The sequence below is a fragment of the Rutidosis leptorrhynchoides genome, chromosome 7 (assembly GCF_046630445.1).
Source record: "Rutidosis leptorrhynchoides isolate AG116_Rl617_1_P2 chromosome 7, CSIRO_AGI_Rlap_v1, whole genome shotgun sequence".
NCBI classification, from domain to species: Eukaryota; Viridiplantae; Streptophyta; class Magnoliopsida; order Asterales; family Asteraceae; genus Rutidosis; species Rutidosis leptorrhynchoides.
Genome location: NC_092339.1, coordinates 78,520,823 through 78,592,911, shown reverse-complemented (window position 1 = coordinate 78,592,911; position 72,089 = coordinate 78,520,823). Strand labels below are relative to the sequence as shown.

At 35.9% G+C, this 72,089-nt stretch overlaps 2 protein-coding genes across 2 annotated transcripts; one reads left to right on the top strand and one right to left on the bottom strand.

Annotated features, from left to right (window-relative positions):
* Positions 1–21,726: 21,726 nt before the first annotated feature.
* Positions 21,727–25,500, top strand: LOC139857866 (glucose-1-phosphate adenylyltransferase large subunit 1-like). Its single transcript, XM_071846711.1, has 12 exons — positions 21,727–22,145; positions 22,258–22,380; positions 22,713–22,886; positions 23,199–23,291; positions 23,375–23,514; positions 23,612–23,705; positions 23,873–24,058; positions 24,144–24,224; positions 24,325–24,411; positions 24,490–24,594; positions 24,934–25,040; positions 25,118–25,500. The coding sequence occupies exons 1-12, from the start codon at positions 21,945–21,947 to the stop codon at positions 25,278–25,280; spliced, it is 1,554 nt and encodes a 517-aa protein (XP_071702812.1). The 5' UTR covers positions 21,727–21,944; the 3' UTR covers positions 25,281–25,500.
* Positions 25,501–25,783: 283 nt separating this feature from the next.
* Positions 25,784–30,511, bottom strand: LOC139859368 (uncharacterized). Its single transcript, XM_071848158.1, has 7 exons — positions 30,161–30,511; positions 27,153–29,229; positions 27,001–27,075; positions 26,848–26,913; positions 26,670–26,759; positions 26,204–26,380; positions 25,784–26,121 (listed from the first exon to the last, which is right to left on the bottom strand). Exons 1-7 carry the CDS (start codon positions 30,475–30,477, stop codon positions 26,086–26,088), a joined length of 2,838 nt encoding a protein of 945 aa, XP_071704259.1. The 5' UTR covers positions 30,478–30,511; the 3' UTR covers positions 25,784–26,085.
* Positions 30,512–72,089: the final 41,578 nt, after the last annotated feature.

The following is a 72,089-nucleotide window of genomic DNA, read 5'->3' as shown; positions in this document are numbered from 1 at the left end:
TAGATGTATGTACTATTGGTATATACACTCCAATGATCAGCTCTTAGCAGCCCATGTGAGTCACCTAACACATGTGGGAACCATCATTTGGCAACTAGCATGAAATATCTCATAAAATTACAAAAATATTAGTAATCATTCATGACTTATTTATATGTAAACAAAATTACACATCCTTTATATCTAATCCATATACCAACGACCAAAAACACCTACAAACACTTTCATTCTTCAATTTTCTTCATCTAATTGATCTCTCTCAAGTTCTATCTTCAAGTTCTAAGTGTTCTTCATAAATTCTATAAGTTCTAGTTTCATAAAATCAAGAATACTTCCAAGTTTGCTAGCTTACTTCCAATCTTGTAAAGTGATCATCCAACCTCAAGAAATCTTTCTTATTTACAGTAAGACATCTTTCTAATACAAGGTAATACTCATATTCAAACTTTGATTCAATTTCTATAACTATAACAATCTTATTTCGAGTGGAAATCTTACTTGAACTTGTTTTCGTGTCATGATTCCGCTTCAAGAACTTTCAAGCCATTCAAGGATCCTTTGAAGCTAGATCTATTTTTCTCATTTCTAGTAGGTTTATCCACAAAACCTGAGGTAGTAATGATGTTCATAACATCATTCGATTCACATATATAGAAGGTTTAAACTTGAAATCACTAGAACATAGTTTAGTTAATTCTAAACTTGTTCGCAAACAAAAGTTAATCCTTCTAACTTGACTTTTAAAATCAACTAAACACATGTTCTATATCTATATGATATGCTAACTTAATGATTTAAAATCGGAAAACACGAAAAACACCGTAAAACCGGATATACGCCGTCATAGTAACACCGCGGGCTGTTTTGGGTTTGATAATTAAAAACTATGATAAACTTTGATTTAAAAGTTGTTCTTCTGGGAAAATGATTTTTTTTATGAACATGAAACTATATCCAATAATCATGTTTAAACTCAAAGTGGAAATATGTTTTTCAAAATAGTCATCAAGACGTCGTTCTTTCGACTGAAATGACTACCTATTACAAAAATGACTTGTAACTTATATTTTAGACTATAAACCTATACTTTTTCTGTTTAGATTCATAAAATAGAGTTCAATATGAAATCATAGCAATTTGATTCACTCAAAACGGATTTAAAACGAAGAAGTTATGGGTAAAACAAGATTGGATATTTTTTTGATTGTTGTAGCTACGGGAAATATTGTAACAAATTTATATTAATCATATCCTAGCTAACTTATATTGACATATCATATCGACCCATCTATATATATTATTTGGAATAACCATAGACACTCTATATGCAGTAATGTTGGAGTTAGATATACAGGGTTGAGGTTGATTCCAAAAATATATATACTTTGAGTTGTGACCTAGCCTGAGACGTGTATACACTGGGTCGTGGATTGGGTCAAGATAATATATATCAATTTATTTCTGTACATCTAACTATGGACAACTAGTTGTAGGTTACTAACGAGGACAGCTGACTTAATAAACTTAAAACATTAAAACGTATTAAAAATGTTGTAAATATATTTTGAACATACTTTGATATATACGTACATATTTGTTATAGGTTCGTGAATCGACCAGTGGCCAAGTCTTACTTCCCGACGAAGTAAAAATCTGTGAAAGTGAGTTATAGTCTCACTTTTAAAATCTAATATTTTGGGATGAGAATACATGCAATTTTATAAATGTTTTACGAAATAGACACGAGTAAATGAAACTACATTATATGGGTGAATGATCGAAGCCGAATATGCCCCTTTTTAGCTTGGTAGCCTAAGAATTTGGGAACAGACCCCCAAATTGACGCGAATCCTAAAGATAGATCTATCGGGCCCAACAAGCCCAATTCTGGAATTTGGAATGCTTTAGTACTTCGATTTTATCATGTCCGATGGGTGTCCCGGAATTATGGGAATATTCTATATGCATCTTGTTAATGTCGGTTACCAGGTGTTCACCATATGAATGATTTTTATCTCTATGTATGAGATGTATATTGAAATATGAAATCTTGTGGTCTATTACTATGATTGATAATATATAGGTTAAACCTATAACTCACCAACATTTTTGTTGACGTTTTAAGCATGTTTATTCTCAGGTGATTATTAAGAGCTTTCGCTGTTGCATACTAAAATAAGGACAAGATTTGGAGTCCATGCTTGTATGATATTATGTAAAAACTGTATTCAAGAAACTTATTTTTTATGTAATATATTCTTATTGTAAACCATTATGTAATGGTCGTGTATAAACGGTATATTTTAGATTATCATTATTTGATAATCTACGTAATGCTTTTTAAACCTTTATCGATAAAATAAAGGTTATGGTTATTTTAAAAATGAATGCAGTCTTTGAAAAACGTCTCATATAGAGGTCAAAACCTCGCAACGAAATCAATTAATATGGAACGTTTATAATCAATATGAACGGGACATTTCAGTTGTAGTCTAGATTCACTAATGCGTCCTAACGACTCTGTCAGACACACTAATGCACATCCTAGATCCCTACAACTAAAGCTCTGATACCATCTGTAACAACCCGTCAAAATCGCCATTGACGGCACCATTAACTTAGGTCTCGTTACGCGGTCATAGTCCCTAAATGAAACGCGTTTGACCAAAATTATGTCGCATTCATTTGAAACGTATATGACTTGCAAAGTTTTGAGTAAACCAAACGATTCGACAACATGTATAAGTTTACAAAAGTTATAAAGTATAAATGAAATAACTTGCGACATAATATAAGTTGAAAATCACGATTGCTATAAATAGCGTAGGTATGTATGCTTTAAGTTTGAATCCAAAGGTGCTATCACTAGCATATGCATGTATGCTTGACCCCAAACAAGTAATCAAAGTGTGCGGAAACATGTATCAAGTATCCAAGTAAGAACATGAGAAACATATAAAAAACTGTCAACGAAAAACGTTGGTGAAATCATAGGTGTATTTGTAAACGTATGTTTTTGAACCACAAGATTTAGTATAAGGTGAGTATCCAAATTGTTTACATTCCAAAAGTTGTTGTTTGTATCACGAGCACCCAATTACCAAGACTTAAATGAATAGTACCTGTGCATCATAGTATTAGAACCTACACTATACCCCAAAAATACGTTTCATTCATCTGAATCAGGGTTCGTCAATCCTGCATGGCCACACAACATAAGTTCTCGCTTACACCCTACAAGTGTAACTAATGATAATTGGACTTGAGGATTTTTGTTCTAACTCGTACGTGGAATGTTTGTTTTCGTACTTGTATTCAACGTATAAAAGTATAAACCGTATATATTTCTCATCCCATAATTTAAAAGTATAAAAGTTGTTGAAAGATGGGACTATGATCACACCGTAGTTGCACGCCAAAGTGTTTGAAATTAAACGTTGTGCAAATGAAAGTTGCTTAGACTTGATCTAAACAAATAAGTTGTATTAATACGTGGTAAGACACAAGGTCGGTCGAAATGTGTTCAATTAGTCATATGGCTCATTACGACTCGATTATATAGCATGTGAGTCAAATTGTCAAGTTTCATGCAAGATATAAGTATAAAAGCATGTTAGAAAGGTTGCATAAGTATTTGGTTAAGTTTGAATAAAAGTTAAACTTGGTCAAAGTCAAAGTCAACGGGGTCGGGTCAGGTATCCGACTATTGCACATATAAACGTAGTCATATATAAGCATGTTGGCAAAATTTCATGTTAAACGGAGTTGCGAGTAAGCGGGAACGAAACTTGAAAAATAAAAAAAAAAATGGGACAGAAATATTCTCGCTATAGCGAGATTTTGTGCACACCAGGGCTCGCTATAGCGAGGCCCCTGGTTTCAGGTGCTGTTGCTGAATTTTCAAGTGCAAGAACCAAGCTTCTTTCAAACACAACTAATGAACCATAAACATTCAAAACACGTATCTTATATCGTTGGAAATGTAATTTAACGAGGAATATAACTAAACACATTTCATTAACCAAAAACATCATTTACAATAACCGATTTCTCGTCAAGTGATCATTAAAAGTTCGTTTTCAAAGTTTCAAGTTCATAAAATGCATAAGATGATTCGGGAACTTAATACACACATATAATACGCCGTTTCGTAGGTAATTACGCATACAATACTACTAAACACTTACAAATAATATTGCAAAGCATTTAATGCATCAAAATTCACAATCAAGGCTACCAAACCCTAACCGAAAATCATAAAATCACTAATCATGTTAATGTAAGGTTTTCATGTCATCCAACATACCAAAATGAAGCTAATGATGCTAGTATCACTTTTAACACATAAGGTTTAACATCTAACAACATTTAATCAATCAAAATCAAAGATTAAATTAACCCATTTTTCATATTCAAGCTTGTTACTCAAAACAAACAAATCGAGCAAACCAAACACATGTTCATGTTAGACTTGAGCCATAGACACTAATTAACACCATTTCAAGTCAAAAACACTAAGAATATGAAATCTAGAGTTTTTAAAAAGTTACCCAAAAGAGATGAGATTAGTATCAAAACGTAGAGGATGAAGAGAGGATTCCAAAAGTACAAATCGTTTTGTTGTAAGCTTCCTTGAAATGATTTAGATGATGATTTAGTGTTGATGGAGAAAAATGGGTTCTTGTTGCTAGTAAGAAAAGAAAGAAAAAGAAAAAGAAAAGATAATGGTGAATGGGAGAGAAAATGGAAGTAAGTGGGAGGTGTGTTGACTAGTTGACCTAGTCAACTAGTTTGCTCACTTGGCAATTTTGGTCCCTCGAGTTTAAAGCGGGTGCAGAAATTAACCAAACGAATTATTTAAATACGCTAGAGTAACGAGAGATGTTATAATTAAATAACGAAAATATTGGAAGCACTTATTAACGGGGGATACGAATTTAGATAACGAAAGATATTATCTAAAAAAAAGACGGGCGTTAAAATAATTTAACGGAAAAAGGCGGGATGTTACATGATGAATTCTTCAAACATTGCTTGAAGAAACCCTAATTCAAGATTCTCACTCAAATTGATGCTAAGAAGCAATTGTGTTCATGAAAACTTCAAAAACCTTTGAACTTTTGATTAACATTGCATCAATTTAAGACTTTGAATTCTAGGGTTCATCATACAACTAGATTAGGTTTTCATAAGTTGATTGTTCACATAATTCAAACTCATTGTTACTAATGAAGAAGTAATAATGTAGAAATTGATAACATCAAAACACTTGTGTTGATGAAAATCAAGTTTTAATAAGTGATGAAACTAGAATTTGCGAAACACGAATCCATGTGAACATTATGAAAACCACTAATAATCTAAAGTGCAAACGTATTGTCACCAAAAGATGGTGAGAATGTGAAGAATGTTAACATCAAAATTCTAAGTATTGATGATAACTAAGTTTGCAAATCATTGTAGTGTATGAATAATGTGAAAGCATATGTTCATATAGTTGCAAACACTTTGTTACCAAAAGAGGGTAAAAATGTGAAGAAAAGTTAACACAAGAACACTAGTGCACTTATGTTAGCTAAGTTTGCAAAACATTGATAACACAATTGTGTCATTTGTACGTTCACTTTGATTAAATTAAAGTGTTGTTGTACAGAAAATGACAAGAACTAAAGACGCGGAATCAAGAGATCAAGGGGTCTATGATCTTCCTAAAAATGCGAAAGCAAAAATTGCTTACAACAAGAAATGGGTTAGAAATAGAACGATCATTGAAAGAAGAGTGGTCAATTGCAAAGCATTTCCTGATGCTGTTGATAAATTCTCACATCTTGCATTAACAATGTTTCTTTTCCTCGATGGATTGGTGTATCCAAAACTTGTGAAAGAATTCTATGCCAACTACAACTTTGAAGATGGTATAGTAAAATTTCATTTAGGAAACCGCTGGCATAAACTCACCTTGAAAGAATTTGGCACAATCTTCAATGTTCCTACTACAGGACACTGCTTCTACAGCAGGAAACACAAGATGGAAAATTTACCTGAATACATTCAGCCAACAGAATTTCTGAAACACTTCTGCAATCCAAACGCCGAGCATTATGAAATTCTTGCTCATGGTTTGATGGCAAGGGATCTATTACCTAAGTACAACATCTGGAATAAAATAATATATTACAACATCTACTGTAGAGGATGAAATCATGCAAATGTTCATGCCACACAAATTTTTCTCATGTAGGCTGTCAAATTCGATCAGGACATCAATGTAGCTTTTCATATGGCCTCAAGAATGAACAAAGTACTCACTGAAACAACCAGATGACTTCCCTACGGTCTTCATCTTAGCTTGCTATTCACTCAACTAAAAATCTCTCACCATCTCACTCACGGCCCGTCTCATGAACCACTCAACAGACTCACTCTTGTTAGGAGTGGTCAATCATCAGGAACTTTTCGCAAGAGACGTGCGAGTTTCGAAAGTGACTCAGAGGATATCGACAAGTACGATCTCGGTGAAGCGTCAGGAGTAAAAGAAATCTCCTCTGAAAGCGAGGAAGAAAGCATGGAAATTTTTCTAAAGCTATGAAGAGTTCGTGAACCTAAACCAAAATGCAAAAGTAAACAAAATGTTTGAAAAGGAAGTGAAGCTAAGGAAAAAGGACTCCAAAATTCTGAAGGCCATCAAAGGCATGGCAAAGGCATTCTCTTACAAAAGAGTTTAGAATGTTTAATTAAGATGTGTGGTTTATAAGACTTGTGAAGTCTTTGTCTTATTTGACTTTTGGAATTGTGTAAAATGTGACTACTATGCTCTTAGGAAATGCTCAATTATCTGTTTAAAATAAGTGATAGGTCTATGTTTTTGTGGTAAATTCAAAAATGGTCAATCAATCCAAACACAGACTGAACACGGTTGAGCCTACGGTCGACCGCATGCTGAACTGTGAACAATCTAAAGCTCTTTGTCTTACTAATTAAAACATTGATTTGACAACACCTCAGAGCTCAATAAAGTCTCAAAATGGAAATAAAAGTATTGACAATCAATAAAAAGGCATCAAAAATTAGGTACTCATCACCATTCTTATCCACTACTTTCTATAATAATCATTCATCAAAGCAAGAAACCCATCACCATCCAGCCCCAAGAAATGTGGTCCATTGTTGAGGGAAGAGAAGTGCTTAGTCATCACTTGACTACTTACTCTCTTGACAATCTATCCAAAATTAAGTGGGATGCCTTCCTCCATCTATGAGGACCACTTTACCCTCTTCACATCAAAGAATTTTATAACAACTTCCAATTTTCACAAATTAATGAAAAGTTATCATTTTCACTTTATGAAAAATGCTATTCTTTATCACTTGAGAAGTTTGGAAACATCATGGATGTTCTGAGTGCAGGACGAACATTCTTCCTAAACCCAAATTCATTCAATGAATTTCTCGAATGGGTAAAAAGGTATAGTGTTCTTGAAACACTATGTAATGGAACACTCAAAACAGAATCCATCAGTGAGAATGGATTTCTGTGTGGTCATCTCTCTCCGATATATGATCTTTGGCAACAGATCATTACCTCGAACGTCTATGGAAAAGGTGAACAACTTGGGCGACTCGATGCAAATGAGATCACCCTCCTGTGGTGTCTTCTGAACTCATTTAAAGTAAATGTTGCATTTCTTATGGCATCAAGAATGCAACATGCAGCTCAAAACCCTCATATGTCCCTTCTGTATGGTCTTCATTTGACCAAACTCTTCACACATGTTGGAATGACTTCTCCTTTTCACCATGTCACTCAAGCCTCTTCATACCCAAAATGTAGAGCCTCAACAAAACAAGTCCGTGAACCTTCACTTGACAACCCCTCTAACTTTTCTTCTCTCTCACCTCAAGGACAATACCATATAATTCACGGCAACATTCTAAAGATTGGTCAATGGTTAACCAATCTTGAGGATATCATCAGGGAAAATCACTCCTCAAATAACTCTTGATCATGTAAACTTAGTCCCAAATATTACTTGCATGATTCTACTTTGAGTTCTTGTTTCTAATTTATGTGTGTACTTCTTGTACTTCTTGTATGAAATGAATAAAATGGTGTGTTTTTATGTGTTGTGGTTGTTATTGTTTTCCACCATGTACGATTCAAGAGGGAGCATTTATCTTAGGGCGAGCTTAGTTCTAGGGGGAGCTAACATTTTTGCTTCGACAAAAGGGGAAGAAAGTTGGATAAGTGATGTTAACACTTGCATGTATTTATAGATAAATGTCCACCATCACTTATGTGTTTGTCATCATCAAAAAAGGGGAGAATGTTGGAGGAGAATGTGGGTTAACATGGGATTATACTTGATGACTATACTAATCATAACCCATAATGATAAGTGTTTTGGTGATGACATAAGCACATAGCTAAAGGTGATGGTAGACACCTTGAAATAAATCATCAAGTTCACTAATCCACACTTGATCTAGTAAAAGACCAAAAACCAAAGAAGAGAAACAGGGAACATGTCTAAACCACGGTCGACCGTAGGTCAGACCGTGGAATCCTACACCTAGATTTGTGAAATCAGGGATGCACGGTCGACTCCACGGTCAGTTGTGGGTCGACCGTAGAAACCTCTTTTCGGTTTTTGATCAAAAAATGTTTGACCACTTCTGGGCATCTATAATTTATGAAACCTATTCAAACATGCTTAGGATAGTTGCCTTCTTCATTTCCAAAAGTGTTTTGGTCACGAGAACACTAATCTTGGTTAATCAAACCTAATGACACCTTACTGACGATTAAGCCTAGATTAAGGATAGCACATAAGTGTTATAGAAAAACATGTACATCTAAAATATATCTAGACATACTTCAGATGGTCACCAAGTCCCAACCAAGAATTGCTCTTTCCTTGTACATGTGTGGATATTAATGTATGCTTATACATTAATCTTGCAAATGCCAATTTGCAAGTAAAACTTACTTAGTCTTAGTTTAATGCTTTGTTATCACTATATGCTTAATTCTAAAATTATGATCTCTTGCTAGTTCTTACATGAATATTACTTGACTACTTGTTATTAGTACATGTATATTATTTGACTAAGTGCTAAGTGCTAAATTATAAGTAGTAAGTTAATATGCATATGTAACAAACTTGTCTTGCTATTTGTTATTAGATGTAACTAGTGTTTGGACTACTTCAATATATGCACGTGTCACTTGGATAGATTGTAAAATGTTATAATTTAGTAAACTTAAAAGACAATGAAATATTAACACACATAGGTTTGCTTAAGTCTAAAATTAAGTTTATGAATAAGTTTAAGCTTGATTAACTTGATGTCTTGCGACTTGCTTAATTGTTACTACATGTTTAATTTGTCAAGACATCATTAACACACTTAATTATCTACAAACAAGTTCAAATTTGAATACTTGCATGCTTTGTGATTAAAGTGGGTTTGTGTCATCAATGACATGTTGACCAACCAATAGAGATTTATCAATTGTGTTAATTTCAAATAAAGGATTATGACAAAACTGAGATTGCCTCAAATGATTATCATGTCCTGTATCCAAGAATGTTAGACTTTCCATTTTGGACATGATAAATCACTATCAAAGCAATTCATCCAAGGTAAATGGATATTTAATGCATATAGTACTTGTATAGGATATTGGTTATCTTTTGCAGGTGTTAAATGAAGTAAAGTGTCCAAAGAGTGATGTCCAAAATTGATTCAAACGGCTATACAACGGATATATATTTTGGACTGAAGCAATCGCGGTCGACCCACGGTCGACCATGGGCCAAGCTGCAGAAAAGGCTGAATTTTTATCTCTCCATATAAATAGCAAGACTTGGAGAACTTTGAAGACTTGGACCTCTTGCATGCTACAACTCAAATTCATCAGAGAATCACAAGAACATAATACTTCTACATATGTTTATGATTTAGCAAGAGAAGTTTTATAATCTCATAGATTATAAAAGGGGTCATTGTAAACTTACTTTCAAATTATTATCTTTGTGAGTTTACATAGTGTTGTACTAATCCTTAGAATTGTCTTAGGATTGTCATTACTGAAAAAGGGAGAGTCTTTGTACTTTGTAATTAGAGGCATATGCTAGCTTAGCTATCATCATCCTTAAAGGAAACTATTGGAGGTTAATACTTGTCCAAGTTGAAGACAAGTTGATCTAAGTTGGAGGAAATCCTTCAAAGGGATAGAGGGATTAGGTTTTTTGTCTAAGGATAAGTACAAGACTTGTAAATCGGATTCTCCACCGGATTTAGAGAAAGGTGCTTAGTGAAGCAACAAGTCCCGATTAGTGAATTAGGGAGTGGATTAAGGTGGATTAGTTAACATTAACCCGAACCACTAAAAATCTTTGTGTTTATGTTCTTTACTTTCCGCATAATTACAAACATAAACACACCACACATTAGTTTGAGTTGACTAACGTGATCAATTATTGTTCATATCGTATTGATCATCGAAAGAGTTTCAAAAATCGTATTAAATAACTATTCATCCCCCCTCTAGTTGCTTATAAAGGCAAAGAAAGAAAGGTAAAGAGATTGTCGGGTAGTGTGTGAGCGGTTTGTTATTTTTGATGTTGTTTAACATTTGTTAGTTAGACGTGGATTATTAAAGTGGTTCTTGTTTCTGACTGTGTTTTGGGATCCATTGTGGGTCCAATTGCTCAAGGCTCGGGCTTAGTTAGTTTGTGCTTTTTGTTTAGTGTTGGGGATCGTTTAATGTTTCCGAGCATTGCAGCGTTTTTGTTTCGATTGTATCATTGTTCGTCTTTTTCATCTAATTGATGAAAGATGTTCTTTTAATGTTATCGTTATTTTAGCCAAAAATAAATAAATAAATAAATAAAATAATACTCCGTAATGATAAGTTAACAACGTAGATAAACTAAAGTAGTGAGTAATGTTTTTCTAAAGCACAAATTCCATTAAAATATAACATTTTTTACTTCAATTTTCTATTTTAGGTAATCTATGTTTATTTTGACGTTTAAACAATTGTTTTATCAAATGTTAATCAAAATGACAAGTATCGTTACTTTTAAGTTATAAATTCGTCAAAAAATTAACGACACTCCATTTTTAAGTAAATAATATGCAAGTCTGATCATTGGCCCTTTATGAAGATATGAAAGACCTTGATGATTATCACGAACTGGATGTCTACTTAATTTTCATTATGTTTGTAATATGATTGTAGAAGATTAACGGCACATGTATGTACCAATTAACATGCTTGCATATGTTCGTTATTCTCGAATAAATGTCGATGATCATGCTTACATATGATTTACTTAAAAAAAATATTCTTAATTTTTTGACAGAGTTCAATTTTTATTTTTAAATATGAAAAGGTGTTGTATCCGAAGTTAGAAGCTTCTATCACATTCCCAATGCTTGCGTTGGACCCTGCGTACCACCTATGTGCTTGTTTCGTTGCCCCTCAAATAGTCAGTGAATAACCCTTTTAAATGACCTTTTTATTATTACTGTTCGTCTATTTTCCTATCTTGTTCATGTACTTTACAATTTAGCAAATGCATGAAATTTTATGGAAAGGTTGTTTTCCATATGTGTTAGATGTGAAGGATATCAAAACAAAGGAGGAGGTGCGCCGCGGCCTTGGAAGGCGCGATGCAGCCTGGCACATGAAATAGAGCATCAGATTGGGAAATCGTCTGTCCTGAGTTTAGCCTTTGAGGCGCGGCGCGGCCTCAAATGGCGCGGCGTGGCTAGTGCCTGACGAGCAGTTTCCATATTTATGTTTTTTCTTGTTCTCCAAGGTGTTTTGGCCTATATAAGCATCATATTGTAACCCTCAGTTGTATCTATGAATTATATCAATAAAATCTCTTTAGTTGGTCCGTGGATTAAAGTAATCGACATTCGATTACATATAACCACGTTAAATCTCGCGTCTTTAATTCTTTAATTATTGTTCTTTCGTTTGTCGATTGTGGAAGGGTAATTCTCTAGAATTACTCTATTGTTTGGGTCCTATAATCCTTACAATTGGTATCAGAGCTCAAGGTTCGAGTTGGGAACGATGGCGGAAGATGGTAAATTATAGATCGAGCGGTTTGATGGTAAAGACTTCGCCTTTTGGAAGATGCAAATAGAAGACTACTTGTATCAAAAGAAACTTCACCAACCTTTGTTGGAGACCAAACCCGAAGGCATGAACGATGCCGGTTGGATGCTCTTGGATTATCAAGCTTTGGGTGCGGTTCGTCTTGCACTCGCCAAGAACGTTGTTGGTAATATTATGAATGAAAAGACAACGTTTAATTGTTTGAAGGCACTCTCCAATATGTATGAGAAACCTACGGCGGCGAATAAGGTTTTTTTCATGTGACAATTGTTCAACATGAAGATGAAGGAAGGTATGAGTGCAACGGATCATATCAACGAATTCAACAATCTTGTTTCAAGATTAGAGTCGGTTGAAATCAAATTTGATGATGAACTAAAAGAACTAATCTTGCTTTCATCATTACCGGAATGTTGGTCGGGTACGGTTATCGCGGTTAGTAACTCGACCGGTACTACTAAGTTTGCGTATGATGGAATTAGGGATTTAATTCTCGGAAAGACACTCGTAGGAGAAGTTCAGGGGAATTGTTATCCGGTTCTTTGTTAAGTACCGACAACCGTGGTAGGAAAGTTGATTGCGGTGTGAAGAAGAGTAAAGGGAAGTTCCAGAAGAGGTATCCACCGAAAGACCGAAGTGACGTTATTTATTGGGGTTGCAATCAAAAGGGGCATTATCAAAGATATTGTAAGAATGCTCCGGTTAAAGATGTTAACTTGACCGCGGAAGATACGGAGGATGCACTACTATGTAGTATTGAAAGTTCGGTGGAGTCTTGGGTCTTGGATTCGGGAGCTTCATTTCACGCTACACCCACTAAGAGCGTGATGAGGAATTTTCGGATGTATCAAGGTAAAATTAGATTGGCAAACAATAAAATTCTCGAGATTAAAGGTATAGGAGATGTTGTATTGAAGACTACTCTTGGTTCTAATTAGACTTTGAAGAACCTGAGGTTTATTCCTAAGTTAAAGAGGAAGTTAATCTCGGTTGGTCAATTAGATGAAGAAGGTAATGAGGTTACTTTCAAGAATCGCCAATGGGAGGTGATTAAGGGCAGTAGTGTCATAGCACGTGGACATAAAAGGGAAACTCTTTATATGGTTGAGGTGTTTGAAGAAGACACGGTGATTGCTAAGGTTGACGTTGGGGCTAGTTCTACTCTATGGCACCGAAGACTCGGGCATATGGGTGAGAAGGGTATGAAGGTTCTTAGTTCGAGTGGGAGGATTTCAGATTTGAAAAAGATAGAGCTAGGGTTTTGCGAACCATGTACTTATGGGAAGCAAAAGAAGGTAACTTTTGTTAAATCGGGGAATTCACCAAAGTTAAAGAAATTGGAGCTAGTTTATACGGACGTTTTTCGACCAACAAATATAGAATCACATGGAGGTTCTCGTTATTATGTCACCTTCATTGACGACGCCACTCGAAAGGTATGGGTTTATTTTCTTAAAGCTAAATCCGAAGTTTTTGGTACTTTTGTGAAGTGAAAAGCTATGGTTGAGAATGAGACAAATTTAAAGGTCAAGTGCTTAAGGTCAGACAATGGAGGAGAATATGGTAGTCTTGAGTTTAAAGACCATTGTGCAAAGTTCGGTATTAGAATGTTGAAAACGGTACCGAAAATACAGCAACACAATGGGGTCGCCGAACGTATGAATCGTACGTTGAACGAAAGGGCTATAAGTATGAGACTACATGCCGGTTTGCCTAAGATGTTTTGGGCGGATGCGGTTAATACAGCGGCTTATTTGATTAATAGGGGACCCTCAACACCATTGGGTTTCCGAATTCCCGAAGAAGAATGGCTAGGTAAAAAGGTTAGTTATGATCATCTTAGAATCTTTGGGTGTAATGTTTATGTGAAAACCAAAGATATTGACAAAGATAAACTTGAAGCTAAGTCAAAGAAGTGTACGTTCATTGGTTATGGTTCGGATGAGATGGGCTATCGTTGTTGGGATAATGAAGCTAGAAAGGTTATTCGATCGCGTGATGTTACCTTTGATGAAGATTCGGTCTATGGCAAACCGGAAACGGGGAGTCAAAAACCGGATCATGTTATTCTTGATGATCTTGCGGGTTCTAGTGGGAGTTTGGGGAACAATGAATTGTCGATTAATGGTGATGGGTCGGATCTTGACAATGATGGGGATGGTTCGGATAGCGGTGATAATTCCGAACATAGTGCGAGTTCTAGTGATAAGGAGGCTAATGAAACCGGTTTAACCATACCGGTTGCTCCTATATTTAGACGCTCAACTAGAGTGCCCAAACCTAATCCTAGGTATTCTCCATCAACAAACTACTTGCTCTATACCGAGAGTGGTGAACCCAAAAGTTACTTTGAAGCAAGAAAGTCCAAAGAATCCATACAATGAGAGCTTGCTATGAAAGAAGAGATGGGGTCACTTGAGAAGAACAAGACTTGGTCACTAGTGAAATTACCTCATGATAAAAAGGCATTGCAAAACAAATGGTTGTATAGAATAAAGAATGAGGTGGATGGCAAGAAGAGGTACAAAGCGCGGTTAGTGGTTAAAGGGTTTCAACAAAGGAAATGGGTGGATTACCAAGAGATATTTTCACCGGTGGTGAAGATGACTACTATTCGTTTGGTGCTTGCGTTGGTCGCATTTGAGGACTTACATCTACAACAACTAGATGTGAAGACCGCATTTTTACACGGGGATCTTAATGAAGAGATCTACATGAGGCAACCCGAGGGCTTTAAGGTAAAGGGTAAAGAGAAGTGGGTTTGTATGTTAAAGAAAAGTTTGTATGGATTGAAGTAAGCACCCCGACAATGGTACTTGAGATTTAATGAGTTTATGAAGAAGGTTGGTTTTGTAAAATGTGAAGCAGACCATTGTTATTACTTGAATAAATTCAAGTCTTCTTACATAATCTTATTGCTATACGTTGATTACATGTTGCTTGCAGGTTCGGACATGTCCGAGATCAATAAGTTGAAAGGTATGCTTTCAAAAGAGTTCGAGATGAAGGATCTTGGTAGTGCTAAGCAAATACTTGGAATGAGTATTGTGCATGATCGTGCTAAAGGTGTTCTATACTGTGACGCCCAGTACAAAACCATCATGTACGATTCGTCAACAACAGGATCTTTACACGGTCAAGTACTACATGCTATTTGAAAACCAGTTTTGTATTCATAAAAGACATAGCGTTTACAAAAGATAACGCGACACAAAAGTCGTTACAAAGCCATTATTTGAAAATAACATAAACTACGAATGCAAAAGAAAAGTTCCATGATTGAGACATCTCTAAGATTATGCAGCGGAATACTAGCACAGCAGGTCCTTAACAGCAAGTTTAAACACCAAGACAACAAGTCTAAACAGCGGAAGCAACAAACCTCTAAGAACCTGAGAAAACATGCTTAAAAACATCAACAATAATGTTGGTGAGCTATAGTTTAAGTTGTAACAGTAATGTAAGGTAGGCCACGAGATTTCAGTGCTTCAAACAGCGTTTCAAAATAGTATGAAAAGTATATGTTTAACCGTGGGAACTTGGTAACTAACTTAACGTTTATAACCCCCTAAAAGTACACTTGGCGAGTGCGTATGTTTACGAAGTATTAAACACCCGTTAAATGCTAGCGCGACTAGCCCGAGTGGGGATGTCAAACTCTATGGATCCATATCTAAGATTCGCGTTCACCGGTTCAAAAACCAATGACTAAACGTTACCGAGCTAAGGGGAAAGTTTATGCCGTTGTATAACCCACACATATATAAAGTTTAAGTACTCGTGCCTAGTATGTAAAACGTAAAAAGCGCATGTTTTCTCAGTCCCAAAATAATTAAAGTAAAAAGGGATGCTATAACTCACAGTGATAAGAGCGGTAAAGTCGATAATGAAAGTATGCAAGTAGTAAGTCGGTCCGAAAGGTCGTCAACCTAAGTCAAAGGTTATTAGGTCAGTGTGTTATCCTCATAAGTTCTAATAGCGCATACAATAAGTTTAAGTGTCATCATCATCATCGTTCATCATCATAAAAGCTAAGTAAGTTTGACAAGAATAGAGATCGAAACAATAGGCTGACTTCGGTCAGATGCTACGACCTCTACGTAAATCGAAAAGACGCTTAATCAGTGGCTATGGCTCCGTATATGAGTCCCCTAGTTTCTGACCAATTTCTAGAACCAAACTCGTCTTTTTTTGACCGTGGCAACGGTTTAAGTGCGAGTAGGTCAGAAATTTCAGCACAACGTTAATAGGGTGTAATGACTTTCGGAAGGCCATAAATCCTAAACCGTAACTCGGATTAAGACGAGGTCTAAACAGAAAATCATCTACTCGAACCGAACTAACTGAAAATTAACTTTCCAGTAGCGCAGATGGTCTGATCAGATCCCGAAAACAGTAAGCAAGGTGCTCCGGTGGGGTTCTTAGTGCTTGATGCTCATCACGGTTCTCGTCCTTGATGCTTATAGCTTCAAGTGTACAACTCGTTGATGGGTTAGCATCACCTTGACCAAGATTCTACCATCAACACACAATATGTTAAGACCAAGTAAGAACACATCTCATTTAAGAGTCTTAGATGGATGATGAACCAAGGTTACATCAAATCCTTAGTCTTAACACAATTACAAGTTACATTAACAACTAAAGCTACAAACTTTACTTCAATCAAGCAAGTATGAACATAATCTAAGTCAAATGAAGTGATGGAACCCTAAGCTAGAGAGCTTGGATCCCTTTCACAAAAGTTTTAAGGTCACAAAGCTAGAAAGCTTGAACCTTTAGTGTTCTTGAAGAACTTGAAGCATAAAGCTTAGATCTTTAAGTTATATGAAGACCATAAACACAAGTTTTGATCTTTATAACAAAATAATGAGATCATAAGTTAGAAAACTTAGATCCAACAAAATATATGAAGATTCAAGCTAAAAAGCTTGCATCTTGGTTGTTCTTGAAGATCTTGAAGCATAAAGCTTGGATCTTTAAGTTACATGAAGATTACAAACACAAGTTTGAATCTTTATAACAAAATAAAAAGATTTAAAGTTAAAAGATATAGATCTACAAAGTGGGTGAAGATTCAAAGCTAGAAAGCTTGAATCTTCCATGTTCTTGAAGGATTCAAATCCATGTTTGAATCTACAAGATGTAATCAAGATCAAAAGCTAAAAAGCTAGACCCATGATGATGATGATGAATTCGTGATGATGAGAAGGAGAAGAAGAAGAGAAATTCAAAATACTTACACTTTTTAGAGAGAGAAGGACTAGAGAGAGAATTAGAGAGTGAGTGTGTGTGAATTACAAATTAAAGCAAGTGTAAAATGGATGGAATAAGGCTAGTATTTATAGGTGAATGGGGTGTGGGAGGGGTGTCATGGCCGTTGGAATTTGGGGGGACAAGGGGGGACAAAAGTTTGTTTTTTGGTTAATGGTTGTCTAAAGTTGGTGCTTATGTTGGGATCTCATGCAACATTAAGGATAATACTAGACATAAATGCTAGCATGTTCCCTCTAATAAATGGGCATTTGTCTTACATATTAATGGGTCACTAGTTAATAATAATTGGGCTAATTAAATAGTCCACTAACTAGTGTAGGGTGGGCTAAGGCCCAACAAGGTAGAAAGTCCAACAAGACTAACTAGTAAGCATAAGTAAATTACTACGCGTAATTAAGCATCCAATAACCCAAGTAATTATTATTATAAAATAATAATTAAGGTTTCGTAGTCATAATATTCCGATTACGACAAAAGTTAAACGTGTACGCAGTACGCAGTTTGTTCGTAACGTCAAGTGACACTAACGGTCATAAAGGTTTCCGGTGATCAAGTTAAGTATCCTACGTACTTAAAGGCACGTTTTAACACATAAATGAAAGTAAGCCATGTGTATAAAGATTCCAGAGTATAAAGTAGCACAGTACGCACAAATACGCAGTTTCGCTAAAACACAAGGCACAAAAGCAAATCGAAAAAGTCGGGTCGTTACATTACCCACCTGTTAATGGAAATTTCGTCCCGAAATTTAAGCTGAGGCAGGTGTTGAAGTCGGGAAAAGGTGAGGATACTTCTGCATCATTTGATCCACTCGTTCCCAGGTAAACTCGGGTCCACGTTTAGCATTCCATCGGACTCGAACAATTGGAATCTTATTGTGCTTTAAAGTCTTAACCTCACGGTCCATGACTTCGACAGGTTCTTCCACAAAGTGGAGTTTGTCATGAATCGTAAGTTCATCGAGAGGGATGACAAGTTCTGGTTCGGCAAGACATTTCTTCAGATTCGACACATGAAAAGTAGGGTGAACTGCGCTCAACTAAGTCGAAAGATCCAAACGGTAAGCAACGGGTCCAACACGTTCCAAGATTTCAAAAGGACCAATATATCGCGGGTTTAACTTTCCGCGCTTTCCAAAACGGATCACACCTTTTCAAGGTGCGACCTTCAACATTACACGGTCACCCACGTTGATTTCGAAGTCTTTACGTTTAAGGTCGGCATAACTCTTTTGGAGATCGTGGGCTGCCTTAAGTCTCGCTTGAATTTGGACAATCTTCTCGGTTGTTTCATGGACTACCTCGGGTCCGGTGATTTTCTTTTCGCTTACTTCGGCCCAACAAATAGGAGAACGGCATTTGCGGCCATACAACGCTTCAAAAGGTGCGGCATTAATACTCGAATGATAACTGTTGTTGTAAGAGAATTCAGCTAGCGGCAAATGTCTCTCCCAAGCTTTTCCGAAGTCAATAACACAGGCACGCAACATGTCCTCCAAAGTCTGAATCGTTCGTTCGCTCTGACCGTCGGTCTGTGGGTGATACACGGTGCTCATGTCGAGACGAGTTCCCAAGGCTTCTTGCAAAGAACGCTAAAACCTTGAAGCAAAACGGGTATCGCGATCTGAGATAATCAATAAAGGTACAACATGACGAGATACAACCTCTTTGATGTATCGTTGAGCGAGTCTCTCCATCGTATCCGTTTCCTTCATGGCTAAGAAGTGTGCTGATTTGGTAAGTCGGTCAACGATAACCCAGATGGTATCATAACCGCCTACCGTCTTCGGTAGCTTTGTGATGAAGTCCATCGTTATCCTTTCCCACTTCCATTGCGGGATTTCCAGTTTTTGAAGTAATCCAGATGGCCTTTGATGTTCGGCCTTAACTTTCGAGCAAGTCAAACACTTACCAACGTAAGTTGCAACATCCTTCTTAAAGTTAGGCCACCAATACTGTTCCTTGAGATCGTGGTACATTTTACCGGCTCCTGGATGAATCGAATATCTCAACTTGTGGGCTTCATCTAGTATAAGGCTCCGTAGATCTCCATAACTAGGTACCCAAATCCTTCCGGCAAAGCATCGGAGTCCAGTCTCCTTAACCTCGAATCGTGAAACGAAAATGTTCAAGTATTCTTGAGAAATATTCTCTTCCTTGAGAGCCTCTTCTTGAGCTACTCGGATCTGACTATTGAGATTTGAATGAATGATGATGTTCAAGGCGAGGACACGAAGAGGTACCGTCCTCTCCTTCCGGCTCAGGGCATCGGCTACAACATTTGCCTTTCCAAGATGGTAACGAAGTTCGCAATCATAGTCGTTCAGCGTCTCGATCCATCGTCGCTGCCTCATGTTCAGTTGTTTCTGATCGAATATGTGCTGGAGGCTTTTGTGGTCGGTGAAGATGGTACTTTTAGTTCCATAAAGATAGTGTCTCCACAATTTGAGAGCAAAGACAACGGCTCCAAGCTCGAGGTCGTGAGTAGTGTAGTTTTGCTCGTGAATCTTTAGTTGACGAGAAGCATAGGCAATAACCTTCGATCTTTGCATCAATACGCAACCAAAACCATTTTTCGAGGCATCACAATATACGACGAAATCATCACTGCCTTCAGGAAGAGATAAGATAGGTGCGGTGGTCGATTTCTGCTTCAAGTTTTGAAATGCTGATTCGTGTTCTTTTTCCCAAACGAACTTCTTCCCTTTGTGGGTCAGCGCGGTCAAAGGACGCGCAATCAGAGAGAAACCTTCAGTAAATCTTCGGTAGTAACCGGCAAGACCTAGAAATTGGCGGATGTGAGTCGTAGTAGTGGGGGTTTCCCACTTGCTGATAGCTTCGATCTTTGCGGGATCAACTTTGATACCTTGATCACTCAAAATATGACCCAGAAATTGGACTTCCTTCAACCAAAAGTCACACTTGGAGAATTTGGCATAAAGTTGCTCTTGTCTCAAGAGTTCCAACACTAGTCGAAGATGTTGTTCATGTTCTTCTTCACTTCGGGAGTAGATGAGGATATCATCTATGAAAACGATGACGAACTTATCCAGGTATGGCTTGCATACACGATTCATGAGATCCATAAACACGGCAGGTGCGTTGGTTAAACCGAATGGCATCACGAGAAACTCATAGTGACCATAACGGGTTCTAAACGCAGTTTTCATCACATCGCTCTCCTTCACCCTCAACTGGTGATAACCTGATCGCAAATCGATCTTGGAATAAACGATGGATCCTTGCAGCTGATCGAAAAGATCGTCAATTCTGGGAAGGGGATACCGATTCTTAATCGTCAACTTGTTCAGCTCACGATAATCGATACACATGCGGAAAGATCCGTCCTTCTTACCAATAAAAGTGGTAAAGATAAACTAAAATACATCAAATTAACTATTAATTAGGAAGTCAACTCTGGAGATAAAATCAGATCTTCAAAACAAATCTTCTTAAATAATAAGCATATCTCCAGAATATTCTATGACTTTTGCTTAAAAAATCTTCATACGTTTACTCCAGTAATTCCAGAGTCTGCAACTCCAGACTCTAAATCTCCAGACTCTAAAATCTGCAAAATACTTTTGACTCATCAGATTATTATTTCTATTTTTCCCAACAGATTACCCGACCCGTATACTCGAAAAAAGACCCAATGCTATATACCCTGCCCGTAAACCCGTTTACTCGACCCTATGCTTGATTACCCGCCTGTATACCCGATCACCCCGCACGTATACCCTAAAATGACTTAAATACCCGTGGAAAAACCCGTGTATCCAATAGTTTGTAAGTAAATGGAGACCCAAATACCCATGAAGAAACATGTTTACCACCTTGTTAGTAACTAAATGAGACCCTGACATATCGGTATCCGGGTTTGAGAAGAGATTTTTTAATCGGGTTCGAGTTTAGGATTACCTAAACTCGGCCTAAACCCGGCGTGTCTCTACTCATTACCTCTATTTAATTTCTATTACACGTGTTCGGGTGATAAATCTGCAACCTTTCACAAGGGTCCAGGAGGGTTTCTCGCTCTCACTCTTCTTACTCTTTCAAACACAAGTTGGCCACTTCAACATTTTGTTTTTATTCATTTGCTCTTTTAATTATAACAACAATCCCTTTTTTAATTACGTCAAAAATTCTCTGGAAACCAAATATTTCACTAGATTTTATTCATACTTCCTTAAAAACCTTACAACAGACCATAGGTTTTGTGTGTGCTGATTTCCTTTTTTTTAGTCAAAAATTAAAAGATAAATATAATAAATATAAATAATTTCTAATTAAATAATTGTTTAATCATTGTCAAAATCACGTTCACATTTTTTAATCTCTGGTTTTCAGTTTTTCATGTAGAAGAGTTGGAAGTACGATAATATACATAAAGCATTAGATTAATGTGTACGCATTGCTTATGATTTGGGTTAAATGCCATTGAGATCTTCAATAAAAGGAAGCTTTTTGGCTTTTTGAATCTTGGGGTTCAGACTTATTGATCTTTTAAAGAAGATACTGATAAAAAGATGGATTCTTTCTGTGTTACTTTAAACCCTAATGTGCATGTTCAAAAGGGTTCTGATTGTGCTCAAAATGGGTTTTGGGGAAAGAAGATTAGTCATCACTCATCTAATTTGTGTAAAAATTCAAGAATTGAAAGCAAAAGAATCAAGAAACTTGGTGTCACTCATTCTGTTCTTAAATCACCAGTTGATGAACAGATATTGGTAAGTAGTACTGTAAAGCATATGAATTTCATATGATTAAAACATTTATGTTGATTTTATCTTAGTTTCTTGAGTTGGTTATAATAAAGTTTTGATTTTTATTTGATTTCAGACCTTTGAAACTCCATTCTTTGATGAGAAAAAAGTAGACCCAAAAACAGTAGCTTCCATTATCTTGGGTGGAGGTGCAGGAACAAGACTCTTTCCTCTTACTAGCAAAAGAGCTAAACCAGCTGTAAGTGAAATCTTGCTAAATTTATATGGTGTTTACTGTTTAGACATGCAATTAATTTAAATTTAAATACAGTATATTAAATTAATAGATATTCTAAAATTCTGATTTGAAAAGGTGATTTGATTTTTATACTGTTATAGTAAGCATATCTGCTTAATAGTTTAATCAATTGATTACTAACTACTTTATTATCAGACTGCAATTAAAATGTACAAAACATATATCCAAACATGTCTTTAGATTGTGATCCAGTTATTGAATCTAATACATGTTATAATTAAACAAGTATATGAGTGATTGAAATAGTGGATTGATATGTGGATATAATGCAGGTTCCAATTGGTGGATGTTACAGGCTAATTGATGTTCCAATGAGTAATTGTATTAACAGTGGCATAAGGAAGATCTTCATTTTAACACAATTTAATTCGTTTTCGCTCAATCGTCATTTGGCTCGAACTTATAACTTTGGAAATGGCATGAGTTTTGGGGATGGATTTGTGGAGGTATGACATATCTTTTCCCTTTATCTAATGAGTTATTTTGTGCTTGAATACTCCTAAATACTAATGATCCTGTGTCATCAAGTATTCAATAGTTGTTTTAACTTTCAATAATGATTAATGAGATCTCAGTTTTCCAATTTTGGGATTATTTTTAAAAAAGTTCTATCATAAATGTCGCTGCCATTTGCTTTTTGGTTTTAAATTTCTTAAGCATGATATTGGTGGTAAATGCTAAAATTTTCAAACTTTTGGCTTAAAGTATGAAAATTGTTCCGTTTTGTGACTAAATGTTTAAAATTATATATGGATCAGGTTCTTGCAGCTACTCAAACACCCGGTGAAGCGGGGAAAAAGTGGTTTCAAGGAACAGCAGATGCTGTTCGACAATTTATATGGTTATTTGAGGTAATCATATATCATATATTGTTGATGTTATTATTTTGTATCATAATCTAATTAGTTACATGGTCCCGTGTGACTTACTATAGGATGCTAAGAACAAGAATGTCGAATATATTTTAATACTATCGGGTGACCATCTATATCGGATGGACTATATGGACTTTGTTCAAAAACATGTCGACACAAATGCTGATATAACGGTTTCTTGTATTCCCATGGATGATAGGTACGGTTTTGGCTAGATTTTGTCCTTTTTTCTTTATAGTATGAAATCTGCTCGGTTTTTATTGTCGTCGGGCTAACTTTTCTTGATCTTTCTGAAGCCGGGCATCTGACTATGGACTGATGAAGATTGACCAAACAGGACGAATAGTCCATTTCGCTGAAAAACCCAAGGGCAACTTGCTAAAGTCAATGGTGAATACTCATGACACTGATCTTAGTCAACTATATTACTACTGAGTTTAATAGTCAACTATATTACTTCTCCTGCTAAAATTAGAATACTTTTTTCATAAAGTTTGTAACTTTAAAGGTAAATCTTATCTTGTCTAATAAATTTCTTTTTAATATTGCATTTTTAGCAAGTTGACACCACTCTTCTTGGATTATCGAACCACGAGGCGTTGAAAAATCCTTACATTGCATCGATGGGCGTGTATGTATTCCGAACAGAGGTTTTGCTAGATTTATTAAAGTCGAAGTTCCCTACATGTAACGATTTCGGCTCCGAAATCATACCTGGTGCAGTTGCAGAACACAATGTCCAAGTGAGACTTTTACCTTTCATTTTGACTTTTTGGTCAAAATACTACAAGATTATTGGGATCACTGTTTTTCTTTTTCTTTTCTTAGGCGTATCTATTCAAAGATTATTGGGAGGACATCGGTACCATAAACTCTTTCTTTGATGCCAACTTAGCCCTTACTGAACAGGTTAGTCAAATCTAATCCGACTGACCCATCTTTACTAGAGGTGTCATTTACGACCCATTTACTATTCAGTCACCAATGACCAAACTACTCGTTTTGACAGCCTCCAAAGTTTGACTTCAATGATCCGAAGACTCCGTTTTTCACATCACCAAGATTTTTGCCTCCTACTAAAGTTGAAAAATGCAGGGTATGTTGTTAGTAACCTTTTATTTGTTCTAGCTTTAAATGATTATTGCCCTTTTTATACCGAATCTTGCTTTTACAGATTGTCGATGCTATAATATCCCACGGCTGCTTCTTGCGAGATTGTAGCGTTGAACACTCTATTGTTGGTGTGCGATCTCGTCTAGACCAAGGTGTCGAGCTCAAGGTAACATTAACATGATCTAAAGTTCATCAAGATTGGAACTTTTTCTTTATGGTGTTGTTAACATGATCTAAAGTTCGTCAAGATCGAAACTTTTTTTGTTATGGTGTTGTTAACATGATCTAAAGTTGATAAAGATTGAAACTTTTTCGTTATGGTGTTGCTAACATGATCTAAAGTTGACCAAGATTGAAACTTTTTCGTTATGGTGTTGTTAACATGATCTAAAGCTCATCAAGATTGAAACTTTTTCGTTATGGTGTTGTTAACATGATCTAAAGTTGATCAAGATTGAAACTTTTTCATTATGGTGTTGTTAAATTACATATTTACCCTTCTCAGGATACCATGATGATGGGTGCCGACTACTACCAAACGGATTCGGAAGTTGCAGCACTAATAGCAACCGGAAAAGTTCCCATCGGTGTTGGTTCAAACACCAAAATCACGTAAGATTTATTTCGCTCTTCCACTTTTAAAAATTGTTAAATGACACTTGAAATCATTAATTTGTTGTTGGTTTTAGGAACTGCATAATCGATAAGAACGCCAAGATTGGAAAAGATGTGGTGATTACAAATAAAGATAACGTTGAAGAAGCAGACAGATCAGATGAAGGATTCTATATAAGATCCGGGATCACAGTCATCCTCAAGAACGCGACTATCAAAGATGGAACTATTGTGTAATAGTACATGGTAACTAAGTAGGTGTTTAATGGTTAGATCTTTCGATTACCATAAGCGTTTTGCATAGTTAACTAGTTGGCCAATAAAGAGAGAAGCATATTTTATGCTTCTTTCATGTGTAACATGCTGGTAGTTTCTTCTATTGAATGTAGCAGAGTGATATCTTTACCCTAGTCAATAAATCACTAGATGGTTTCTTATTTTGTTACTAATTTTTAACAGCTTCTTTTAATGGGTTGCGTTTGTTTGACTCTTAATTGAATACTTCATTAGCTTAATGTTGAAATGTTCAGTAATATGTGTGTTGAACCATTCAGAATTGAATTACTTTCTTAATCATTCAGCACATCAAATTTCTTTTGGTATCCTTCTTAAATCATATCCATAACGCTTGTTAAGCAATTATATTGTTTTATTTATTTATTTAAATGTTAATACGTTAATTTTTACACAATTAATAACAGAGTTCATTCATAGTATTTACCAAATAGGTTATTGTCGTTGGGAAGCAAATTTAGTTAGATTGAATTATTCAGATATTGAACCAATTCAACCAATGCTTAATCATTCTTGTTTTATCAAACACACTATCAGAACGTTACATCTAAAGACCTTTTGGCACATATTGTTCAGTGTCAAAGTCTGGGTATAATGACTTTTCACGTCGACAATCAACTTCAAATCGCGCGACACATGAGAAATCATATACCCGACTGCACGGAACTCTTTCGTTTTCATGTGATAAATTATATCATTAATTAAGTAAACCACCTTTCGAGTATAAATATTCTGCCACGTCAGCCACCTATTTTTCCTCGGAATTAAATCTATTCCATGCCGCCTGTTGACAAATACAGGTTATCAGAATCAAAGATTGATTTAAAATGGTTAGAATGAGTTTGAACTGGGGATTAAATGCATACCTTTAGAAGATCAAAAACCTTTTCACATATGTACTTGTGTTGAATGCTTGCGCCGCGTTGTTGAAGTTTATCAGGATGAACACAAAGAGTAGCTTTTCTGTAAGCTTTCTTTACAGCGTTACTGCTAATAATCTCAGTCATTGTGATCGGTTTCCAACCACTTTCAGGTCCAAGAATCTGCAAGTTCAAAAATTTAGTAAAAACCCAGGTCCGAGATGTCCAAGGTAGCAATCTGGACCCATCACCCATTTATATCTTGGGTTACTTTATCTCTATATGTGGTCATACCATATCTCAAATGGTCTAACCCAAATGACTTTACTATGGAAGTAAACATGTCAAACGGGTCATTGGTCATTCAAAATCTAGTTATGACTTGTTACTGATTGCCCATTTTCCCTCTCCGATCTAAAATTGAAATAACTAACAAGCGTAAGTTTTGGGTTAACAATAATCTTGTACATACATATTGTAGTGTCGAAAGCAATGCACGCAGGTTCTTTTCTTTCCCATTTGACCACCTTTTGATATCAGCATCAAGATTTTCTGCCAATCGCTGTGACGAAATTGTGTACGAACAAGAGTCAGAATAAAGTAAAGTATCAAAACTGGTAAACAATATCTATTTAGCCAATGATCATTACATTTCTCTCAGCTTGTTCCTTTTGAGCAAGTAAATCTCGCTTCTCTTTTTCTGCAAGCGCTTTAGCCTAAAACGAAACCAACAAACTAATGAGTAAACAATTTGGTACATAATAACAAACCAGTCATTCGCTTGAGAGAAAACCAACACATACCGCACGTTCCATGATCCTGTTGTGCTTTTCTAGTTTTGCTTTGGTTCTTAAAGCTGATTCAGATATGTTCAAATCCTGCAACAACAACAATATAACAATAATGATAATAACAATTGATATTTAAATAACAAGACTAAAGATTTGATACTTACAGAAACATTCTTCTGAGATATTGCTTTCTCTAAAGCTCGTTGTCGAGCTTCTTTAGTGGCTCTTTCTACTGCAGCTCGTTCTGCTCTAAGCTTCGAGTTTGCAGACGTTTTCTCAGAAGATGATGACGATTTATTCCCCGCGACCTTTTCTATGACATCGGCCATCATTCTTTGTCTAACTTCTTCAGTTGCTTTTTCAACAGCAGCGCGGTCACGTTCCGCTCTCTCACGCGCTTCAGCAAACGCCCGTTCACGCGCTTCATGAATCGCTCTCTCAACTGCTAATCGATTATTTTTAGCAGTCCTTTCAGCAATCCTTCTAGAATCCTCCTTTACATATACTTTGCTTGGACCAGTTTCCTCAATTTCATCAACTGCAGTTTTCTCCGTGTCATTTACGTCAGGTATTTTATTATCCGGAACTTGGATATTTGTTTCTTCCGGAATATTCTTCTGTTCGTTAGATTCTTCTTCAACTTCTAGCTGCACATCATGTACAGTACCCGAAGATGATTCAGATTGTGTATCATTTTCTTCCAATTTCACTTCATTATCATCCTCGACATCATTAGAAAACGCTTCTTCTTCATCTGATGCATCTGCTTCCTTCATTAATTCGGTTTCTTCAACTTCGGACTCACGAAAAGCTCCTGCAACTGCAACATCATCGACGTCTTGATTTGTTTCCACATCATCACTCGTATTAACAACGTTGCTTGCAACACGAATCTCATCTATACCATCAGTTTCTTCAACAACATTATCGTCAAACGATGACACCTCATCATACTCCTTTATTTCATCTGCGCGATTATGATCATCCTCTTTCCTTATTTCATAATCGTCTCGCAGATTTACTTTTTCAGTTTCTTCTACAACATTATCATCACACGATGACACCTCATCATATTCCTCCTTTATTTCATATGCGCGATTATCTTCTTGTCTTATTTCATAATCGTGTCGTATATTTACTTCAGTATCTTCTATTCCAATATCATAAGTCTGTGCCTCCTCAGCGGTTTCTTGTTTCTCATTCGATCTCTGCTCGTTATCAGGTTGACTAGACTCTCGAAAGTCTTCTTTCTCATCTTCCACATTTTGAGACACGTCAACATCCGCTATTTCATCCGGTTCATAAGCCCTTTCAACCGATTCTACAAACATGTTACTAGTTCGATAAGCATATATAACGTCTGATGACTCGGTCCTGCTTTTTTCCGTGTCAACCACTTCGAAAGATGACTTTGCACATTCATCTTTTTCAGCTGAATCAAAAGGTATAGATTCAGTTTCACACATAACTTGCGCGGGCTTCGATACAATTGTATTATTATCTTCAAATCTGTTACAACATTCATTACTTGATTCCAAAATTTTGCCATTCATTTCATCGATAACCTTTTTAGCAACAAAAAGTTTCTCACCGTCCATTAAATCTTCATAATTAACTTTATCAGCATATTTACGATTCGTTCTGACATCAGCAAGAACTTGTGATGACGTGTCAACATTCACATTCTCCATTTTACATTTCTTTGAAAAGCTTTTGAGACCTTTCTTTTTTCGGCCAACCGATTCTTTCGCAATCCGTATACTTTCTTGAGCCTTTTCTATCGCTTTTTTCAAAGCAGCTGCAGAAGCAGAAGCATCCGAATTAACAACTTCTGCATCAATATCCGTACGTGAAAATCCTCCGGGCCCACTTTCTGAAGTATCAGTTTTATACGATTCGAAATTCATTGCTGCATTGCTTCTACTATGTATCCCAAAATCAATATCAAATGTATTAGATTTTCTAACTTTAGGGACTGATACATTTTCTTTACTTGAATCTACAGTAACACGAACAGGTGACGATTTGCTGTTGTTAGCTTCCGTTTTAGGAGAAGAAACAAGAACAGGTTCATCAATGAAACGGATAAATCCGGGGGTAGCAGGTAACTGCGTGACATGTTTTGTCCCGTTTAACTCATCTTTACTTTTCGGGCTGATTTTGTTATATGACATGTTATACGTCGATTGATTAAAAGAATTATCCAAATCTTGTGAAGTTGGCTCCTTTAATGAAGGTCCCCTAAAAGCAACAAAGTTAAAGGTAAAAACTTTAAACCCGATATCAAATTAATTCGTTTAAATTTAACGAATACAAATACTGCATATCAATACAATAGCAACAACTTAAAAGACAAAACATCATAATAACTATAACTAGAAACAGATTATTTCATACCAGAAAAAACTGTAATAGATTATGAAACTTACTAAATTTGGAAAAACTTGCCCCAACTTGTTTGAGATTACATCATCATACAAGTAAAACTTGATGATATTAAATAAAAATTGTCCTAACTTAGATGTTAATCATACTAAACCTCATATTTACTTAACAGAAACTTAATATTTAACAAACCTCTTACTCAATCAAGGTACATTTTTTTGACAATATACTCATTTATTTATACTTACAAATGAGCCAAAAACATCATGTTTTTTTTACATAAACTATAAATGTTTATTATACTAATTACTATCACTAATACAAAACAATGAACATTGCCAAAACTGCCGTTTGCATAACTAACAACAACAATAAAAACAACAGAGCGCCCCTCTGTTTCAATCGAACAACAACAACGACAAAATTTTAACCTAACGCATTCGAAAACAATAACAATCTATACATAATGGATTAGTGTATTCTATAATCATTTTCTCTCTTTAAAAATCAACTTACTATTTTACCACATGTATTTTTATACTTGTAGACATATATATATATTTATATTTTCTTTTTTAAAACATAATAACAAAGTCTCTCCTAGTTTTGTTAAAAAAAATATAGAAAATGATAACCAAAAATTCCTCCAAACGCGTTAACATATAATTATAATAATTATAATTATAATTAATAATTCAAATATAATAATATGACAACTTATTTTTATTTATTATTTATTTATTTATACAAATTATTACAAGAAGACTAATATGAAATACCGTTGTACCTTTTGTCACGATTGAATAATTCATAATAAGCAATTTGTTCATCACGAAATCCGCCGAAAATATTAGAGTAATCAGGTTTCGAATGCCGCAAATTTAAATTTGAAGCATCAGATAAAGTTGAAGCATCAAGCACTGGAATTGAGCAATTGGCTTGAGAGCTACCGAATATTTCACGGTAGTCTGCAACGTCGATAGTTGAAGCTCCGGAGAACTTGTGCCGGTGGCCGGAAAAAGCGTCGGCGTAGGCGTTTTTAGCTGAGAAAGAAGTGGCATTTGAAAGTTTTCTGGAGTGAAAGGGACGTGAGAGAGACTCCATTGAATTAAATTAAAGTGTTTTTATGATTGTTTGATTTATGAGTTTTTAAATTAAGTGAAGGGTTTTGGGATTATTATTATTATTATTGCGGTTGGTTGCAGAGACGGGACAAATTAAAGGAAGAAGAAAGACAGAGAGAGACAGAGGGGCATGATTGGGATTGTAGATAATAATTATACTACTGGATTACTGGAATAGTTTATTGTTTACCAATCATTTAATAATTATTAATAATAATTATTAAATTTAAAAACACATCACATTTCACATCATTACACTACATTACATTACATATTTAAAGTAAGATTTTTCTAGCCGTATAAACCGTTTACTTTTTTCTATATTAAGTTTTGTTTTCATATAGGGTGATGATATGTTCACAACCATTTTTTACACATATATAACCAAACAAATTTTACACTGTTATACAATATAACACTGTAAAGCATATTCGTTGTGTATGTGTAAAAAATGGTTGTGTACATATCACTTCCCTTTCATTTACTTTTGAGATCAAATATCTGATTTTAAGTCGCCTATCAATTTTTAGATAAAGTAATAAAAAACATTAATCTTACTTACAGAATTAAAATTGTACATAAATAAATTAGTAAGTGAAAAGCAAATAGATCCTACATTTTATTAATTTATATAATAAACAAAAAATAAATAGATTAATATTTTAAAATATTAATTTATTAAGTAAAAAATAAACGAGATTATAAAAGTTGATTTCTTAACCTTCATTTATCACCCACCAATATATTAATCATAATTTACTGACTTATTTTTAACAAAAAAAAAAGTTCATTAGAATCTGATTTAAAATTAATTAAATATTATAATAATTTTGTATAATCTATCATATTTGTGAAAGTAATGATGAACCATATTGGTAATAAAAGTTTTTTGTTACACCTGGTGTAATATTAATGTTTTAAAATTGTTAATTTTTACAATTTTCATAGAATTAAGCATATTTAAATTTTTGATTATAGATTTGAATTCATTTGTTTGAACACAGTAAACTTTTGAAAAAAATATACATATATGATTATACTCTTTATGTCTCAGTTCGATTATCTAATATTCCTTTCTTAGTTGTACTAAATTATTTCTTCCAAATCATCCCAATTCTATTATATAGTGATTTTTTTAGATGTATCAAATTAATTATCATGAGTAACTACCATATAACCCGTAACGAAAAGTAATAAAGTATAAATAAATTTTTTACGTAGATGTTACTAAATAAAAAAGATAAAAAAAAGTTGAACCGTTTAAACATCACATCATATTTTTTCTTTCTTTTTCAAAAAAATATTGTTGTAATCCTTCTACAGTATCTAAAGATAATATGTATAACTCAAAACGACACAAAATTTGACCTTTAGTGTATAATAGTACTAATTATTACTCTCTCAGTTTCAATCTAATTATTACTATTACTATATATACTAAGGATGAAATTGAAACGGTGCAATCTCATTGACCGGCCACTATTCATCAACAGTGGTCGGCCACTATTATTTTTTTTATCATTTTATGTGCAATCTCATTGGCCGGCCACTATTCATCAATAGTAGTCGGCCACTATTCATCTTTTTTTTCATTTTAATTTATTTTTTTACTCCCGGATTCCTATTGCTCGAGCACTGTTCATCATTTTAATTTTTTTTTTGTCTTTATCATTTGGAGACAGTTGATAAGATAGTATACACGAATACATACACTAGCTATTACACGGTTTAAAATATATAATATTTTTAATTTTGTCTTTATCATTTGGAAAAAGTTGATAGGATAGTATACATGAATACATACACTAGCTATTACACGGTTTAAAATATATAATATTTTTTTTAATTAAATCGCTAGCACTTTTCAAACAGCAGCGCGCGAACCCCACCTTCTTTGTTGCATCCAAACAATAAATATACTTAAAACGACCTTTTTTAACTTTACTATTTTATATATTTGATAGTGAATGATTAATATAAGATATTCCAAAATAGAATAGTTTCCGATGAAGTATTTTATATATTATGTGTATTTTTTATATATATAATATAAATAATATAATATAATATAATATATAATATTATACCTATTAATTAATAATTAATAATATAATAATAATTGGCGCAAACTTTTCTTGGTAAAAGGAAAACGAGTAGGAAGGTGTTATCGGGATATGAATATTTTTTTGTACGTGCATTTATCCAACTTGTGTCGGTGATTGGGTGTGCATTTTTTTCTAGCGCAAACATTTTTGTAACCTTTTTTTTCTCTCTCTTTATTTAACCTCTCATTCTTTAATTTCTATAGTTCTATTAGACCACGGATAATAGTGACGCTTACGTAAAGTAAAAGAGGGGTACTTTTTGGGTATTGACGCTGACATGGCCATGACAGAAAAATGGAGAATTGTAATGGAGGGCTTTTGTAAAAAGTTTGACGGTAATGTGGTAAAATTTGATGGTATTTGAGGTGTAAATAATTAAAAGTGGGAGAGAAAAAAAATACTCATAACCAATTGCATGCTGCCATGTCACAAGCCGCCCCTTTCCTTTCTCCGTGATCCGCTAACCAACGCCCGAAAACAAACGCCCACAAACGCTCCATTCCGGGCGTTTGTGGGGGCGTTTGTCTTGACACCTCATGGGCATTTGGGGAATGCAGCCCCATTATCTATAGTCTTATAGTTCTATTATATAATTTACCGATAAATCGTTATAAATGATTCATAATGAACAATGTTTTTCAATTTATTCTAGATGATTATATATACAATATGAATGTTTACTCAAATTTTTATCCATAAATCATTATAAATGATATATAAATATGAATGCTCCCTCAAATTTATATTGCTATTGGTTACGAAGTACTCCCTCCGTCTCATTACAAGTGTCCACTTACTTTATGCACACAGTTTTAGAAAATTTCACTAACTTCGTTCTCCACGAATCAGAAATCTTTTCTCTCCAGAATAACCTATTCTTATTGGTTGAAAAAACAAAGTGAACACTTGAAATTGAACATCCCAAAATGAAAATGTGGACATTTATAGTGAGACGGAGGGAATATATGATATACATTTAAGTGACAATGCAAATCTTAATAATAAATTGCTCTGTATAAATTAATAACCCTAAAGAGGTAACTTAATGGTTAGACATTTTAAAATCTTTAATTAAGACTTAAATTCAATTTCTATAAGCTATAATTTTGAAGCATTGCCTTTCAAAAAAACATTTATTTACGTTAATTACTTGAATTTAAAATATTTATTAAATTTGAAAATGATTTCAGTTGAAAATGCACAATAATTAGGAAAAATATTTAGTAAATTGTTAATAATGCAACGTTTACGAACATTAATTTAGTTATCTTAAAAGTTCAAATGTTTTAACTAAGATGACTGCAAGTTTAACTACTTACCAAAATTTTAAAGGGAAAGACCACTTCTAACTCCTATTAATTGTTAAAATTAACGGTCACTTCCTCTCTAAATGATGTTTCATTCATATCTGACATACGAGTTTAAATAAAATATGAGCATTCTTTATACTAAGAGTCAAATTTGTCAAATGTTGTTGTTAGACATAATTTATAAAACAAAACGTAAAAAGTTAAGGTCAGTTGTTTTCTTAAAAGAGTGAACATTTATTCTTTTTTAGAAATAGTGAAAGTGAAATTAAAATGAAAATGTTAATATTTATTTTAGAACACACCAATTAAAGTTATATCATTGCGCCACCATGTTAGTAGAGCCCATGTTCAAACATTAACGTTGTTGGAGGGGTAAATCGGTATTTTTGGTGAATCTAATCGTATCCATCATTGTCATTCATATCCTTGACTAAACAACTATAAGATTTTTTTTATTTATTTATTATGAAATATGAAATATACATTGCTTATCTTTACATATTTACAGTATAATTTTAGTTTTATTTATTCTCTTAAAAGTTTGGTCTTATTGTTATTAATAAGCAACTGGCATCTTAACGAAGGCCGGCCTAATATTTCTCAAAATTGACATTTTTATCTACATCCAACCATATAAGAGATGTCACTCTATATTTGCTGTCAAAGAACCTTTACCTTTCATTTTCTGGACATAATTGAAATTACCTTTAAGTTTCCTACTTTCCTCATATTTAATTATCAAAATACTCCATCTGTCCCACCACAAGTGTCCACATTTTCATTTTGGGATGTCCAATTACAAGTGTTCACTTTGTGTTTCAACCAATGAGAAGAGGTTATTCTGAAGATAGAAGATTTCTGATTGGTGGAGAATGAAGTTAATGAGATTTTCTAAAACTGTGTGCAAAAGTAAGTGAACACTTGTAATGGGACGGGGGAAGTAATACGGAGTAATATTCAGACTCAAAGTTGTTATATTTGTGTACTCCGTATAAGACTGCTTGTAACGCATCGTTATTGCCACCAAAACACCATCATCACACCACCATAGTGCCACTATGTGGCATGATGGAGCTCAAAATTGGGCGGCGCGATGGGACAGAGTGATGGTAGCGTGTGTGTGTGTGCGTGTCCTCTTTTGTGTCCTCTTTTGATTTGGATTCAGCAACTATCCGTTGCCCCATTTCAAAAATCAAACGACTCATTTTCTTTATTAATTATATTAAAATAAATATTATAAACCATTATATCTCTATAAATTCAACCCACTTCTACACATTTTTTTCTACAAAAAACTAACACATTTCTTTCATTATCTAAAACATCTCCTAATGATGTCTAACTAAAATCTCAATCCTAATGAGGGCAGTTTCTCAAATCTCTACTCGTTCGGGTCACCAAATTTTCCTGGGTCGTCCGCAAATTCACTGGAAAATCCTGATTTTGGCTTCATTAATTTGAATATTTACAGTGTTAGAACATAAATAGGTTCAAACACACTTATATAGATGTTCGAATAGTTGCCCGTGGATTTTGTTATCAGAACGTGTTCATCCTAATTCTTAAGTCTCTTCATGCATGCTCGTCATTTTAGGCTTTTAGTTCTACTAATGGTTTGTTTGTTTTCTCATTGATGTTGGTTGTGGATCATGGTAGTAATGGTTGTTTGTTTTCCTCCCTCCCTGCTTTTAGTTATATAGAGTTACTACACCAGCATCTCTTAATCTCATCTTTCAGATTAGCTTAAGCAATCAGTGAACCTTTTGACTAAGTGTAAGACCCTAATATTTATTGTACATAGAGTATTATTGGTGTACATCAAGTGTGTGAAGCGTGGTATAAGTTTAAAAGCTGACAGACTGATTGAACATCGTGCGCGCCGTGCACACTACCTGGCGACAAATTTATGATTTTTCCAATTAGAGTTAAATGAGGGGCTTTTTGGTCATTTCACTTGAGGCCGAATCTGAGGCCTTATCAGCTGGATTGGATCCAACTTTGGATCACTTTCACATCCACAAACACTCTAAACTATTTTAGAGAGAGAGAGAGAGAGAGTTCTAGAGAGAGATTTGGGGTTTTGGAGAAGAAGAAGCTCAAATTGATCAAAAGCTCGAGTGTTAAAATTGTTCACCTCGTTCCTATCTACGTTTTGGTAGTTGTGGTAAGTTCTAACACCGAATTTCATTGTTTGATTTTGATATTCAAGTTAGGGTTTGAACTTAAATTGTTGAGAAACCCATTTAAACTCATGAAGTGAGTTTAGTGTTGCTAGTAATCGGGTTTGTTGTTGTTGTTGTTGTTGGTGGGTTTTGGGTTGGAAACCGACTTGAAAATGATTTAGGACTTGGAATTGGGTTAATCACTAGGTTTGGTGATTATGGAAGTGTTGGAACCCATTTTGGAGTATTTGAAAGACTAATTTTGAAATGAGTCAAAATTAGGGTTTATGGGTGATTTTGAGAATGATAAGTGTTTAACACTTATGATTGGGTTAAATTGGCATATTAGGACCATTGTCACTAGCGTTAGTGATTATTGGTTAGTTTGGGGGGCGTTTCGTGCTTGAAAGTGCAATTGGTCGAAATTGAACTAAGTATCAATTGGGTTGGTTTGTAAGTCCACCCTAATTGTGTTGTTTGTATTGTGATAATGGAATAGGTACTTTCCATTGGCGAGTTGCGGATTATTCGGTAGCATTCATCAAGACGACAAGGTGAGTGTTAATATGCTATGTGCATGTGTACGTGTAGGATGTGTGCGGGTCGCGTGAAGTGAATCTCGGCTATAGAGCTCACTTCACATATAGTGGATTTGATGGACTTGTGTAATAGGTCCAATTGGCACGATTGTGCGTTTTGGTTGACCACCTTTGGGCGAGATGCACACTTTGTGTGTACATTATCACATATGCTTGTGATGGATTATAATACCCCAATGGCGAAGGGTTGGTATTGAGTTGTGAATTGGATGACCCCGATGATGTGGATTTTATAATCCCGGGACAGTGGGTTTTGATTTGGGGAGTAAATCACGTGTGGATGCGGATTCACGATGACGCGTGTAGTTCGGTCATTTTATTGAGGTAGTGATCTCGTGTGGTTGCGGATTCACTAAGGCTTGTGTAGTTCGGCCAACCTCGATGTTGTTGTGATATTGAAGATAGTAGTCTCGTGTGGTTGCGGATTTACTAAGGCTCGTGTAGTTCGGCCAATCTTCATTTGGTATTGGGTTAAGGGGTTAACCTTGGGCGGTATATATATATATTGTTGTATCGTTGTGATGTAGCTAACCCTCCGGGTGTAGCTTGTTGGTGTTGTTCATATCGTCGATGGTGAACTTACTCTGTTGACTTCTTAGCTTGTTGTATAGCGCTCGTACGGTATGCTTAGTTTAGTTCGCCTTATACTTGGATGCTCCGGCATGCGTTATCTGATTATTTGTGTGGCGTGTCCATTTTATGCATATATATGTATGTAGTATATTCTCACTCACTAAGCGTTAGCTTACCCTCTCGTTGTTTACATTTTTATAGATATGCATGGATGCGGTGGCTCGGGTAAGCGTGGGGACAAGTGGACTTGCGTAGTTGCTTAGAAGAGGTGCTTTTGGATTTGATTAGGATTAGGTGGCGGATCCCCAATCACCATGCTCGGTCTTTATTTTGTGTTAAAATCATGTGGTCGAAAACTTGTATTTTGTACGAAAGTCGTAAAATGGCCGATGTGGGCCCGGTGTCGTAAAACTCGTTTTATTATTGGAACGTGTTAGTTTTACCAAATATAAAATGTTGTGAAAAGCGTTTAGTCTAAAAGTGTCGGGAAGGGAAGATCTTTAAACGAAAAATGGAAATTTCGGACAGAACCTGAAATGGCTTGTGCGCGCCGCGCACATAGGGGGGCTGCGCGCTGCACGCCCCTTTGTTATATAAAAAAAAAAATTTCTTGCTGCGTGTTCGGTTGGATAACGGGTTGGGTCGTTACAAGTGGCATCAGAGCATGGTCTAAAGGATTTAGGTGACTTGAGATAGGTGCATAGATTTAGACTTTTGTGTGTGTTTATTTGTTGCGGGACTTGCAGGTGAACGGGTCGGAATGGGAACTTGGTTGGTGCCTTAGCGTGTAGGTGAAGTAACTAGGATTTTGGCTTGTGTTGTGATATAATTCTTGCGTATGTTTATATCTCGTAGAATTTTTGGTGCCTTATTACGGGTGCAAATCGTGTCTAACAAGTGATGTACGATGAGTGTTGAGCAAGATGGGGCGGTGTTGTGCGTGTGGTTTTATATGTTCGTGGACTAATCGTTTTGCATTCTTTAGAATGACGACGCGAAACGAGATCGAGACGAATGATGAGGAGTTTAACGCTAGAGTTGCGGCCGCCGTTGCGGAGCAAATGAGTGCGTTTCGAGAAGAAATGGATAGGAAGTATTCCGAATTTCGGAGTAGTAGTGAAATGGAGCGTTGTCTTAAGAGCTTCATGAGGACTAAACCCCCGATGTATGACGGGAAACCGGGTCCTTTGGTTAGCACAACATGGATCTCGGATGTCGAAGGGTGTTTTTGTACTATTGATTTCCCTCCCGAGAAGAGGACAAGACTCACTGCTAGCTTGTTGCGGGGTAGATCGAAGGATTGGTTGGATGGTAAGATTGATCTTGTCGGTGGTGAACCGTTTATGGCGTTATCGTGGGACGAGTTTAAGAAGAAATTCTTCGAGGAGTTCCGGACTCGAGCCGATTTGTCGGATTTGCGTAAGGAGTTGCGAAATTTTCAACAGGGTTCTATGGATTTGAATACTCCCAAGACGACCTTTATGGTGAAGGCTCGTTTTTGCCCGGAGTATATGGGAAATGATCATTTGTTGATGGAGGATTTCTATCGAACTTTGAATGATGACTTGAAGAACAAAATCAGCAGAGTTCACGCGAAATCGTTTGTGGAATTATTCGCCGTGGCTAGAGGTTTCGAGTCGTATTCGCGATCGGTGGTTAGTGAATCTTCAAGTAAGAGAAGGGTTATTTCGTATGGTGCTCCAAGTAAGGGAACTAAAGGTGCAAGTGTGAGCACGGGTGGTACACGGACGAGTATATCGGATTCTAGTGCGTCTAGGTGTTACAATTGTGGCTTGAGGGGTCACAAGTCTTGGGAATGTTCGGTGCCAAAGGGTGATGGCACGGCGTGCTTCAATTGCCAAGAAGAAGGACATCGTAAGTCGGAGTGTCCCGAGTTAGCGGGGACGGGTGTGACGAGAAGACGTTAAGGTACTTTTCGTCTTAATGAATATGTCCTTTGGTTATTTATCATGTGCCGATTGAGTTCGGATTTGTTAATTGCATCGTGTTATGCATATTATTGTTAGGGGTGACATTCCTAATGGAATTACCCTATGGTGGTGTATGGATTGACGGATGAAGGGCGTAAGACTTGGTGCAACCAAGCATTCCTTAGTCTTCAGGAAATGTTTCTACCAAGCCATGGGAATGGGCTTTGGTGTTCGGGTGTTAAGCGCGTGTTTGCTTTCTTGTTGAAGTTGATGAACCATGAGGTTCGACGGGTGGTTTAAAACTCTAAAGATCGAGTGTTTGATCTCGATGTGTGTTGGTAATGGAGTCTACATGACGCGATGTTTGGTGCCTCTTTCATACCTACTAGCGTGGTATTCGACTCCGATGGTGTTGCGGTCACATTGTACTTAGGGTACCGGAGAGAAACCCTTAGGTACATGAGTGACTAGGTGGAAATTTGACAAGCTAGAGCAATCGAAGGATTGCAAGATTAAAGTTTGTGTAATTGTGGTAAACTCTTCGTTCGAAGTGTTTAAGGATAGGTTAAAATCCTTTGTGTGCTCAAGGATAGGGCAAGGTATTGTGAAGTGTATATCATGGGATACCTTTATCTCGATGATGTGGTTATGGAACGGAGTTCTAAGTGCCGGGGGGGGGGGGGGGGGGGGGGGGGTTGTACTCTCGCACGAAGATATTCTAGTGTATTGATATGGGACGATGCTCGTATGGATTCGGAGCCAGCGTTGAGACCTACGTTGGTCGATTGTGGTAAGAGTACGATTTGGAATGAATTGTTGATAATGCTAAAAACGAACATATATTTCATAGCATTATCCCTCAAGAAAAACAAGCTTTTAGTTGCAATTATTCTATTTACAAGTGATATTCTTTTAAATAATAAAAGGTGAAGACAAAAGACAGATTCGACGAATTAAAGACGCAAACGACCAAAAAGCTCAAAAGTACAAAATACAATCAAAGTGGTTCCAATTGTTGATGAGAAACGTTTCAAAATTACAAGAGTACAAGACGTGAAACGCAAAGTACAAGATATTAAATTGTACGCAAGGACGTTCAAAAATCCGGAACCGGGACCAGAGTCAACTCTCAACGCTCGACGCAACGGACTAAAAATTACAAGTCAAATATGCACATAAATATAATATAATATTTAAATAATTCTTAAAATTATTTATATATTATATATTATATTTAAAATCCGTCGGCAGAAGAAACAAGCTCATGTGAGCTGGAAAAGCAGGCCATGCGATCGCATGGCCTGGCAGTTATAAAGCCATGCGATCGCATGGTGAATAGTACCAGGCCACATTCCTATAAAAGCATGCTCTGGTCGACTGATATATCCATCTTATCTCTCTATCTATAAACGTGTATATATATATATATATATATATATATATATATATATATATATATATATATATATATATATATATATTAATTTTAATTTTAATTTTAATTTCTAATAATAAGGGTATGTTAGCGAATGTTGTAAGGGTGTAAGTCGAAATTCTGTCCGTGTAACGCTACGCTATTTTTAATCACTGTAAGTTATGGTTAATGTTATTTTTAAATTAATGTCTCGTAGCTAAGTTATTATTATGCTTATTTAATGCCGAAATAATCGTGATGTTGGGCTAAATATTAAAATTGGGTAATTAGGCTTTGTACCATAATTGGGGTTTGGATAAAAGAACGACACTTGTGGAAATTAGACTATGGGCTATTAATGGGTTTTATATTAACTAAATGATACCTCGTTAAATTAATATATAGACTTATAATTTGACGTATTTATATATAACCACATACGCTTGACTGGGCACGGTGGGCGGGATATCTATAAATACCAATAATTGTTCATTATACCGGACACGGAACTGGATTAATAGTTAATAGACTTGTTGAAACAGTGGTGGATTACATTCAAGGGTAATTGGTGTAATTGTTAACAAAGTAGTAAAACTTTGGACTACACGCAGTCGATAACCTGGTGTATTCATTAAACAAAGTATTAAGACCTTGTTACAATTCGAATCCCCAATTAGTTAGAATATTTGACTTCGGGAATAAGAATAATTTGACGAAGACACTCGCACTTTATGATTATGACTGATGGACTATTATGGACAAATCCGTATGGACATATCGAATAATCCAGGACAAAGGACAATTAACCCATGGGAATAAACTAAAAATCAACACGTCAAACATCATGATTATGGAAGTTTAAATAAGCATAATTCTTTTATTTCATATTTAATTGCACTTTTAATTATCGCACTTTTATTTACTGTCATCGTATTTAATTGCACTTTTAATTATCATACTTTTTAATTATCGCAATTTTATTTTATCGCAATTTTATTTATCGCAATTTCATTATCGTTATTTACTTTACACTTTAAATTAAGTTATTTTTATTTTTAATATTTTACATTAGGTTTTAACTGCAACTAAGATTTTAAAATCGACAAACCGGTCATTAAACGGTAAAAACCCCCTTTTATAATAATAATAATACTTATATATATTTTTGTATTTTTATAATTATAAGTTAAAAATATAGCGTTAAGCTTGTTTAAAAGATCCCTGTGGAACGAACCGGACTTACTAAAAACTATACTACTCTACAATTAGGTACACTGCCTATAAGTGTTGTAGCAAGGTTTAGGTATATCCATTCTATAAATAAATAAATATCTTGTGTAAAATTGTATCGTATTTAATAGTATTTCGTAGTAAAATTAATATTATTTCCTAGTACAACTCGCACACATCAAGTATTTTTGGCGCCGCTGCCGGGGAACACTAAAACGCCGAAAGCGCAACGCTAAAAAAGAAAAAAAAATATATCTATATTTTTATATTTTTAAGAGTTTATTTAAAATTTTTAAAATTATAAAGTATTTTTATTTTTATTTTAGTTTTTAAATTATAAGTTTTTATTTAATTTATATAAGTATTTTATTATTTTATATAAATACTTATATTAAAAACAGAAAAAAAAATTAAATAGTAAACCACTCGGCCCAATCACTGTAGCAGCCCAAAGTCTGGCCCGAATTCGCAAGCTATGCGATCGCATGGAAAATCAACTAACACCTCATGCGATCGCATGAGGTGATTTGACTGGTCTGGTAACTTAGTCCGACCAGTTTAGGGTTTAAAATTAATTATAATTATTATAATTAAAACCCTAATTAGGGTTTAGTATTTTATTAATTAGTTTAGTTTTTATTTAATTTGTATTATTAAGTTTAATTAGTTTAATTAAATATAAAAATTAATAGTTTTATAAAATAAATAATATAAAAATAATATTTTTATAAAAATAAGTAATTTGATCACTTTTTATATCTTTTTATATTTTGTATCTTTTTATTTGTTTTAGCGTAATATTTATATTTTTTGCTCGTATTTAGTTTTAAGACATAGTATTTGCCATAGTTATTTTTATTTCTAGATTTTTAGTCTTTGCCGTAAAATCCCTTAAGTGCTTTTTCTTTAAACTAAGATTTAGATGCTTTAGAATTTTGCGACGCCATTTTAATTTTTTAGTACCTTTTTAAGTTATTGCCGTTTTGGGATATAGTATTTCTCTAAGCTTTAATATTTTTTGACGTAACTTTTAATTCTTAGTTTTTAGTTCCTTTTTAAGTTTCGACGCGCTACGTTTTTTTATTATTTTTCGACGTTTTTCGACGCGCTCTTTTTCTTTCTTATTTTTCGCCACTCTAGTTTTTAGGACTTATCTAAAATTTCTTTAAATTTCAGCGAAAAATTATTTTAAGCGATTAAATTGATAGACATCCAAATTTTCTGCTTCGTAGTAATAGTTGGATTTGTTAGTGGCTGAGTTGTGAGCTTCCGATTTAAAGGGTTCTGGCTCCCTACTGCATCTATTGGCTATTCGAAATGTGGGCAAAAGCAGAAAAGTCTATTAATTTGATAACTTATATAATTTTTATCTTTTATAACTAATAGGAAATTCAGTGAATGCACCGAGCAAAACGTTCACCACCTCTTGTACGTTTGATAACGCCAAAATTATACATGTTTATTGTCGTTATTTCGATCCAATGTTGTTCCATTTGTATGTAATTGTTATACGTATGTATTGTAATTCATGTACATTTGTAAAAAGTCCATTGTGAATGAATAAATGAAGACCAACAGCGAAAACAGAGTTAAAACGAAGATCGAATGCGTAAAACAGCCCGAAACCACTGAAACAGGTCCAAATGCGGCGCATCTCTCTTAGATGCGGCACATCTTTACACCAAATAACTCCCGACAGTTTCAGATGCGGAGCATGAAGACTTCTGGGCCAAAATAGCAACAGATGCGGCGCATCTGAGATGGATGCGGCGCATCCAAGCCAGATGCGGCGCATCTGTCCTAGATGCGGCGCATCTGACCCCCTGCCGACAGTCCTGAGTGCAGAATCGAGCTGGAATCTACTAAACGTAAAGAGATGCGGTGCATCCCAAAGAGATGCGGTGCATCTGGTCACTTTCTGGCCAAAATACCTAACTTTTGAGGCTATTTAATGAAGCAAATGGTTACTTACTTGATAGACCTTCACTACTACGTTCTCCCCCAGTTTTAAGACGATTTTCAAGGTCCAAGGAAGGCTGCAAGTTAATCTCCACTCTTTCAACAATTAAATTTAAGCTAGGATCGTTTATCGCAATTGGTACTATTGTTCTATATCTTTTTAACATGAATTCAACTTGTATTTACTGTTTCATTAGTTCTACTATGATTATGTTAGGCTAAAAGCCTTGTGTGTTTGCTTCAATGTAAGATTTATGGCTTGGGATTGTTCTATACTTTGATGTTATGCTAGTTATACATATGTTTGATTGATTTAATTATCTAGTTCAACCGTAAGAACCATTGTTATGCATGTTTAGATCATTACTTCAATTATATAGATTGCAACCTATTAATGTGAGTTAACTAGGAAAACAATCTATACTTCAATACATCTAGTAATCTAGACGATTAGATACATACACTTAAGTGATTTTGTTATGTGTTTAATTCGGTAATTGAATAAGTTCCAAAGCAACATAGTTATGAAATTACCTCAAGTGATTGTTGTAATTAAGGTTTCACGTGAGTTTAACCGAGTTGAATCTAGTTAGTTAATCAATCTAAATCACCATGTTCTTTCAAGAAATCCATTGTTGTAACTATCTTTATATTCTAGTTCAATTATACGAGTTATGACTTGATTTATGTGAATTTATCAAAGGCTATAATTTGTACTTCAACACCTAGTGATCTAGACACCTATATGTGAATATAGGATGGTAATTGGATGATATTTAGGTTTTACAATCATGTAGTTTACTTAGAGTGATCTTTGTAAACTAGGTTTTATGTGAATTTAACCAAGAAAGAATCCTGTTGATTAAACATAGTTCCTAAGTTTATAGATATTGTGAAATTGATATAAACTACTCTATTCTAACTATCGCATAACGGTTTTAATTATAAAAGAACAATCACTGTCATCTATCAAGCATAGAAGTAAACACCGCATTCTCATTCTTGTTAATTATTATTTTTATTTACTGTTTCGTTAAACAAAAACACAACTTTAAATATAAACCCCCTTTTTAGAATAATTAATTGTGGTAAAATCATTTAAACAAACTTCTCCCTGTGGATCGAACTGGTCAATTTACTTGCTAGTTACTACATGATCGGGTTTTAGTTGCCTGTATTATGTGTTAATTATTGAGCATATTGTCTACATTTTAAAGGTTACGTCTTGACACATCAATTTTTTGGCGCCGCTGCCGGGGAGCGGTTTTGTTAAAAGATTTTAATAAACTTTGAATTATTCAATCCTTTTGTAGGAATTCAATTCCTAGAAAAGTTACTTTTTATTGTAAGCTTGTATTTTTGCAATTGGTTTGTTTTTGGTGTTGTGATTGCAGGATAGGTATTAGTGCATGAATCTACGTTCTTCCAACTCTAATTTAATTCCTTCATATCCTGAACCTGAAAGAGAACTTCATGAACGCTTAAGAGCTCAAGAAGTAGAATCTCTTGCTCAAGGTTTAGAGTCACTTTCGTTAGATTCTAACTCTGAACCAATTTTTCAACCAATCATCGAGCCAGTCATTAAAGAAGAGGAAGAGATGACTGCTACAAATCAAACGATGGATGCTTTGATGAAGGCAACAAGGACAGGACAAGGCCACGCAATTGTTCAACCTACGATGACTGATGGTTTTGAAATAAAGGGGCAATTTCTCCACATGGTGACTAATACATGCCAATTCGGTGGGGCCCCAAATAAAGATGCTAACGAGCATCTTCATAAGTTTGTAAGCATTTGCAAGCTTTTCAAAATCAAAGATGTCTCCGATGAAGTTTCATGTCTAAAAATCTTTCCATGATCCCTAAAGGATGATGCAAGAGATTGGCTAGACTCATTACCGGAAGGTTATATTGAAAACTGGAATGATATGATGGACAAATTTTTGTCAGAATTCTTCCCCGCTTCGAAAGCAGCAAAATTGCAAAGTGACATAAATCACTTCAAGCAAAAGTCTAACGAGACTCTTTATGAAGCTTGGACCCGATTTAATAAAATGCTTAGGGTATGTCCTCAACACGGGTTGAATACATTCCAAAAAGTCCAAATTTTCTATAAAGGAGTCAATGTGGCTACCCGGAAGGATATAGATGTTGCAGCAGGAGGATCAATCATGAAAAAAACGCCCGAAGACGCTCACACGATAATTGCCGATATAGCAGCCCATTCTCATAATTGGCATCAGGAGATGGAATTCTCTAGATCATCAACAGTTGCTAATGTCGAAAGCAACGATGAAATCGCTGCATTAAAAGTTCAATTGGCAAATCAAGCAAGGCAAATCGAGAAGGTAACCAAAGAAATGCACGCTATCAGGGTAGGGTGCGAGTTGTGCCAAGGTCCCCATCTCACGCGAGATTGCGACCAAACGACGATGGAAGAGCAAGCAAATTTCCTAGGTTACATGCGAAAAGGTGAGATGAATTTTGACGACTTTCCGGCGGTTGAAGCAAATAACCGGAAATATCCTCCTGTGAACAGTTATCAAATAGGAGGACCTTCAAGTTCAAACAACAACTACCACGGAGGAAATGCAGGTTACCAAAATAACCGAAATTTCCAGAATCAAAATCAAAGAAATACACCACCGGGTTACAATCATCTAAATAATCGTAATCAACCCCCACGAATTTACCAAAATAATTTCCAACACAATCAACCACAAGCACAACCACAAGCACTTATACAACCACAACCTGAGAAGAAATCCGTTTTAGAAGATCTGTTGAGAGATTTTATGGTTAAACACGAACAAAATGCAGAAATTCAAACTCAGCAAATTCGCAATCAACAAGCTACGATTCAAAACTTAGAAAGGGATGTTGGAAGGATCTCACAGTTACTAGCAGAGAGACCACCTGGTGCTCTCCCCTCAAATACTCAAGTGAATCCTAGTAACAATCAAACAAGGAATGAGCATGTAAATGCTATAACCACTAGAAGCGGTTTAACTACTAACCCGGAGACCCTTAAGTCCCCGCAAGTTCCCTTGTCTCCTTCTGTTTTGCAGGTGCCTGTTGATGTAGATGAGCATGTTGAAAAAGAGCAAGATAAAGGTGATCCACCGGAGGTCATATCGAAGAAAAGTGAAGAACCACCAGTGAAGGTGTACAAGGCACCTATTCCATACCCAAAAGCGTTGAAGAAAGACAGACTCGCGAGCCAATATCAGAAATTTGCGAATATGATCAAGCAAATCAGCATTAACATGCCACTCGCGGAGGTTCTTAAGGGTATGCCCCATTACGGGAAGTTTTTGAAAGATCTCATATCCTCGAAAGGAAAATACCAAGAAGTATCTGCCACATTCCTCCATGAGGAGTGTTCGGCCATCTTGAAAAAGCAAAATGTACCTCCAAAATTGGGAGATCCGGGTAGTTTTATCATACCATGTATGATGGGTGATTCGGTAGTGTATGATGCGCTAGCCGACCTAGGTGCAAGTGTTAACCTAATGCCTTACTCGTTATACTTGAAACTTGACTTAGGAGATTTGAAACCAACCCGGATGGGTATTCGATTAGCAAACCAATCATTTGATACTCCCATAGGTATAGCCGAGGATATTCTTGTAAAAGTTGGCACACTTGTCTTTCCCGTCGACTTTGTTATTCTAGAAATGCAAGAGGACACAAAAGTTCCTATCATTTTAGGACGTCCTTTCCTTAACACTGCAGATGCTATCATTAATGTCCAAAAAGAACAATTAAGTCTAGGTGTGGGAGACGAGAGAATAGTTTGTAATATTGACAAAGCCATGAAAAGACCCACTTCCACCGATGACTCTTGTTTTCAAATTGATGTTATAAACTTTTGTGTTGAGAATGAATTACAGGAGCTACTTGAAATTGATACCTCGGGGTTTGCCCCGATGAGTGAAAGTGAATATTTCAATATTATTGAGGATTTTGATGAGTTGATGAAAGTGGTCACGGATGATGAGACCATGAAAGAAGAATTTCCTGAGGAAGAAGAATCATTTGAAGATATCGGAAATAAAGATAGATTCCGAATAAAGAATTCCTTGGAAGAACCACCCGTACTAGAGCTTAAGGAGCTACCCAAACACTTGGAGTATGCTTACCTCGAAGGTACATCTCAATTGCCAGTAATTATTGCTTCACATCTTTCCGGTAACGAGAAGAAAAGGTTAATCTCTGTTTTGAAAACCCATAAAAAGGCTATAGCCTGGAAAACGACCGACATTCCAGGGATAAACCCGTCTTATTGTACACATAAAATTCTCCTTGAAAATGACTTCAAACCAGTAGTACAAAGACAACGCAGGCTAAATCCCAACATGAAAGAGGTTGTTAAAAAGGAGGTAGTCAAGCTTCTTGACGCCAGGTTAATCTACCCCATCTCCGATAGTCCTTGGGTTAGTCCAGTACAAGTAGTACCCAAAAAGGGGGGTACAACCGTTATTGTAAATGAAAAAGACGAACTCGTTCCAACTAGAACGGTTACCGGCTGGAGAGTCTGTATTGATTACAGGCGTCTCAATGATGCCACTAGAAAAGATCATTTCCCGTTACCTTTTATTGATCAAATGATTGAACGATTAGCGGGGAAAGAATACTATTGCTTTCTAGATGGTTTCTCCGGTTACTTCCAAATTCCAAATGATCCCAACGACCAAGAAAAGACCACATTCACTTATCCTTTTGGGACCTTTGCCTATCGCCGCATGCCATTTGGTTTATGCAATGCACCCGGAACCTTTCAAAGGTACATGATGGCAATTTTTGATGATATGGTAGAGGATTGTATGGAAGTCTTCATGGATGACTTTTCCGTGTTTGGAGACTCCTTTGAATCGTGTCTTTTTAACCTTGAACGTATGCTTATCCGATGTGAGAAAGCAAATTTGGTCCTGAATTGGGAAAAATGCCACTTCATGGTGAAGGAGGGCATTGTACTTGGTCACAAAATATCTCGTGCGGGAATAGAGGTAGATAAAGCTAAAATTGAAGTTATCTCTAAGCTACCTATACCGATGAATGTCAAGGCAATTAGAAGCTTTCTTGGTCATGCGGGATTTTATAGGCGATTTATCAAAGATTTCTCTAAAATTGCCCGTCCAATGACCAAACTTCTTGAAAAGGATGCTCCATTTGACTTCGATTCCAATTGTGAGAATGCATTTTCCATTCTAAAGTCAAAACTCACACAAGCTCCCATTATCATGTCTCCGGATTGGAGTATGCCTTTTGAGTTAATGTGTGACGCGAGCGACTATGCCTTAGGAGCTGTCTTAGGACAACGACCCGATAATCATTTTCGTCCAATTTATTATGCGAGCAAAACACTAACGGGAGCTCAAATTAATTACACCACCACGGAAAAAGAGCTCCTAGCGGTTGTTTATGCGTTTGATAAATTTCGGTCATATTTGGTGTTGTCCAAAACCATTGTTTACACGGATCATTCGGCTCTTAGGTACTTATTCTCGAAACTAGATGCAAAACATCGTCTCATACGTTGGGTTCTTCTACTTCAAGAATTTGACATTGAGATACGTGATAAGAAAGGAGCCGAGAATCTAGCCGCCGATCATTTATCCCGACTTGAAAACCCCGAATTAGAACAACTTGATGATACAATCATCAAGGACACATTTCCTGATGAATCTCTAATGAGGGTTGACAAGGAATCTGAAATCCCATGGTTTGCCCATTTTGCAAACTATCTTGCTTCAAGCATTCTTCAAAAAGGACTTTCTTATCAACAAAAGAAGAAATTCTTTGCGGATTTGAAGTCCTATTTCTGGGAACATCCCGACCTATTCCGTGTTGGTGCAGATCAAATGATTCGCCATTGTGTGTACGGAAAAGAGGCTCAACAAATTCTCGAGCATTGCCATCAAGGGCCCACCGGCGGTCATTTTGGACCAAACCACACCGCAAGAAAAATCCTTGACTCGGGCTTTTATTGGCCCACGATCTTTAAAGATGCCCATAATTTTGTTCGGACTTGCAATGCATGCCAACGAACGGGTAACATCACGAAAAAGGATGAGATGCCTCAAACCGGCATCCAAGTTTGTGAAATCTTTGATATTTGGGGAATCGATTTCATGGGACCATTTCCAAGTTCCCATAAGTGCAAATACATCCTAGTAGCCATTGACTATGTATCTAAGTGGGCTGAAGCAAAAGCTTTACCTACGAATGATGCTAGGGTGGTGGTGAACTTCTTGAAAAATCTCTTCTCGCGCTTTGGAATCCCAAAAGCGCTCATATCCGATCGAGGAACTCATTTTGCCAACAACCTTCTTGAAAAGGTGTTGAAGAAGTATGGCGTAACTCATCGTTTCTCTACTCTGTACCACCCGCAAACGAGTGGTCAAGTGGAGAACACAAATCGTGCCTTGAAACTCATACTTGAGAAGACGGTTGATAACAACCCTAAGATTTGGCAACGCAAGTTAGATGATGCGTTGTGGGCCTTTAGGACTGCTTTTAAAACACCAATCGGTACCACACCATTTAGATTTGTATACGGTAAAGCATGCCATCTTCCGGTTGAAGTGGAACATAGAGCGTACTGGGCATTAAAACTTTGTAATTTAGACATGGAAAAGGCTGGTGAAAACTGATTCATGTAATTGCATGAATTGGAAGAGTTGAGGTTAGAAGCGTACGAGAATTCGAGCTCGTATAAGGAGAAAACGAAAAGGTGGCATGATGCCCGATTGAAAGAAGTGAAAGAGTTTAAAACCGGTGATAAGGTTTTGGTTTTTAACTCACGGTTTAAATTTTCTCCCGAAAAGTTGAAGTCCCGATGGACGGGACCTTATTTGGTGAAACAAGCATTCCCATCGGGATATGTTGAGTTGTTTGGAAACGGAAATACCTTCAAGGTGAATGGTCATCGCTTGAAACTCTATTTCGATGGAGTGGACACCACAGTTCAAGATGACATCACCCTATTCCCCAACGCTAATTTGCTTGGGACGGAGTCGCGTGAACGACTCGTTAAACTTCACAACATGTATATAGTCCCACTCGTGTACGTATTTTAATATATTTGAGTGTTTTGAGTGATTTCTAAGTTATTATAAGAACCAAGTTATTTAAGGACCTTCCGAAATGTTTAAAACGCGAAAAAAACGTCAAAAGCTAGTGCAACAGGGGCAGATGCGCCGCATCTGTGATGGATGCACCGCATCTGCAGACAAGAAAAATCCCGTGAATTTTGAATGCGCCGAGAAAGGGTTATGCGCCGCATCTGGACCAGATGCGCCGCATCTGAATTTTGGACCATCTGATGCGCCGCATCAGCTTCAGATGCGCCGCATCTGAGCCAGATGCGCCGCATCTGCTGCAGATGCGCCGCATCTGTGTCTGTATGTTGGATTCTGCCCAATTTTTTTTGCACAAATACGGGAGTTTATCATTTTTTCTCATTTTTTCACCTACTACTCCGAATCCCATCTCAATCTCTCTCAAAATTTCAATCTCTACTCACTAATTGAACCGATTAATCCCATCTTTGAGCATCAAATCCGAATATCAACATGAGAAAGGTAATATTAATCCTAAACACTTCATGATTCTTGTGTTCTTCAATCTAAAAATCAGATTTAGCTTGTTCTTAGTGTGAGGATGTTTGAATGTTCATGTTTTGGTCGTTATATGCTTAAATTGTTGCTACTAATCCTTATTCATGCTCTAATTTCATGATTATTTGCTTCAATCTTTACTTTGGAAATTAGGGTTCTTCATGAATTTAGGGGTTTCGGACTTTTGGCCATTAAATTATTCAATTGAGATATTTTGAAGTTTGATTACTAGTATACATTAACAAAATCGCATGAACCTTTGTTGAATTACATGAATACATAAATTATTGAATTCTAGGGTTCTTGAATTAGGGATTTTGACCTTTGTTAACTAGTAAGTGTTCTAAGTTGAAGTTATGCAAATCATTACTTATGGTAAACACATGTGAACCTTAACTTGGTGTTATTTCGATTTGAAAGTAATTATTATATAAGTTAAGGATTATATGATTAAGCATTTTGATGAAGTTGTTGACTTGAGATGAATTTAATGTTCTAAATGAAGGTATTTCGTATGCCCGAGAGACATATTAAATTAACGTGGCTAGCATGTTATGATCCAAGTCGGGTCATACCCAATAACAAACTTACCAACACCTTAAATGTATTTAATCTTAACGATTAGGTCGTTAAATTAATACGCGACACTTGGACTTTAGAAAATCGGTTTTCTAAAATATTATTACTTGAGATAAATTATTTGGATAATTTATATGATATGGTATTAATCATTTGTAAGATTAATAGTTGTGTTATGATACATTTTATAAAAGGTTTTATAAAATGGAAATTAAATTGGAACAAGTAACATATACATGGTGGAACTTGTTTTATAAATTTAAAAGACTAATTTTATAAACATCCCCATGGGGGGACGGTTTTTGTGAGGACCAAGAGGTCCACCCATGCTACTTTTGTAAGTTTCAAAATGCACAAAGCCTAATGTACTTGTTCCTTGACCAAAAGATAATACACACATGCATTCAAACATCAAGTAAGAAGAAATAAGCTCTCTTTCTTCCTTGTTCCAATTCTGGCCGAATTCTTCAAGCAAGAGAGAGGTGACTTTGAGTTTATTGGAAGCTCATTTTCTAGTGTAACAAAATCCTAACCAATTTACAAGGTGTTGGTTATAAGTTTGGGGTATAATCCCTTGAGGTTTCACCATTAGAAGCTAGCATTCATCATCATCTTTTATTGTTGCTGCTGGCCGAAATTTTTAGCACAAAGAAGTAGGTTTCAAGCTAGATTAACAAGGGTGTTGAGGCTACCAAGTCTAGCTAACTTAGGGGTGGTGTTGGAGGATCAAAAGCTTGAAGTTCTACACTTTTGTTCATCATTCTACTACCATTTTGGACAGCCCTTAAACTTAGTATTAAGGAGGTATAAAACTCTATCTTTTCTTGTTAATTTGTAAGCATAATATTCACAACTTGATCCAAGATGGGATTTAACTTTAATTGGTTTAAAGATAACAAATTTAATTGATTATTACACGCTTCCGTTTATTATGATTCTTAAAAGGTTTTAAGATATATGAACTTGTTAAATCCCAACAATGGTATCTAGAGCCGAAGTTGTTGAAATATGCTTCGAATTATTGTTTTAAACCCACTATATTTGCATTCTAAGTACATGCATGAAAGAATAATGCAAAAATTGTTGGTTTTGGGTGGGTACTTCATTATGGCCGAATTTATTAGGGTTCAAAATTGGGTTTTGAGCTCTATCATTTGGTCATATTTTGTTGCATGTTAAAGTTCACAATCCTAGCCTTGACCTTGTGTTGATTGCATGTTATATTTGGTTGATTTGTTATATTCATTTGGTATGTAATATTATTCATTCAATTGGCATGTAATAATTATTATTTTGGCTATGTAATTTGTTTTACATTTGGTATGTAAAATAGAATAGGTTGTATTTCATTTTCTAGATAAAAATGTATTAGGATACATATTTTGTAAAAATGAAGAACAAGATGATGAAGACTTGAAGAACACAAGGAGCATTTGGATGCAAGGTTAAGTGGGAGATTGTAATCTCCTACTTTGTATTATTACCCCTTAACCCGGTGACATTTGTTTTCGGCTAAACAAATGTCCACCAAAATGGCTAGATTGTGAACACGCTTATTTTGCATGTGTGGTTGTTTGTATGATTATTGTTTTGCATGTTTGGTTGATACAATTAATCACAAGATAACAACAAACAAAACGACAATTTAATTGGTTAAATTAGACGTTCTAAGTACATGCAAAACGGCAATTTAAATGGTTAAATTAAAATAGCAACCAAAACCCTTAATAAATGGTTATTAAGAACATGAAAAGGATAACGTATATAAAATGGTTTATATCAAGTAATTGGCTCAATTACAAGACATGAAATTGGTTTTTCACAAGTACCATACACTAAATGCATGTTGGTGTATGGCATAAAAGTTTTCTCAAACTAGAATTAACGAAAACTTAAAATCCCTTTTACAAACAAGGTAAACAAGTTTAACGCCATCCTATTGTGTGACACTTAAAAGTATTAGGGAACTCATGATGGGATAAAGGTCACCTAACCGTTATGAGCAAACTAATATGATTAAGGTAAATTTCACATGCTTGTGGGATAAAGGTCACCTAACCACTTGTATGTTAAATTTACAAGTCTATACAAGTAGGACGACTTGATTTGGGAATCATGAACTTAGGGTCACCGAAGCATGAGGAACAAATAGGCGTTGATGGGATAAATATGCCATGCAAAAGGATTGCATGATCCCATACTCTAGAAGTTGCAAATGGATTGCAATTGTCATTTATTGACTACCTAGCTAAATCAAATTGCGGGATGAAGGTCACCTAACCGAAATTTGGTTTACCGTTGGATTCTAGAATTTAATAATTCAATTTGATTTAAAGGGTATTGAATGTTAAATTAAAATCGATACTTAAACGAACTTTGTTAATTTTGTAGATGGCCGCCAATAACAACAACAACATTCCAAACGCACCACTTAACCTAAACCACCTATCATTAAGGTCTCTCTTAGAGAAAGACAAACTCAACCATACCAACTTTATGGATTGGTTCCGCAATCTTCGGATTGTCCTCAAACATGAGGATAAAGCGTATGTACTTGAGGACCCCATTCCCGATCAACCGGATGAGAATGATGTGGAGGCAATGGCCTCTTACGATAAGTATTGCCACGACTCCATTCAAATCTCATGCCTAATACTTGGGACTATGATACCCGAACTCCAAAAGGATTTCGAGCACCATAGTGCATACGACATGATAACGCAATTGAAGGAGATGTTCCTCCAACAAGCGCGTGTCGAGCGCTTCGAAACGGTTCGGGCGCTACATGCTTGTCGTATGGACGATACCCAATCGGTTTCATCTTATGTACTCAAGATGAAAAGCCTTATCGATCGTGCTAACCGACTTAACCTAAACATATCCAATGAGTTAGCCACCGATCTTATCCTTAACTCCCTATCAAAAAGGTTTGATCAATTTGTAATTAATTACAATATGAATGGGATGGATAAGAGCATAGGTGAGCTTCACGGTATGCTTAGAACGGCCGAAACTAGCATGGGTAAAAGGGCTTTACCCGTGTTAGCAATCGATCAAGGTGGATCCAAAGGTAACGCCTCTAAGCCAAAGGTGGCTAAGAGGAAAGGACCCGCCCATCAAGGCAAAGGGAAGGGGAAGATGGTTACCCCAACCAAGAACAAGGCTAAGAAGCAAAAGGTAGCCGAGAAGGCAAACCCCAAGGAAGACCCATGTTTCGGTTGCGGTGAGATGGGTCATTGGAAACGAAACTGTCCGGTCTACCTTAAGGAGTTGAAGGAGAAGAGGGATGCAGGGCAAACCTCAGGTAATATATATATGGTATATATAGAGCTTAGTATTACTTCTTCTAATACATGGGTATTAGACACTGGATGTGGAACTCACATTTGCAATTCATTGCAGGGGTTCAAAAGAAGTAGCAAGCAAACGGGAACATCGAGTCTCTACATGGGTAATGGAGCCAAAGTGCCAGTGAAGGCTCAAGGAGACTTTGTGTTAAAGCTTCCAAGTGGTTTGGAACTTATTTTGAAAGATGTTTTGTATGCACCCGATTTATGTCGAAACATTATTTCCATTTCCCGTTTGAAACAATGTGGGTTTTATCTTAATTTTGTTAATGATGATATCCATATTTATTTAGATAATGTATTCTATTTCAAGGCTTCACCTTCAAATGGAATTTATGAATTGGTTCATGATGACACATCATCTAGTAGCTCAATGTACCATACAAGCACCAAGAAACTCAAAAGGGATTTGAGTGATTCCTACTTATGGCATTGTCGCCTTGGTCACATAAACAAGAACCGAATACATACACTTCAAAAGAATGGACTTTTGAAATCAAATGAAATGGATTCGTTTGAAGTATGTGAGTCTTGTTTACAAGGCAAGATGACCAAAGCACCTTTCAAAGGGACCTATGAAAGGGCTAAAGATTTATTGGGATTAATACATTCGGATGTATGTGGACCCTTTAAACCCATGACTAGGAATGGTGAAAGATACTTTGTTACTTTCATTGATGACTTTAGTCGTTTCGGATATGTCTACTTATTAAGACACAAGGACGAAACGTTTGAAGCATTCAAAGAATATCAAAACGAAGTACAAAATCAACTCAATAGGACAATTAAGGTACTTCGTACCGATAGAGGAGGTGAATACCTAAGCGATGCCTTCCAAGATCATCTTAGGAGTTGTGGGATTATCTCACAACTTACTCCACCCGGAACACCCCAGTTAAATGGAGTTTCCGAAAGGAGGAACCGAACCCTAATGGATATGGTTCGATCTATGATGGCAAGAAGCTCGTTGCCTCTATCATTTTGGGGTTATTGTCTAAGCTCCGCGGCCCGTATTTTAAATATGGCCCCAACCAAGAAAGTGGAACGAACTCCTCACGAGATGTGGTTTGGTAAACCTCCATCTCTATCATACTTAAAGGTATGGGGATGTGAAGCTTATCCTAAGTGTTACGTCCCTAATAAGTTGAATGCTCGATCCACGAAGTGTATCTTCATAGGATATCCCAAGGATGATATGGGATACTATTTCTATGATCCATCCGAGCAGAATGTATTTGTTGCTCGGAAGGCGGAATTCCTTGAAACTAAGTTCCTAATGGAAGGAAATAGTGAAAGGAAGATAGATCTTGAAGAGGTTCAAGATCAAGTAGATGATACACAATTGGTTGACACTAGCACTCAACATGAAAATGTTGATAGTGATCAAATGGATGATCAAAATACACAAGACGTTCGAAGATCTAGTAGGATTAGTAATCCTCCCGAAAGATATGGGTTTCTAGTAGATGGTTGCTATACGGTTGATTTGGATGAACCGACAAACTACGAAGATGCTTTATCAAGGATTGATAAAGATAAATGGCAGGAAGCCATGAACGCCGAGATGCAATCCATGTATGAAAACCAAGTGTGGGAACTTGTTGAGCAACCTCCTAGCTCTAAGCTAGTTGATTGCAAATGGCTTTTCAAGATGAAAACCGACATACATGGAAACTTGGATACTTATAAAGCTAGACTTGTGGCAAAAGGTTTCACTCAAACTCAAGGGGTTGATTATGATGAAACTTTCTCGCCAGTGGCAATGCTAAAGTCTATTAGGATATTATTTGCCATTGCTGCTCACTACGACTATGAAATATGGCAAATGGATGTCAAAACCGCTTTCCTAAATGGATATCTTATGGAAGATGTCTATATGGTCCAGCCTGAAGGTTTTGTTGATCCAAAATATCCTAAAAAGGTATGCAAGTTAAAGAAGTCAATCTACGGATTGAAACAAGCATCTAGAATGTGGAATCATCGTTTTAATGAGGAAGCCGAGAAATTTGGCTTCATTAAAAATGGTGATGAAGCTTGTGTATATAAGAAAGCTAGTGGGAGCACTATCATGTTCCTTATACTATATGTGGATGATATATTATTATTTGGGAATGATATTACCACAATGCAAGGAGTCAAAACTTGGCTAAAGAGTTGCTTCTCCATTAAGGATCTTGGAGATGCACAATACATATTGGGGATAGGGATCTATAGGAATAGATCCAAGAGATTGATAGGTTTAAGTCAAAGTACATACATTGATAAAATCTTGAAAAGGTTCAAGATGGAAAACTCTAAGAAAGGTTTGGTACCTATTCAAAGAGGAACCGTTCTCAGTTCATCTCAGTGTCCTACCACGAAAGATGAACAAGATAGAATGAAGAAAGTCCCATACGCATCCGCAATTGGGTCTATCATGTATGCAATGATATGTACTAGACCGGATGTGTCATGCGCTCTAAGCTTGACAAGTAGATACCAGAACAACCCAGGAAACAGTCATTGGATTGCTGTTAAAAGTATACTGAAATACCTTAGGAGGACTAAGGATATGTTTCTAATATACGGGTCTGGTGAGGAGGAACTCGTTGTAAAAGGTTACGTGGATGCGAGTTTCCAAACTGATCGAGATGACTCTCGATCACAATCCGGTTATGTCTTCATGTTAAATGGTGGTGCGGTCTCTTGGAAGAGTTCGAAACAGGAGGTTGTTGCGTTATCCACTACAGAGTCGGAGTACATTGCCGCCTCACTGGCAGCTCAGGAAGCTGCATGGATGAAGAAATTCATCGACGACTTAGGAGTGGTCCCTTCCATTCAGGACCCTCTTGAGATCTTTTGTGACAACGAGGGTGCGATTGCTCAAATCAAGGAACCTCGTGCTCATCAAAAGACTCATCACATTGAGCGGAGATTCAACTACATCAGGGATGAGGTTGAAAAGGGAAAGATATGTATTCACAAAGTTCACACAGATCATAATGTTGCGGATCCACTCACGAAGCTTTTACATGGGCCAAAACATGAGGGACATGTTTGTGCATTAGGGCTTCGATATTCTAGTGATTGGAGATGATCTACTTTATGTATTGTAATGGAACGAATTTGTTCAAACTCATTAATATGATTATGGTTTAATTTATTTTGAGTCATGTTCCTATTTGCATATTTTATCCATGAATAAGCTATTATTCTAAAATCCGTAGTTGATCACATTTGTGGGAACAAGTGTGAGGTTTAGACTATTATGAACTTGGATTGGTATACATTCAAGGACTGAATGTGGGGCAAGGTTGCAACCAAAGTTCATAGATATTTGTGGGACACAAATATTGGAAGACCCGCTCTCAAGATTTACTGTATGGAGCCTTCGTGGTTGATCACATGTAATCTTGAGTAAAGGCGAATATCATTGTATCCTCTGACCTGAGATACATATTGGGTTCTAATATTCACCGAGTATTATGCCTTGATTCTTTCCTTCGCTATTCTGAAATATGGTAGCACATAAGGAAGAACTCAGGTATATTACAAAGTGTATATCTAGGACGTGTGTAGTCAAGATGGAATTTGTCCCTCTTATTCGTTGAGAGTCAGATGTCTAAGGCCTGAAAAGTTAAATCTATAAGAGAGTGATCACTCTGTATCTCTTGGATTTAACATGACATCTAGGATGAAAGGATATAATGAAAGATTCACCTAATCATATTCAAGATGGGAACTCGAAAGGGATGATGTTATTGAATGGCACAAAGTCATAACATATTAGGGGTGATGGACGGTGTGTTAGGCTGTATCCATCACTTGCATTAATTTCTTATGTTTCTCGTGCAAGTGGGAGATTGAAGGTATTTCGTATGCCCGAGAGACATATTAAATTAACGTGGCTAGCATGTTATGATCCAAGTCGGGTCATACCCAATAACAAACTTACCAACACCTTAAATGTATTTAATCTTAACGATTAGGTCGTTAAATTAATACGCGACACTTGGACTTTAGAAAATCGATTTTCTAAAATATTATTACTTGAGATAAATTATTTGGATAATTTATATGATATGGTATTAATCATTTGTAAGATTAATAGTTGTGTTATGATACATTTTATAAAAGGTTTTATAAAATGGAAATTAAATTGGAACAAGTAACATATACATGGTGGAACTTGTTTTATAAATTTAAAAGACTAATTTTATAAACATCCCCATGGGGGGACGGTTTTTGTGAGGACCAAGAGGTCCACCCATGCTACTTTTGTAAGTTTCAAAATGCACAAAGCCTAATGTACTTGTTCCTTGACCAAAAGATAATACACACATGCATTCAAACATCAAGTAAGAAGAAATAAGCTCTCTTTCTTCCTTGTTCCAATTCTGGCCGAATTCTTCAAGCAAGAGAGAGGTGACTTTGAGTTTATTGGAAGCTCATTTTCTAGTGTAACAAAATCCTAACCAATTTACAAGGTGTTGGTTATAAGTTTGGGGTATAATCCCTTGAGGTTTCACCATTAGAAGCTAGCATTCATCATCATCTTTTATTGTTGCTGCTGGCCGAAATTTTTAGCACAAAGAAGTGGGTTTCAAGCTAGATTAACAAGGGTGTTGAGGCTACCAAGTCTAGCTAACTTAGGGGTGGTGTTGGAGGATCAAAAGCTTGAAGTTCTACACTTTTGTTCATCATTCTACTACCATTTTGGACAGCCCTTAAACTTAGTATTAAGGAGGTATAAAACTCTATCTTTTCTTGTTAATTTGTAAGCATAATATTCACAACTTGATCCAAGATGGGATTTAACTTTAATTGGTTTAAAGATAACAAATTTAATTGATTATTACACGCTTCCGTTTATTATGATTCTTAAAAGGTTTTAAGATATATGAACTTGTTAAATCCCAACACTAAATGTATGAAAACCATTGATTGCATATTGTTTAACATGCTTTTTGATGAATGCCTATGGTTCCATATGTTATGACATTGCAAGTGTTTGGTGAAATGAAGCATGCTATGTATGATTATACTTGTAAAGTGATTTGAATCAATTGACATACTAGTTCATGTTTGTTAAGAGTGAAAATAGTTCATACCATGTTAAGATATTGGTTAACATAAACATTGAGATTTAATTGGAACTTAACATATCCACATGGTTTTCGATAGGTACAATATGAAGGATGTTTTGAAATTCTTTAACGCTAATCAACTTGGTTTGTTATTTTGTTTGTTTGGTTTTGTTGTGTTTTTGTAGACTAGAGCATCATCATCAAACCCAAAATCAAAGAAGCAAAAAGCCCCAGCAATTGTAGATGAGGATACAAGTGAAGAAGAACATGCTGCTGAAGAGGAAGAAATGGATATTGACAACCGGCAGTTAAATGTCCGTGGATTAACCACTCCAGATCCATGGATCAATGCAGTTTTGAGGCATCCGGAATACCATGAACGGATGAAGGCACTTCTACACAAAGACGTATATCCGGAGAAATATATCGATTGGACACCATTAGAGGAAGCCGGCGAATATCAAAATTTTCGCAACCTTTTCCGAGTAACGTATCACGGCCATTGAATATATGCTTGGGAAAACCTGTTCAGAATGCAAGAAAGAGTGTATCCACTTTTAGTCAAAGAATTCGTTGGTTCACTTAGGGTTGATTACACGTCACCAACATCGGGTACATTTATGAGATTTCGTCTTGGAGGGCAAGACAGGACATTAACGCTGCTGCAATTTGTGAAGGCGTTGGATATTTATGAAGGGTTGCCACATCAACTGATGCAAAATTACTTTAATCAATGTATATACTATGTTTCTTCTTTTAATCATTCAGCAGCATGGGTGGACATGAGCAATACTGCATATAGTGCAAGCAAGCAGACTTGTAGCAAGCTACGTACCTACGAGCACCGATGCGTCCAACGATTCATTTCAAGTACCATAAACTGTCGAAAAAACAGTAGTGAAAAAGTCACCAATTTGGATTTATGGTACATTCACGCGATAATGGATCACTCCCATGTTCATATTCCACGAATGATTCTCACTTTCCTCCTCGAAGAAAGGAAAAAGATTACACCAATCATGGGCGGCCATTTTGTAACCAGGATTGCCGAACATTTTCGAATCAACACAAGTGGGTTAGAGGAGAAACATATGATTGCCTTTGATAGAGCGAGTTATACAAGGGCGAACATTTTGATGAGGGGGTCGAAGAGCCTTCTAACTAGGTATGAGGATCCCGTGAACAGGCAACCAGAACAACCCCAACAACAACCAGATCCACAGCCGAATGTTGGAAGTAGTTCGGGTCGGGGAAATGATTGGGAGGCTTACATGGCGCGCCAGTTTTCAGATATGCGACTCCATAGTGATCAAAACACCCAAAAGGTAATTGATCACTACGATGCAGGTAACAGGGAGATGCAACATTACATTGATGTTGGGAATGATCGAACATGGTATACTCAAGCGGGCCAGCAAAATCAGCTTAATTGGATACATGAACAGACAGTGTCATACGCTGCAGATCCCACTAACTATACCCCCTCTCCTTGGCCTGCATACGATCCTTGGGTTCGAATGGGTGATCCATATCCTGTGCCTTATCCTCCTCCTCCTAACCCGCCTACTGAAGACACTGCGGTCGTCCCTGCTCAAGGAACTTATCAGGGGTACAACCCCTCAATATTTCAGGACGACGACGCGGGAAATCAAAGCGAAGGTGGAGCTGGCCCAAGTAACTCATTTTGGAGATTTTTCTGAAGATGACATAATTTTTCCTGATGTGTGACAGGTTTGGTTGATGTTGGTTTATTTCAAAAACAATTTCTTTTCAAGTTTGGTGTGTAATAACTAGATAATATTTTGGATAATTGTGATTTGAATAATTTAGATAATTGTAAGTGAGGTTTTTAGTACATGGAGTACACCCCCATTTATTTGTGTGAATCATATGGTACCTTTGTTTGAATTACTACAGGTGAGCATTGTGCTATATGCTGCATTTTTACAAAGACTGGCAGTAAGTTCAGCACATACTTGATTGGTGATTGTTTTGTGGTTGCAAGAAGCGGATGATGTTCTTATGCTGGCATTCAGTTCAGCGCCATCATCCCGTGAACTTCGGTTTTAAACCTTGAAAGTAATAAACTCTCTTACACTCTTTGACCCTCTTGAATTTAAATTTTTCTTATTTCATGTAACGAGGACGATACATGAACTCAAGTGTGGGGAGGAAGTTATAAATTCTTTCGGGTTTTTGATTTTAGTTAAAAAGGCTTAAAATGGTGAAAATTTTTAAACTTTTATCTTCATAAATTCAAATTTTGTTTAAAATTTGTAGATTTTAAAACTAGGTGTATACACCGAAATTATTATCACAAAACAAATTAAGAAACAACCAAATGATTGAGTTTGTCATATAAAAGATATAATCATCATGCTATACCACATTCTGGATGAAATGAAAGTCATCAAGTAATTTGTTGTTCTAACAATCTAATCCAATGCTCATCCATGTAATGATTGTGATGAAAGTCAAGTCTTCCAATATGACACACTTGCTAACTTATGTTAGAAGTCGTAGTCTAGAACAGCTGTAGGTTGATGAAAAATCTTGAAAAGTCATCTCTATCATCGGCTGGAAATCCACCTCACCTCAGCATCAAATAGGGTTTTTGGTGGTCAGACTTATCCTAACCATGAGATGGATCTGTCTCGTACAATGGGGGGCACAGTGCAAATTAGCTTTTAAGACTAATGAATCTAATCCCCAGATGGATGATCTCCGTAAAGATCAACCGCATCTATGTTGACCGCGGTTAACATACATATGTCATAACAAATTGAGGTGTGCAAACTCATGGTTCACCGATGATATTTGGACATGATATAGTTTCTTCTAAAACTTATGCTATTTTATGAACTATATTGTGTAAAACCATTTTTAGGACATCCGGTTTCAAGTTCCATGATACTTCAATCATGGGGGCGAGTAGCTTGCTAAGCGCCGACTGAGGCTTCGGTTTTCAGTTACCCTCAACCGGACTTTGAGGTTAAAACTGGAAAACTTGATTAGTGTAAAAACTAACATGAATAATTTTCAAAACATAAAAGGTTTTTAGCAAAGGTCCTAATTTCCCTAAGGATCCAACTTTTCAAGAAATGTGGACTTTAAAACCCACCTTTCGACTTTGGCGTGATTTCATTTCGCGTGTGTACTCCAAAGGTGTGTGTGTACTCAAAACGCGTGAGTTTGATTCGTGTGTGAAATAAGTGTGAGTGTGTATATATTGTAACCCGAGTGTGATTTCCATATAGCGTGAGTTATTGTGTTACTAAATAACTTGTGTGTCTTGTGTATTATATCGAGAGAGTGTGAGTCCCATTTTTTGTGTTCTCATTTAAATAAGTGTGTTTACTGTAGTAAATTTCGATTTCTTGTAAGTCTTGCTTGAGGACAAGCAAGGTTTAAGTGTGGGGATTTTGATAACGCCAAAATTATACATGTTTATTGTCGTTTTTTCGATCCAATGTTGTTCCATTTGTATGTAATTGTTATACGTATGTATTGTAATTCATGTACATTTGTAAAAAGTCCATTGTGAATGAATAAATGAAGACCAACAGCGAAAACAGAGTTAAAACGAAGATCGAATGCGTAAAACAGCCCGAAACCACTGAAACAGGTCCAAATGCGGCGCATCTCTCTTAGATGCGGCACATCTTTACACCAAATAACTCCCGACAGTTTCAGATGCGGAGCATGAAGACTTCTGGGCCAAAATAGCAACAGATGCGGCGCATCTGAGATGGATGCGGCGCATCCAAGCCAGATGCGGCGCATCTGTCCCAGATGCGGTGCATCTGACCCCCTTCCGACAGTCCTGAGTGCATAATCGAGCTGGAATCTACTAAACGTAAAGAGATGCGGCGCATCCCAAAGAGATGCGGCGCATCTGGTCACTTTCTGGCCAAAATACCTAACTTTTGAGGCTATTTAATGAAGCAAATGGTTACTTACTTGATAGACCTTCACTACTACGTTCTCCCCCAGTTTTAAGATGATTTTCAAGGTCCAAGGAAGGCTGCAAGTTAATCTCCACTCTTTCAACATCAATTTTAAGCTAGGATCGTTTATCGCAATTGGTACTATTGTTCTATACCTTTTTAACATGAATTCAACTTGTATTTACTGTTTCATTAGTTCTACTATGATTATGTTAGGCTAAAAGCCTTGTGTGTTTGCTTCAATGTAAGATTTATGGCTTGGGATTGTTCTATACTTTGATGTTATGCTAGTTATACATATGTTTGATTGATTTAATTATCTAGTTCAACCGTAAGAACCATTGTTATGCATGTTTAGATCATTACTTCAATTATATAGATTGCAACCTATTAATGTGAGTTAACTAGGAAAACAATCTATACTTCAATACATCTAGTAATCTAGACGCTTAGATACATACACTTAAGTGATTTTGTTATGTGTTTAATTCGGTAATTGAATAAGTTCCAAAGCAACATAGTTATGAAATTACCTCAAGTGATTGTTGTAATTAAGGTTTCACGTGAGTTTAACCGGGTTGAATCTAGTTAGTTAATCAATCTAAATCACCATGTTCTTTCAAGAAATCCATTGTTGTAACTATCTTTATATTCGAGTTCAATTATACGAGTTATGACTTGATTTATGTGAATTTATCAAAGGCTATAATTTGTACTTCAACACCTAGTGATCTAGACACCTATATGTGAATATAGGATGGTAATTGGATGATATTTAGGTTTTACAATCATGTAGTTTACTTAGAGTGTTCTTAGTAAACTAGGTTTTATGTGAATTTAACCAAGAAAGAATCCTGTTGATTAAACATAGTTCTTAAGTTTATAGATATTGTGAAATTGATATAAACTACTCTATTGTAACTATCGCATAACAGTTTTAATTATAAAAGAACAATCCCTGTCATCTATTATTTTTATTTACTGTTTCGTTAAACAAAAACACAACTTTAAATATAAACCCCCTTTTTAGAATAATTAATTGTGGTAAAATCATTTAAACAAACTTCTCCCTGTGGATCGAACTGGTCAATTTACTTGCTAGTTACTACATGATCGGGTTTTAGTTGCCTGTATTATGTGTTAATTATTAAGCATATTGTCTACATTTTAAAGGTTACGTCTTGACACATCAACGTTCACTACCTGTAACTCGATCAAGACATCTAGCAAATATTGTCGCCGTTGATTTTTCTTTAGAATCGTCATCCAGTCGACCAAGTACTCCAATTCAAATTTCTGATAATCCATTTTTTCAACCCGACCTCACAATTGAGAATCCGGAGGATATTCAAGGACAATTCAGAGATCCTGAACCACTAATCTTTCCTCCGGAACCACCAATCATTCAAACAGAGATTGTTGAGGAACCTACTATTAAATTAGAATCCTATAGTGATTCAGATTCAACAAATTCAATCATGGAAAATCTGGAACCTCTAAGTATGGAAGACCGAATGAGAGCTAAACGCACTAGCCAAGGTCACGTAATTACTCAACCAGACATTAATGTACCAGATTATGAAATCAAAGGACAAATTCTACACATGGTGACTAATCAATGCCAATTTAGTGGTGCGCCGAAGGAAGATCCAAATGAACATCTTCGAACATTTAATAGGATCTGTACTCTATTTAAAATAAGAGAAGTGGAGGATGAACAGATATATCTCATGTTATTTCCCTGGACTTTAAAGGGAGAAGCCAAAGATTGGTTGGAATCGTTACCTGAAGGGGCGATTGATACATGGGACGCTTTTGTTGAAAAATTTCTTAAACAATTCTTTCCGGCATCTAAAACCGTGAGACTACAAGGAGAAATTGTTACGTTCACGCAAAAGCCAAATGAAACTTTATATGAGGCGTGGACAAGATTTGGAAAGTTATTGAGAGGATGTCCGCAACATGGTTTAGACACCTGTCAAATAGTACAAATATTCTACCAAGGATGCGACATCACTACAAGGAAAGATATAGATATAGCAGCTGGTGGTTCTATTATGAAGAAAACCGCAACTGATGCTTACAAAATTATTGATAACACTGCTTCCCACTCACATGAGTGGCACCAAGAAAAAGATATCATTAGATCATCTAACGCAGCTAGAGCCGATTCTAGCCATGACTTTGATTCCATTTCAGCAAAGATAGATGCTGTCGAGAGACGAATGGAAAAGATGACTAAGGATATTCATTTAATACGAATTAGTTGTGAGCAGTGTGGAGGACCACATTTAACAAAAGATTGTCTCAGTATTGAACTAACAATGGATCAAAGAGAGAATGTTTCATACATAAACCAAAGGCCTGAAAATAATTATCAGAATAATTATCAACCGCCAAGACCGATCTACAATCAAAATCAGAATTATAACCAAAATGTTCCATACAACAACCAACAAGGTTCTAGCAATCAACAAGTATCCAATAATACTTACAATCAACAAAGACCTATTTTTCAAAACAAACCACCACAAACCGATGATAAAAAGCCAAATTTAGAAGATATGATGTCAAAGCTAGTTGAATCTCAAACACAGTTTTTCACATCTCAGAAACAAACCAATGAACAAAATGCTCAAGCATTTAGAAATCAACAAGCTTCTATTCAAAATTTGGAACAAGAAGTGAGCAACCTAGCAAGGTTAATAGGTGAAAGAAAACCGGGAAGTTTACCTAGTGATACAAATGCTAACCCCCGGAATGAAACAGCTAAAGCCATTACTACGAGAAGTTGTATTACACTTAAACCACCTGAAATGCCTGTAATTTCTGATGATGCTATTCCTACTCCACAAGAACCACAACCTGATCAAGATAAGGAAAAAGAACCGGTAGTTGAAAAGGTTAATGAAGATAACACAGTTAAGGCTAAACCTTATGTTAAACCATATCAACCACCACTTCCTTACCCAAGTAAAATGAGAAAAGAGAGACTTGAAGCCGAGCAATCCAAATTCTTGGATATGTTTAAACAGATAAATGTAAATCTTCCTTTCATTGATGTAATTTTAGAAATGCCTAGATATGCTAAATTTCTGAAAGATTTAATCACGAATAGAAAGAAAATGGAAGAACTTTCAGCTGTTACAATGAATGCTAATTGTTCTGCAGTGCTGTTGAATAAGATACCAGAAAAATTTTCAGATCCAGGAAGTTTCACAATTCCATGTTTTCTGGGTAGTCTTAGTTCAATAGAAGCATTGGCAGATTTAGGTGCTAGTATAAATTTAATGTCGTATTCACTATACGCTAAACTAGACCTTGGAGAATTGAAACCAACACGAATAAGCATACAACTAGCCGATTGATCAGTAAAATATCCTAGAGGGATAATGGAGAACATGCTAGTTAAAGTTGGTACTTTAGTATTTCCAGTAGATTTTGTTATTTTAGACATGGAAGAAGATTCTCGAGTTCCTCTCATATTAGGAAGACCATTCTTAAACACGGCTAAAGCAATAATAGACGTGTTTGGTAAGAAACTGACCCTAAGTATAGAGGACGAGAGTGTTACCTTTTCAGTGGATAGAGCCATACAACAACCGCAATCTGCAGATGATACATGTTATTATATTCAAACTATAGATTCACATGCAGAATTGTTAGAAGAATTTCCAGAATTACAAGGAACAGGAGAATGTTCTTTAGGAGAAGGAACTGAACCAATTGATGAAACTGAAATGTTAGCTACACTTATGGCTAATGGATATGAACCAACAACAGAAGAAATTTAAATGCTAAAAAAAGAAGACAGATATCGATATAAATCATCGATAGAAAAACCACCGACATTAGAGTTAAAGCCACTTCCAAACCATTTGGAATACGCTTATTTACATGGTGAATCTGAATTACCTGTAATAATATCGTCTTCTCTTACTGAAAATGAAAAATCTCAACTCATTTCTGTGTTAAAAGCTCATAAACCAGCTATTGCATGGAAAATTCATGATATTAAAGGAATAAGTCCTTCGTATTGCACACATAAAATCCTTATGGAAGAAGGTCATAAAACGTATGTGCAATGCCAAAGAAGACTAAATCCTAATATGCAAGATGTTGTTAAGAAAGAAATTATTAAACTGTTTGATGCAGGTTTAATTTATCCAATTTCTGATAGTCCATGGGTAAGCCCAGTTCAATGCGTACCTAAGAAAGGTGGCATGACTGTCATCACAAATGAGAAAAATGAGCTTATTCCTACTAGGACTGTAACAGGATGGCGTGTATGTATTGATTATAGAAAATTAAATGACGCCACCAGAAAAGATCACTTTCCCTTACCTTTCATTGATCAAATGTTGGAAAGATTAGCCGGAAATAGTTACTATTGTTTTCTTGATGGTTTTTCCTGATATTTTCAAATACCAATAGCACCCGAGGACCAAGAGAAAACCACATTCACATGCCCTTATGGTACTTTTGCTTACAAACGCATGCCATTTGGACTTTGCAACGCCCCTGCAACCTTTCAAAGGTGCATGATGGCGATTTTTCACGACATGATAGAAGAATGCATGGAAGTTTTCATGGATGACTTTTCAGTCTTCGGTGATACATTTGAATCATGTCTAGTTAATCTTGAACGAATGCTTATTAGATGCGAACAATCAAATCTAGTACTTAATTGGGAGAAATGCCATTTCATGGTTAAAGAAGGCATCGTTCTTGATCATAAAATTTCAAAGGAAGGAATTGAAGTGGATAGAGCTAAAGTAGATGTAATTGCTAAACTTCCACATCCCACCAATGTTAGAGGAGTTAGGATTTTTCTAGGGCATGCCGGTTTTTACCGACGTTTCATAAAAGATTTTTCTAAAATTGCCACTCCTATGAATAAACTCCTAGAAAAGGATGCTCCATTCATCTTTTCAGATGAATGCATCAAATTTTTTAATATTCTTAAAGAAAAACTCACTAATGCGCCGATCATGATAACTCCAAATTGGAATCTACCGTTTGAACTTATGTGCGATGCAAGTAATTTTGCAATGGGAGCCGTTTTAGGACAAAGGATTGAAAAACGAGTTCAACCTATATATTATGCTAGTAAGATGTTACAAGGAGCACAAACGAACTATACAACTACTGAAAAAGAACTCCTTGCTATTGTCTTTGCTTTCGACAAATTTCGTTCATATCTCGTTCTAGCTAAAACGGTGGTCTATACCGACCATTCTGCTCTTAGATATCTATTTTCGAAACAAGATGCCAAACCACGATTAATACATTGGATCTTACTCTTACAAGAGTTCGATATTGAAATCCGAGATAAAAAGGGAGCAGAAAATCTCGCCGCTGATCATCTTTCTCGTCTTGAAAATCCCGAATTAGAAGTTCTAAATGAATCGGCCATACAAGACAACTTTCCTGATGAATATCTATTGAAGATAGATTATAATGAAATTCCATAGTTTGCAGACTATGCAAACTACTTAGTATGTGGATTCCTTGAAAAAGGATTGTCGTACCAAAAACGAAAGAAATTCTTTAGTGATATAAAACACTATTTCTGGGAAGATCCACATTTGTTTAAAAGTTGTCCCGATGGAATAATACGCCGATGTGTATTCGGAAATGAAGCTAGTCAAATTTTAAACCATTGTCACACATGACCAACAGGAGGGCATTATGGGCCTCAGCTCACAGCAAGAAAAGTTTACGATGCTGGATTCTATTGGCCTACAATTTTCAAAGACGCACACCTTCTTTGCAAATCCTGTGATGCTTGTCAAAGGGCCGAAAAAATAAGTCAACGTGATGAAATGCCACAAAATGTCATTCAAGTATGTGAAGTATTTGACATTTGGGGTATTGACTTTATGGGTCCATTTCCAAAATCTCATAATAATCTCTACATTCTCGTTGCCATTGATTATGTATCTAAATGGGCAGAAGCACAAGCACTCCCAACTAACGATGCACGAGTTGTATTCAACTTTTTAAAACGTCTTTTTGCAAGGTTTGGAACACCGAAAGCTTTAATAAGTGATCGGGGTACTCATTTTTGTAACAATCAACTTGAGAAAGTTCTCAAAAGATATGGAGTAACTCATAAAATCTCCACTGCTTATCATCCACAAACAAGTGGACAAGTTGAAAATACCAACCGAGCATTAAAACGTATTCTAGAGAAAACCGTAGGATCAAATCCGAAGGAATGGTCCATTAAATTGGAGGATGCACTCTGGGCTTTTAGAACAGCCTACAAAACTCCAATTGGAACCACACCTTTTAAACTCATTTACGGAAAAGCATGTCATCTTCCAGTAGAAATTGAACACAAAGCATTTTGGGCTTTGAAGACATGTAACCTTGATTTACATGAAGCCAGATGTCTACGATTAAGTCAATTAAACGAATTAGAAGAATTAAGACAAGAAGCATACGAAAATTCGTTAATCTATAAAGAAAGAACGAAGAAATGGCATGATAAAAGAATCAGAAGATCAAAAGAATTTAAAGAAGGAGACAGAGTTCTTCTTTTCAATTCACAATTCAAGCTATTTCCTGAAAAATTGAAATCAAGATGGTCTGGACCATTCATAGTCAAAAGAGTTTTCCCATACGGAACAATAGAGTTAATAAATTCAAATAGGATTGAATTTAAAGTTAATGGTCACAGAGTTAAACATTACATACATGGTCCGATGGAAGTTGACAATGAAGTCAATCATAATTTCACCACCCAAGAAAACCTTCAAAATGAAAACATAAATATGCTATCAACAACATATGAAAAATCAAAATTGAAAAATAGGGAGGATTCAAATTGGAGTGATGAAGAAGAATTCTTATACAAACCTCCCATTCCAAGAAACAAAGAAAAATGTGAACAAGAAGTTCAAATAGAAGTGAAAGAACCAAGAAAAGAACACCCGAAAAAGGTTTACAAACCAACTCGACTTACTAAAGCAGGAGACCCGGGTGAATTTATCATTTCTTGCTTGCTTAATGATGGTGCTGTATATAATGGACTCGCATATTTAGGAGAAAGTGCAAATATTATGCCTCTTTCCTTATATAAAAGATTAGGTATGAGTAAATTAAAACCAACCAAAATAGGTGTTCAATCATTTGACCTAACCATTAAACACCCGGTTGGAATAGCAAATAATTTACTTGTTAACGTGGGAAGTTTGACCTTTGTTGCAAACTTCATAGTGATTAATATGAAGGAAAACCTTGATATTCCTCTAATTTTAGGTCGCCCATTTTTAGCAACCACCGAAGCATTCATTGATGTAAGAGAAGGTAGAATGATACTTAGGGATGGTGATACATCGATCACCTTTGTGAATCGAAAGTTTAGATCTCCACCAACCAAAACTGTTAAACCAATAAAAACGCATAAGTGTGAGGAAGATGAAGAAACACTTAATGATGATCCGATCACAAAGAACCCCGTTGATGATAAGAAATTAGATGAACCCGTTTTTTAACAGTTCAACGAAGAAACTTTATAAATGGATTCACGATGCTAGGATTAAGGGAAACTTTAAGTTATGTAACCGATTAATATCCAATTTATCGCCAAAAGAAAAGGTGATGTTAGTTGAATTTGTGAAAGTTACGGAGGAAATCAACAAATGGATTGAAGTAAAAGTCAAAGATATACAAGTTGTTGATGATCCAATTGAAAATAACGTTAATCACAATTTCAACTAAGTGTGGGGAGGTTCGAATCT

What these genes read in the sequence shown, in the direction of transcription:
- LOC139857866 (XM_071846711.1), top strand. Translation starts at nt 21,945, where the DNA reads ATGGATTCTTTCTGTGTTACTTTAAACCCTAATGTGCATGTTCAAAAG. An exon ending in TTGGGGATGGATTTGTGGAG is followed by an intron (nt 22,887 to 23,198) that starts GTATGACATATC and finishes TATATGGATCAG; the next exon opens with GTTCTTGCAGCTACTCAAAC. An exon ending in TTGCAGAACACAATGTCCAA is followed by an intron (nt 24,059 to 24,143) that starts GTGAGACTTTTA and finishes TTCTTTTCTTAG; the next exon opens with GCGTATCTATTCAAAGATTA.
- LOC139859368 (XM_071848158.1), bottom strand. Translation starts at nt 30,477, where the DNA reads ATGGAGTCTCTCTCACGTCCCTTTCACTCCAGAAAACTTTCAAATGCC. An exon ending in TTATTCAATCGTGACAAAAG is followed by an intron (nt 29,230 to 30,160) that starts GTACAACGGTAT and finishes TGTTGCTTTTAG; the next exon opens with GGGACCTTCATTAAAGGAGC. An exon ending in TATCTCAGAAGAATGTTTCT is followed by an intron (nt 27,076 to 27,152) that starts GTAAGTATCAAA and finishes TTGTTGTTGCAG; the next exon opens with GATTTGAACATATCTGAATC.